We start from the raw sequence: 72089 nt of genomic DNA on the forward strand, positions 1-72089 counted from the left end.
AAAAATTCCCATTTCTGCATTTGATGTTACAACTTAAATCTTATCATATCAAGATTATTGTATTTTCACTACTTTTGAGTTAATACTAGATTTATGTGATTAACCTACCAACATTATGAGTATTTTGAATCTACCTTTACCAGTGAGATTTATACTGTCACATTTTCTGGTTACTAATTAATACCCTTTTTTCAGCTTAAAGAAGTCCCTTAACATTTCTTGTCAGGTCCCTCTAGTGGTGATGAACTCCTTCAGCTTTTGTGTGGAAAACTTTCTCTTTCAATTCTGGACAACTTTGTGGGGGTATAGTATTCTTGGTTGGCTATTTTCTTTTCTTTTAGTGCTTTTAATGTATTGTGCCATTCCCTTCTGGCTTGCGAAGTTTTGCTGAAAAAAAATATAGTGTTAGAGGGATCCCTTGTACATAGCAAGTTGTTTTTCTCTTGCTTCTCTTAAGTTCTCTCCTTGTCCTTAATTGTTGAAAGTTTAATTACAGTGTGTCTTGGTTTGGGTCTTTTTAGATTCTTATTTGGAACTCTCTGAGCTTCCTGGATCCAGATGTCTGTTTCTTTTCCCAGGTTAGGGAAGTTTACAGCCTTTATTTCTTCAATTTTTCTATCCCTTTCTGTCTTCTCTTTTTTGGGACCCCTATAATGCAAATATTGGTCTGCTTGATGGTGTCCTATAAGTTATCTTCACTCTTTATCATCTTTTTTCTTTTTGCTGCTCTGATCAAATTTTACTTCCCTGTGTTCAAGTTTGCTGATCCTTTGATTGTTTCATCTATACTACTATTGAATTTTTCAGTTTTTTTATTCTTCAGCTCTGTGATATTAGTACCTCTTATATTTTATGTGAGAAATTGTCCTTCTATTCATGCATTTTGAAATCTGACATCAGTATCTTTATGACCATATTTGAACTCATGAACAGGTAAAACACCTCTACCTCATTAAGTTCGTTTTCTGACTTTTATCTTGTTCCTTTATTTGTAACTTATTCCTGTGTCATTTTCTTCTACTCTTTGTATTGGTTTCCATGTCTTAGATAAAACAGCCATCCCTTTCAGTCTTGAAGGCTTGGTCTCATGTAGGAGAATAAACTTATTAATCAGGCCCACACTAGTTCTCAACTCTCTCAATCCTTTGGGATTATCCAAGCAAACTTCATTCTTAATGGCTCTCAGTAGCTGTGAGTGTGCAAGACTTGTCAGTGTCCCAAAAGGGATGATGTCAGCACTTAGATGCAGGCTGATTAGAAGCCTTGGGCAGCAGCTTTTAAAGTATGCAAATATACCTCTTTCATGGGAAGAGTGAGAGATAGGCATTTCTATCTGTTCCCTCTGCACTGAGTCCTGGGGTGACAGAGACTAAGAACTTTGCTATAATACTGTGTATTTGAAAATGTAAAGCCACCAGAGCCAGGTGATCAAGGGTTGTCCCCTGGGTGGCAACCACAAGCAGGGGTGCCAGATGTGTATACAACCTCCTTTTTGGGAGGTATTGGCAACCTGGAGTGAGGAAGAGAGTAAAGATGGTAAATGCCAGCCTCTGTGGTCTCTGGAGAATCCTGCATTTGGCCTCTAGGTGTGTTAAACTAAATGCTTGTTCCTCAGGCTGAAGCATTTAAAAGAAGTAAATAGGCTTCTTTCACTGAAAGGCTGAAAGCGGTTCTGTATACTGACTATATGCTGGACCTTGAAGAGTTAGCCATGGTGAGTCCACGTGAGCCTGTCAAGAACATTTTCTTAGGTTGCTATAGCATCATGGGTCTCATGGATGCAAGACGTATCTCTTCAAAGCTATGTTTTGTGGGCCCACCTCTCAGGTTGAAATCCTAAAAATTGGGGCACCAGATCTTCCACTCTTCATGGAGAAACTGGGCATTATGAGTTCCCCTCCTGGTTGTGTCTGCACCCAGGGTGGGTTTATGGTAAGACTATCACAGCCTGTTACCATTTTGACATGGATATTCTTCCTTCATCCGATGCATAGGAGTCATTCAGCTAGTGTCTAGATTTCTCACAGAGGGAGTTGTTCAGTATGGAGCTGTACATAGGGGTGTGTCCATAGGAGGAGGTGAGTTTAGGAGACTCCTGTGACGTTATATTGTACCAAATCTCTTCATTTTTCTTACAAAAATATCTTATCTCCTCCAGTAAAATGTTTGGGATATCAGTTTAATGTTTAATGAAGAGTTCTGTATCAGTAGTTAACATGGACTTTAGCACACTTTTGAATATTATTAATTCTCAAGGCAACAGACTACTAAGTTAATGTACACATGACTAGATAGTGCAATCAAGTAATCAAGACACTGCATTCCTAGATTCAATATTGATACAAACCTTTAAAGATGGTCTATGTACTAATGTGGCCATTAAAACCTTTAATTATTCCAGCTGTCTTTGAAATACCCAATGACACTCATATGATTACAGAAAATAGCCTCCTGATACATATTACTTTTGACATAAATTACTTGACTCCCAGGTGGCCCTAGCTTTAGAGCTGATTCCACAGGCACATACTTAGACCAAGCTAGAAGATATATAATATTTACTATTTTGTTTACTGCATAAGATGTTTTTAAACTAGTAAGTTTGAAATTATAGGTAGTAGTACAGGAACCTATAAACTTGTGGGTTTGGCTTCAGAACTGTGAATTAGACACTTGAGAGACAGGGCCCATGCCTTGGATTTCTTTTGTATACTCCTCACTGTCCAGCACAATGATAGTCACATAACTGGCACACTAATTCAGTAAATACCGAGGTGTTCTTAGGTATTGCATTTTGGATTTCTTGTAGAAAAACAAGCCAATTCTGAAAACTTCCAGCTTTGAAAATTTAATAAAAGGCACTTGTTATTACTGATCACAATTCAAAAAAGTGTTAAATTAAGGTTAGAAGTGGTGATCATTCTATATGTGCTCACATGGGTAAAGTAGAATCCAAGATAAGGACTTAAGGATACACTAGCAACAATATGGGAGAGACTATGAAGAACAGGGTTAGACTTAAAAATGAAAAACTTACTTTATAGCTACAGTTTATATAAAAATTAACAACCTTTATAAGGAAATACTGGGGAAGGGGGTAAAGTGATATTAAAAAAAACAAAGGCAAAATAACCATTTCCAATAAAATAAAGCATAATCCAGTAAGTTTTTGGGGAAACTGAAGTTGTTTTTAAATTTGTTGACCTCTTCTCATCAACTGGGAAATTTTTACCATTCTATACACTTTCAATTACAACTAAACAACTACAAGTTACATGTTTCGTTAAGATGCAAGGAAAAAAATTTTGGATTCTTTTGAGTCTAAACAACTAAGAAACCTAAAAGACTGCATCCTTAGATTTATATGCTTTTCTTACAAAAACAACTTCAGTTAGTATGCCAAATGTTTATCTGAAAATGGCAGCCTTCAGTAGTAAACTAATTGGAATAACCACAGTACCATTATGAGATACAGTGAAACAAACCTGCAGTTATTTTTCATATTTGAATAATGAAGAGATAGAACAAGAGTGAAACACAACTATGAAGAAATAAAGGCAAGTGTAAAGAAAATCTGCATATCAAAACAAAAGTCCAGAAGGCAAAAACATAAATATTAGATGCTTCAAAAGTCTATTACTATCACAGGGGAAACTTTTATGAAAGCTATCTGGAAAATAAATGAACACATATCTTTAAAATATATAACTCTACATAGTCAATATATTTAAGGGCATTCTAGAATGCCCAGGCAATTGCTATAAATATTTTTTCCTCAGGTATTTCCAGATGTTGCAGAAATTTGTATGATTTACCTTTTGTTACAAAATTTTTTTTTTAATTGTGAAAAATTAACATCAGTTATTCAACCTTTAGAAAGGGAAGTGAGGAATCTCTTCACTGTACTATAGCACGGAAATAGGATATCTGTTTATTTTGCCACATTGTGTTTTTTAAATGAAACATGGTCAGAGAATCATTTTGAGACTATTTTTAGGTGACTGAAAACCAAGTTAACCAACCATGGAACATCAAGTGCCAGTCTACTTTGTCTAACTTATACATGTTATGTAGATTACAGCACAGAAGGCTCACCAGTTTAAACCTCATTTTCAGGTATCAGCAATCTATGGTTCATGAACTGTGGCTTACTGAATTTTTGTACATGGCCCTGACCTAAGGACAATTTTTACATTTTATAAAGGGTTGTAAACAAAACCAAACCAAAAAGAATGTGACAACTATAGATAGTATGGTTTACAAAACCTAAAATATTTCCAATCTGGCTTTTTACAGAAAAGATATGCACACCCTTCATTTATACTAATGTTGTACAGAATTCAGACTTGCAATTACAGGTCCAAGATAATGTTCATTTATTCCCATCATGATGCAGTAACATTCTAAAAAAATATCTTCTGATATCACTTGTCAGAATTTCTTTTTGATTTTTTCTTCATCTTCATCATTAAAGCTCATCCTACAATAATATGAAAATGATTGAAAGAAAAAGAGTTTATATCTTTTCAAAAATAATTACTCACTACTCTTATTTAATGGATCACACATGAAATATGCCTTGCCTAACTATAATAATGGAAAATTGGAAAAGGATATCTCAAAGTTCTTAACTACTTATGGCAGATACTACCAATTATAGTCTTATACACTTTCAATGTCATATTTTGGTATGCTCTTTAACTTAATTTCACTTATCCTGGTTTATGACTGTTTTCTATTTCAAATATTTAACATGAAATAACAATCACAATTTAAAAATAAAACACTTGAGAAAATGAACATAGCCAAAACATCAGAAAATCTTTTGTGCACTGCAACCAAAAAAATAAAGATTCATAGCTATCTCTTATCTTTTAGATTTGGATAAAATACAATTCTCAAAGCGGGCTATAAGGCTTTTTACATCCGGGCCTGTGGCTCCAACATGGAACTTCAGCCAGACATCTCAAGCCCTCTCCAGAGGCTGCCTCCTGATAGGGAATCAATTCAAGAAACCTCATACATGGTTGAATGAAATTCCATCCAGGAAGCACTACAGCATTCATGGACCCTTTGGTCTGTTTCTAAGTATGTTCCTGAATGACAATGATTTATGTAGGAAAAAGGGATGGAAAAAGATCTTCCATGAAATGAAAAAAAAAAAAGCTGTGGAGTAATACTTATATCAGACAAAGCAGACTTTAAAACAAAAGACTAAAGACAAAGAAGGGCAATACATAATGATAAATGGATCAATCCAGCAAGAAGATACAACAATTGTAAATATCTATGTACTCAATAGTAGGAGCACCTAAAATACAGAAAGCAAATATTAACAGACATGAAGAAATTGACAGTAATATAGTAATAGTAGGGGACTTTAACACCCCACTTACATCAATGGATAGATCATCTGGATGGAAAATTAGTAAGGTTAACAGTAGCTCTGAATGACACATTAAACCAGATGGACTTAACATATATGGAACATTTCATCATAAAATAGCAGAATTCACAATCTTTTCAGGTGCACATCAACATTCTCCAAGACAGATCACATTAGACCACAAAATGTTTCAATAAATTTAAGACTGCAATGGTATCATCTTTTTCTAATCACAACAGTATGAAACTTGAATCAAGAAAAAAACTGGAAAAAACAAACACATGGAGGCTAAACAATATGCTATTAAACGACCAAAGGGTCAATAAAGAAATCAAAGAGAAAACTAAAAACAAACAAAATCTTAAGACAAATGAAAATAAAAACAGTGGTTCAAGATCTTTGTGCAGCAAAAGCAGTTCTAAGAAGTAAGTTTAAGCGATACAGGCCTACCTCAAGAAACAAGGAAAATCTCAATCTAACCATACACTTTAAGAAATAAGAAAAATAAAGCCCAAAGTTAGGAAAAGGAAGGAAATAATAAATTTCAGAGCAGAAATAAATGAAATAGAGACCAAGAAGAAGAAAAGATCAATGAAACTAGGAGCCAATTTTTTGAAAAGGTAAACTGATTTATCTTTAGCCAGACTCATCAAGAAAAAGAGAGGACTAAAAAAAAATCAGAAATGAAAGAGAAGTTACAACCGATACCAGTTATGTGTGCATTATATAGGATTATAAGATTACTATAAAAAAATTACATCCAATAAATTGGACAACCTAAAAGAAATGGCTTAAGTCCTAGAAACACAATCTTTCAAGACTGAAGCAGGAAGAAATAGGAAAACTGAACAGACCAATTACTAGCAATGGAATTTAACAGGTATTCAAAAACCTCCACAAAAAAAAGTCTAGGACCAGGTGGCTTCATAAATTAATTCTACCACACATTTAAAGAGAAGTTAATACCTATCTGTTTCAAACTACTTCAAAAAATAGAAAAGGAATGAATGTTAGGACTGTTCCCAAATTCACTCTCTGAGGCCAGCATTACTGTGATATCAAAACCAAAGACACTGCAAAGAAAGAAAACTATACACTAATATTCCTGATGAATTGAAATGCAGAATTCCTTAAAATGTTAGCAAACTGAATTCAACAAATTTGACATTATCATTCACCACAACCAACTGGGGTTTATACCAGGGATGCAAGGCTGGTTCAACATCTGCAAATCAATCAGTGTCATATACTATATTAACAGGAAGATAAAAACCACATGATCATCTCAACAGATACAGAAGAAACATTAGATAAAATTCAGCTTCCATTTGTGATGAAAACTCAACAAAGTGGATATAGAGGGAACATACCCCAACATAATAAAGGCATTACAAACCCACAGCTAACATCATACTCAATGGTACAAAGCTGAAAGCTTTTCTACTAAGATCAGGAACAAGACAGGATGTCTACTCTTAGCATTTTTATTCAACATAGTACTGGGAAGTACACACAAGAAAATGAAATTAAACTGGCATCCAAATTGGTAAAGAAGAAGTTAAACTGTTACTATTTGCAGATGACACGATACTTTATATAGAAGACCACAAATGTTAGAATAAATGAATTGCAGGACACAAAATCAATATACAAAAATATGCTGCATTTCCTTATACAAACAAAATATCACAAAGAAGAAATTAAAACAATCTTATTTACAATTGCATCAAAAATAATAATAAAATACCTAGGTATAAACTGAACCAAGGAGGTGAAAGAGGTTTATTGTGAAAACTATAAGCCACTGATGAAAGAAATTGGTGATGACATAAATAAATGGAAAGCTGTTTCATGCTCACAGATTCAAAGAATACTGTCAAATGTCCGTATCACCCAAAGCCATCTACAGAATTAAGGCAAACCTTATCAAAATACCAACTGCATTTTTTCACAGAACTATAACAAATAATCCTAAATTTGTATGGAACCATGAAAGAACCCAAATAGCCAAAGCAATCTTGAGAAAGAACAACAAAGCTGGAGGTATCATGCTCCTGGATTTAAACTATACTAGAAAGCTACAGTGATCAAAATAGTATTGTACTGGCAAAAAAACAGACAGATTGATCAGTGGAACAGAACAGAGTACAGAAATAAACCCATGCATATATGGTCAGTCCACAACAAAGAAGGCAAGAATATAAAATGGGGAAAAGACAGTTTCTTCAATAAATGGTGTTGGGAAAACTGTACAGCTACATTCAACACAATGAAACTGGACCACTTTCTTATACCATAATACACAAAAACTCTAAATGGATTGAAGACCTAAATATAAGACCTGAAACCATAAAATTCCTACAAGAAAACATAGGCAATAAACTCTCAGAAATTGGAATTAGCGATTTTTTTCTAGATATGTCTCCTCAGGCTTGGGAAGCAAAAGCAAAAACAAACAAGTGGAATTATATAAAACTAAAAAGCTTTTAGGAAAAAGCAAAGGAAAGCCATCAACAAAATGCAAAGTTAACCTACTGAATGGGAGAATATATTTGCAAATGATATATCTGATAAGAGGTTAATATCTAAAACATATAAGAACTGATACAACATCAAAAAAAATACAATTAAAAAATGGGCAGTGGCACTGAATAGACATTATTCCAAAGAAGGCATACAGACGGCCAAGACACATGAAAAGACGCTCAACATCACATCATCAGGGAAATGCAAATCAAAGCCACAATGAGGTTATCACCTCACACCAGCCAGGATGACCGGTGTCAAAAAGATAAGAGGTAACAAGTGTTGGTGAAGATGTAGAGAAAAGGGAACCTGTGCACTGTTTGTGGGAATGTAAACTGGTGGAGCCACTTGGAAGACATGGAGGATCCTTAAAAAATCAAAAATAGAAATAATTGTAAGACCTAGTAATTCCATTTCTGCCATGTTCCTGAACAAAAACACTAATTTGAAAAGATACATGCACCCTAATGGTTACTGCAGCATTATTTACAATAGCCAAGATATGGAAGCTACCTTAGTATCCACTGAATGATGAATGGATAAAGATGTAGTACACACACACACACACACACACACACGATGCAAACTTACTCAGCCATAGACAATGAATCTTGCATTCACAACAATGAATGGATCTAGAGGGGACCAGGCTAAGTGAAATAAGTCAGAGAAACATAGCCACCATATGATTTCACTTACCTACGGAATCTTAAAAAAAAAAAAAAAGGAATGAACAAATAGATGCATAAATACAAAGAACAAACTAGGGGTTGACACAGGGAAGGGGGATGGACAAAACAGATGAAGTGGATAAATAGGTATAACATCCCAACAATAAAATAAAGTCACATGGATGAAGGAAAAAAAAGATAATGAACAGCCCTTTTGAAGAATAGCAGGAAAAGGAGCCAAGATGAATGTGGGCTTTAGCACATCCTGACTACACTAAAGAAAATTTGCTATCTAAAATGTATATGAGGCTCCAGTATATTTATTCCTAACAAGTTGATTCTTTATTTACATTTGAAGTGAATTTAAATGATTTATTGCCATAGTTAAATTTCTAAACATTTCAGTATCTAGAGGCTACGTTCTGATTGTATTTTCCTTACTATTCTTTGAAGCTTCATTTAATCTGTTTATTGAGAGATATAATGCAGAGTAAGAATAAGTTTAGATAATTGTTTACCAAAGTCAGCTCTACACTTAGTACTTACCTTATTTCTCTTTCCATGATTTTGGAGATTTTCTAGTTTTTCATATATTAAGGTAGCAATCTCTTTTGCATCTCTGGCATCTATTTGCTCTCCCCAAGTATTTCTCTAAAATTAAAAACATTTTTCTTACAATCTTTTGAGTTTCTAATCAAAACATGACATTTCTAAGAAAATGGGTTAAATATTCCTTAAATTTCCAAGTGTCTGAAACTCCAATTTCTTCAAGGGATTAGTGCTGCAAAAATATAGTTGATCATCCATAATTTACCTGAAATAAATACTAAAAATACTGTTACGTGAATATGTAAAATAATTCCTTGTGAAAAATGAACTGCTAACTCCAAATGCCTCAGAACATTTAAATTGTAAAGAAAAGATATCCCCAGAGGACTCAAATCATTCTTATACAATCTTCAGCACAGACACAATCTTCACAAATGACAGTGGAAAGCAATGTGTGTTTCCTGGTTCTCATTTGCCTACCGCAGGAAGGTGACTGAAAAGGAGGAATGGAACAGGTCAATATACCCAGGCTTGCTTCTTTTGGATCTGGACCCAACTGTTTATTTTTTTCTGGTGGGAACCCCACACTACATGCTAGGATTTTGTTTTTGTGTGTAACTGTCCACCTGGTTTGTATTTCTGTTTATTCCAATCATTATTCTGCTTTGGCCTTTTCATCTGGCCAGGCCTTCTGGACAGCATCCCTGTCTTTCGATTTGGACAGGGATATTTTGGGTCTTGATCTTGTCCTTTGGACTTCTCTGAATGCATTAGGTAACAGTATCTTTTCAAACAGCTCCCTCTGTGGTGTGGATAATTCTGTGACAGCTAATTATACTGATATTGCCTACAACACTTATTTATGCCATCTATTTCTCAGCTGTTCTGAGAATTGGAAAAGTAGTGCTAGTGATTCTAAAGCAAAGATTCAGACTCCGGTATAAGTTCCTTTACTCTCACTGAGTTCTGCTTTCCCCAGGCTAGTTTTGGTAGTAGAGTTAGCCTCTTGAGCAAATCAAAGTCCTTAACTGAAAAATCTAAGTGTCTGATAACTCTAGATTTCTGAAATTCATCATCTGATTTCTTTATTAAGCTCTATTTTTTAAAATTTTTATTGAAGTGTTAATATACAATCATATGTTGGTTTCAAATGTACATCACAGGGTTCAACAGTCCCTGTGATCAACTTATAATTGCGAATTATTGTGCCCTTTTATCCCCCCAACCCTTGATCAAGCACCCACCCCAACCCCTTCCCCTTGGTCACCACTAGTCATTTCTCAGTGTCTATGAGTCTAATGCTGTTTTGTTCCTTTTGTTTTGTTTTTTTTTTATATTTCACAAATAAGTGAAATCACATGGTATTTGTCATTCTCTGCCTGTACTTAGCACTATTTCAAAATGTTTTATAATTGCTAATAAATGAGATCTTAATCTGATGCTTTTTCAAAAAGTATTAAAACATTTGAAATTACTTATTTCAAATGTTTTAACAGAAAAGAAGAACACATAGCAAATATTTATTATATTACAGTCCTATTGTCAAAAATGTCATTCTTTTAGTTGGGAAGACAGCAAAAAAGGTCGAGCTCTTTCAATTAGCAATTATACTGGCTAAAAGACACATGCTTTCTTATTAATGATCAGAGAGGTTATCACCTGAATTTTAAGACTCACTGGTAGATGTCTAGTTTTCCTGTTGGAAAGAAAAGCATATTGTCAGTGGCCCAAACAAAGGAGTTACGACTGAACCACAGAATCTTAATTCTGTAGTGTACAAAATCCTTCATATTGTCGTGTAAATCACTAATAAATATTCCTCAAGATAAAAGCTCTGGTATTAAGGCTCTTATACAGGTGGTATGATAGTATTATCTCAATTTTTCTTCTTTTCCTGGAAAAAATAACAAAAATTCTAAAGCAGGAAATGTAAAACTTCACAGGAAATATTTATTTTGAATCCTACCACAATTATTAATATTTTGTTATGTTTCCTTAATAGTTTTCCTATTCATGAGTATAACAATTTTAAGGCAATGGAGATCAAAATTGTGAAAAAGAAAAATCTTTTACAAGCACTTGGTGTATACGGAAACAGATAGCTTCAGTAATAAGCAATAAAATAAACAATGACAAAGGGAGAAAAAAATAGAAAAAAGCATTACTCAGTCTAAAAACACATTTTCTGAGCTTAGGCTGCTAAAGGAAGGAACCACAGAGGACGCCCTGTACATACCTTTGCTCTTTCATAGGGATAAAATTTAACAGTTGGATAGGCTCTGATACCAGCCTTCTGGCAAGTCTGAGCATGAGCCTGACAGTCTACTTTGCCAGCTTTCACTTTTCCTTTAATCATCTGAAAAGAGAAAAATATGGTTTGCTATTCTGTTTGTCATAGACTATTTTGGCGACCACAAAGCGGTATGATACTAATAATTTCAAAGTTTTATAAACTTACGGATTTGTTATTTTAAAAAATTAGTTTTAATCCTTTCCATTTTCCATTCAAACAGGAAATTCTTACTGGCTCTATTTACCCAACATCACCTCCCCAATAGCAAATACATTCTCCTTTACCCTGAGCCACCTGCTGGCACCCACACCCTGTGTGTCACACCACAAACATCTCAGATCCTGTCTTTGCCCTTCCTCCCTTCTCTGGTGCCCTGGGCCGAGGCTCCTTGCCTGTGGAAGGCTGTCTACTCCACCCACAGCCTCCAGTGCCTCCCTGTCAGATCTCTTACTTGTACTCTTCAGCATATATTCTTGTGATGAAGAAAGGATCCTTAGTTAACTCCCTGTTTCCACTATCAGCCTGCTTCTCTCTTTGAGCAGTTACTCTCTCACTTCTCCCACACCATCTACTTACTTTTCCGCAGCTTTTACTCTAGCTTCTGTTCTTACTGTCCCTCCACTGAAACTGCTGTAAGTTCATCAATGACCTGTATATGGATCAAATGAATGGACACCTCACCTTGCTGACCACTCCTTTCTTTTCTCTCTTGGCCTTTATCACTATTCACTGTTGGCCTTCCTGCCCCTCTGGCAGTACCTCCTCCCTTCCGGCATGGGAACTCCTACACCTGCCCCTCACACTGTAATATCCAATCACACTTCTGTCTCTGGTCAGCAGTCTTTTCACTGTGAACAATCTCCCCAAATACCTGTATGCTACTAAGCCCAACCTCTCCCCTCATTTTCACATATACTGGCTCTTTAGCTAAATAAGCACCTTAAATACAACATTCTAAAATGAATCCTTTCCCCTTAACCTACTCTTCCTTCTATTCCCTATTCTACTATTTACCCAGTTCAAGCCAGTAACTACGGTCATTCCAGACTTCTCTCCCACATTTATCACAATCAACTGAACACTAAATCCTAATCTTCTTTTGTCCCATTCTTTTTATCACCACCACCCTAATCATGGTTCAGGTTATAATCTCTCACTTCAGGACAATTAAAATAACTTTGCTGCCTCTAGTTTTGTCCTCAAGCTGGGGAAGGCACTAGGTAGACTGAGTCGTGTTAGGGCACGAGCAAAGGTGCTGCAGAAGCACGTATGCACACATATGAACACACTCACGTGGAGGTCAGAGAAATCTAGAATGTTACTTTAAATTAAGCTTTATGTCATTTCTAAAGTTTATTTTACGTATTAGTTAACTTCGGATTCACAATTACTTTAGGAGGACACCACATTGTTTTTGGTGCTCTAAATTGCTTTCTCTGACCTTCTTGGCCAGTATTCAATCCATTCAATGTGACTTTTCTAAAATGTGAAATGGATCCTGCCATACCGACAGTTCTCCTCTAATGCTTATATACAGAACACATTCTGAACAATATGAAATCACTGAGCAAGAGCACACAATGTCAACAGTGTGAGGAAGGAGACCAAATCTCCTACTTCTTAATCTAGTTTTTACAATTCTCCTTGGTCTTATATTCTGGTAATGCTGGACCAACAGTGGAGATCCCTGAACATGACCCACTTTCTTGTGTCCCTGCATCTCCACAAATAATTGCTTTCTCTGCTTAGAGTAGTCTCTAGCCAATCCAGTTGTGCCAAACTCCTAGTCACATTGTAATTCTCATCTCAAATAATGAAGTTTTCTGTGAAGCCTTGTCTCCTGGCATGACTGACATTCTTCTTTGCATGTTTTTGCTTCACTCTAATTTAACTACAGCAACGATCCTGTTGTATTATATACATTTATTTGCAGTTTATCTTCCCACTAGAATATCTTCTTAAAGATATGGAACTTTTATCTTTGTATTTTTGTAGCTCCAGTATTTAGCATAATGTTTTTCACCAGGCACTTAGGATTTGAATGATCTTTTTCAGGTTTACTAATTTTCTGCTGTATTCATGATATAGCTGCCTTACAAAATATATTTTTAGTACATGAGGGATGAGAGAGTAAAACAGAATTATTGGAAAAAAAGAATGTGTAAGAGAAAAAGACACAATAATTGGGAAAAAGATGAATAACCTCTTATTTGAAGGACAAGTCAATAGCTAAAATAATCTTTTATGACTTGCAAAACCTTTGAAATACCTTTGCTAAAAAATTGTCATGACTTGGATTATTCAGCTTTTGTTTCAGACTGATAGAACTGGGGCTTTCTCATTCTAATGAATGTTTTGCAATCCATGGCAACGTTTTTGGATTATACAGGCAAGGAAGCTGACAATCCAATCAGGTCACTAATAGGGCTGTTATGACAGAAACAACAGAAACTTAGATTGCATTCAGTTTATGTATTCAGTTTAATTTTAAAAGTATTTACTGAGTTAGATATGGTAGGTATCAAGATAGACAAGACATGTACCTCACCCTCAAGAAGCTCATAGTCTTATGGATGACACAGATTATCTAACAGGTAAAAAATTAACATGCATTACCTAAGTGTGGTGGTGTAGCTTAAGATAATTAAGATGACACTGATTAATTGAGAAGTGCAGAGAACACAGAAGTGCCCCTGGAGCAGGGTTCTGTAGGTAGGGAGAAAAGATCCAGATGATCAAGGCAAGGGAAAGGTTAGTATTTTAGAGAGAGAACAGCATGTACATAGGGGTACTTGTTCATCAATTTGGAATACTTTGTTGTATCTGGAGTGTAAGGTGTGGAATGGGGGACAGAGATAAAGCTGAAGAGGTAGGAAGGGTCAGATCACAGACCTTAGTCAAGGATGCAAGTTAAGAAACAAGTTAACAGGAAGCCTGAGAAGGTAAACATTTTAGAAAGCTCATCAGGCAGACCTGAAGAAGGCAGACTGGCAATATGAGACTACTTAAAAGGCATGTGTGAGAAGTCGAGGTGAGAGATGATGAAGGCTTGAACAAAGGCTAACGGAGGAGATGGATAGGAGGTGACAGATAGGAAAGGCATTTAGATAGAACTGACAGGATGTAGTGATTGTCTGGAGGGCAGCAGAATAATGGTGGATGGGGGGGAAGAAAGAGGGAATGAGCTGCAGAAGTGAGGTTTCTGGCTATTATGGTTAGGTAGATGATGTCCTCAACCAAGAGAGTGATGCTAGCTAAAAGCTTTCATCAAGAAAGATACGCGGAGATTATAGTCATAGATATGGAACAGAGTTTTTAAAAAATTCACAAACTTTAAAGAAAAAAATTATATTTAAAATGCTTTATCTAATTGTAAAAACATGCATGCAACAACAACTTATTCAAGTATACAGGACTCACCCTGGCCAAGAGCTCAAACTCTGGAGCAAAATTTTGGCAAGGTCCACACCAAGGAGCATAAAAATCAATGACCCAATGATTTTTTCCTTGAAAAACTTTTTCACTGTAAGTCTGAGGTGTTAGGTCTATGGATGCTTGAGGCAAAAATCTGTGGTAAGGGATCAAAATTATTTTTCATTACACAAAACCAAAGCAAACATTTAAAACATAACATTGCAAAGCTTTCTAAGTTAAAAATGAACTTTGAAGTTAAAAATGACTTCAAAGTTAAATGACTTTCTAAGTTAAAAATGACTTCAAAAAGTGACAACATAATAAAGCACATCTTATCTTGATAAATTATAATTCTTTACTGAGTACATTAAATGCTAGAAGCTTAACTCATAGTAAATATAACTACATACATGAGAAAAGGGTACCTAGCAAGGAGTCTATCTTATACAGTGATACAGATTTGAATTACTCACCCTAAACCCCAGATTCTTAGGGAATAAGCATCCCTATTCCAACCATTGTAACTACTGGAAGAAAAAATAAGTAAGTTGTTAATAGTACTATTATTGGCTATGTTCCGAAGACAATTTAATTGTAGCAATTTAAAAGAAAAGTTTAGTTGATTAACTTTATCCAGCATCTGTGTTCTCAGTGATACCTAGCTACAAATATGGCTTACATGGCTTCCCAAATATATTTTTCTCTAGTCTTGAGGTCTGTTTGTGCTCCAGATAGGCCTGAATGTTTAGCTGCCTACTGGTAATGTCCTAGACCCATGGGGATGGCAAAACTCAAAATGTCTGAGGCTTTGGCTTCTGAACCTTTACTTCAGTTATTACTGTCAAATTCCTACCCACATTTTAAGACCTATGTCAAAAGCCACTCTATAAATACAGCCTTTTGTGATTTCCTCTGAGTTTTTACCTCTTCCTCTTTTGAAATCCATGTTTTATTTTTACTTTTTAAAAAGTATTATATTCTGCTTTGCACGAGTCTTCTACATGAAGTACCATGTGCTGCTGTGGAAATAGGATGGGCACTGAGACAGGCCTGGGTCAAACCCCACGTTCAAGCCATAGCATCCGTGTGACCTGGGAAAGTTATCAAGGTCTGTGAATCAGTCTACTTATCTATAATAGTAAGAAGGGAAAAATTCTTACTTCTCAGGCTCTGAGACTAGTGGAAATAATATGAGCAAAGGATCTGACACCGAGTGGGACTTAAGTGTCGATTCTTCCTCTCCCTATTTCCTTTACTAGACTGTCAGCTTCATGAGCAGTGGGACTGTTCGATTTTCTTTTCATCTTCTCAAGTTCTCCTTAATACATTATCTTAACATGGTAGGCTCCCCTAAAATATTTGTTTGGCTTAACTTTTATTTAGTTAGGATAACTTTAAAATTTTAACTGTATAAATAAGTGATTATAATAAATGCCTTAAAATCTTAGGCAACACTTACTGATACTGATAAGCTTTATTTGAGTTTTGGGGAAAAAATCTTATCTCAGGGTATTTCCGAACATTTTCTTGGGCACAAAAAGAATGATACTGTTGGCAGTCTATACTGCCCACATTGATCAGTCCAGTTAATGTCTAAAAAGAAAAAAAAAGGGATTAGTAGAGCAAAGTGATTAAAATAAAATTACCTCCATAACTACTTTATATATGTTTATGATGGAGAAATCAAAACTGAAATGGTACATCATTTATCAGTGATTTTCACCAAAATAAAAATGGGTAAGGACTTAAAACATAATAGAACATTTATAGTAATGAACTGGAAATCTAATTTTTGTACAGAACGTTCTACAATTATTGCTGACTTAAACAATTTCATTCACCTTCACCTATTAAATGGGGAAAAATTATGTATTTCTAAATTTCAGAGTGTTAGAAACCACGAATGAATGAAGGTCTTCCCAATTGTATTTTAAAGAATTATTTTTTCAAATGGAGACATGGTTGCAGGTAGCATATTAACTCACACCTGAATTTCAAAGTTTTATTGCAAAGAGCACAAAATTGTATTATCTTAAATGTTAAGATACTAAAAGTCACTTTAACTCTTAGGTTTGTTCATTTTTTATGTTGGAATATAAACCAGTAATTGCATTTTCCATTCTGGCATTTAAGTAATTTGTTTCCAGTCTTTTACAATTTATAATAGTCTGTATGTAGGAAATTAAAAAAATCCAAATGTTTTAATGACCAAGGCTATTTTTTCTTACTCTAAAGTTCTATAATATTGTGAAGAAATGTTATCTTTAAGCTCTAAAAATAAAGGAGTATTAAAAGTTTTAATAGAAAATAAAGGGGATCTTTGGGTTGATGGCAGAAATTTGGTCAAATATGTACCAAATAAATGACAGAAAAAAAGGGTTGATTATTCTCTACCATTCACATACCAGACAGGAAAAGCTTGAAATCAACGTGGTATGACCAGAACTGTTATTAAGTGATAATCTACAGGTGGGTTCATTCATCTTAGTTTCAAAATTATTCTGTTAAACAAGCATGTTTAGTTAAATGTTAATATTTAAAGTAAACTATTTTATTATACCCGGGCCATTCGTTTCCATTCTGGCATTAAGACTTGACACGGATGACACCATGGAGAATAGAAATCAACCATCCAGACTTCATCATGTTTTCTTTGTTTAACTAGCTCACTGAAAGTGGTGGGTGTCAGGGAGATCACTGAAGGATTCATAAGGTCCTAAAGAGAATACAGTTTTCATTATAACAGATATAAAAAAGGATTGTTCATATATACTTGGCAAATTATTGGCATATGTCATTTAGAAAAGTTTGTTTCCCAAAAATCAAAATATACTTAAGGATATTCTGAAGAGAATTCATAGTGAATTATTTTAAAAAGGAAGAAATGATCCTTAATTTATTTTTTAAGTTTGGATTTTGCCCATCAGTCTTAAATTAATGTATATTGTCTCTTTTCTATGTATCACTAAAATCACCTTAGGTAGGGAAGGGAAGTAACTTTACTTAGGGTTCTAGGCAGATGAGACAAGAGTTCCAAGAGCTGCCCAGGCATCTACATAGGCCTCACAGTTCTGTGTTAGAACCAACTGTTGGTTTGCAAATGACCCTTTAATGATTAACGGACAACCTACTTTTTAATTTCTCTGACATTCTGACTGGAGGTAGATACTGCACAATCTCTCTATAGATTCTTGTTCCAAATGCTGTTATGACAAAGCTGTAGCATACCATGTTTGGATTAATACCAACGACAATGTTAGCTTCACGGGGGAAATCATCAAAGTCACACAAAACCAAAAACTATTACTCTGGAGGATGAGTAGGACAGAACAGAATGGTCCCAATATGGATACCGAGGTAGTTTTTCATGTCTTTCTTAGGAGGCACCTGTAATTATTTTAGTCAATCAAGCCAATTAGTGAGAAAAAAAAGGAGGAGATGCTTCAGATGTAGGGAACTCCTGTGCTAATAACACGGGCTTAGCATGAGGTGCCCAGGCTTTGACAGGTCCTCCTCTGGGAATGTGGGGCAAGACTACTCTACCCACATGTTTCCTGGATAATATTGGGTTTACTCCTATCTCATTTATGTAGGACCTAAAAGAAACAATCTGTGGGGGTTCTAGAAAAAATAGGGTTGGGGGTGACAAGGCTTTATGTAAAAGTATAATTTCATATATGTATTCAACAAATAGTTGTGTCCACTAAGTATAAGGCACCATACCAGGTAACATACAAAACATAAGACTTATATTCTCAGAGTTTATAGTAAGTATAAAATAAGAGTAAAACATCATAAAAATCTAGAAAATTAATTTTATCAGGAAATGTTTTGGCATGAAAATAAATACTGTTATTTAACAGTACTCAAAGTATTATACATTATACAAAATATACAGACTCAGAAGGATTATAGTCATACATTTAAAATGAATTCCTCTATAATTTATAATACTATAGGTTAAATTAATTTAAAATACCTCTATGAACTCCAAGATCTGTTCAGCAGAGTGATGTCCTTCATATTCATGAATGTTGGACTGGTTGAATACCACTGTTGTTGGATAAGCTTGAATATTATACTGTTAGGAGTAAGAATACAAATTATATATTTTACCTATTTGTTTCAAATTTATAACCCATTTGCCTTTATTTATATAACAACAACAACATTTAAAAAACCCATTGTTAAATTGCTGATGACTGAAAAATTTTAGCCTGGCCAAATTTAGCGAAGAAAATGAATTCATAGCTGTATTGATGAACACCTGACCCTTATTTATAGCTACTCATTAGCCATAAAATCCATAGGCATCGAGACACTGAGAGGTGAGCTTGGGTAGTCTTGAGTTAGGTCCCTTTTTTCTCTCCTGAACCAAGATTAGTAACACTGTAAGAGCCCAAGACGAGTAACACTGTAAGAGCAGACTAGAGCTTAAGTCTTCTTTGAAGCCATAATAAATACTTCATATTGTCTAAAGTATACAAAAATGGAGGAAATAAAGTAACAAGAATGAAGAAATTAACTAATAATTAAATGTATACACAACCATGTTTTAGAATTAGGAATCATGCTCAAAGAATGTGGTCAATTTTACTCTTTATGCAAGATAGTTTTTATGGTATGAAATAAACTATAACTGCCTCCTGAGAATTAACATGAACAGTAGCCCAGGAAGCATTTAAAGTTTTAATTTTAATTTTTAAAAAAGTTGTCAGGAGATCTGTTTATTTGTGGCAGCTGAGTTTTGCATCCTTAAAGTTGACAAGCAGTCATTTAGCAAGTTGGAATCTTTAACTAGCATTCAAAAAAAAAAAAGGGTACATTTTTCCAAACTTTTGTAAAATGAGTGCAAATTCAATTAACTTACTTCACGGTTCACAAGTGCTTAGAATGTGTCAAGCACCTTTTTAGCACTTGAACTTGTAGTTCCTAATCTATTCCTCACAATTCTATTCAAGAGGCTAAAATTACTGAGTCAACTTTACGGATGAGGAAACTGAGGCACTGAAAGGTTAAGTGACTAGGTCAAGGTCCCCCAACTAGTGAGTAGTGAAAACTGGCCTCTCCCCCAAGTTGAGTTGTATGTTACTACAGTTTAAATCCTTACTTTTTCAATTATTTATGGAATATTTAACAGTTGAGATAAAAAGCAGAAAAACTAAAGGATTTTAATTAAGATAATTATTATTTATCACATTAATTTTGTATCTTTGCTTAGCATCTTTTCAAAGCATACATTCAAAACCAAAGGCCTTATTTATTCCATTTTTAAACTGATTTTAATGAAATTTCAAACATAATGAAAAGGTGAGAAAATAATCTTAGCAAATATCCACTTGTACCTCCCCTATATTTAAGGAAGATCAACTTTTTTTTGCCACACTGGCAGATTGTTGGAAGGTCCTGATCCCATCTCCTTCCTTCCCTGACACTAGGAGCAACCAGTTCTGTGAAATAAGTGTGTATCCAATTGATGGATGTTTTTATACTTTTGCTATGTACACAGGATCCATAAGCAGTATATTGTAATGTTTGGGCATTTAAAAACTTTATGCAATTTTATTTTATTCTATAAACTATTCTACAACCTGCTTTTTTCACATGACATGGTATTTTTGAAATTTTCCATGCTGGCATAGATAGATATAGTATTTTCCCAAGAATATTAAATGCTTTATGGTACTCCACTGTATGACTGGATTATTTATGTATTCATATACTTGTTATTGTCAGATTTCTAAATTTTTGTTAATTTGATGGACAGGGAGGGTATGATTATTGTTGTAATCTGTACTTTCTAGTGAAGTTGAACACTTTTCATATTTACTGGATGCCCTCTTTCATGAAATGTGTGTAAACTTTCTAATTTTTCTACTTAAAAAAAATTGATTTGTATTCTGGACATTAAAATTTTGTCAATTATACACACTGCAAATATTTCCTCCCTCAGTCTGTTGTTTGCCTTTATAGTATCTCTCTTTGGCAATAGTTGTAACATTTAATGTAGTCAAATTCATTCATATTCATTAGTTTTTATTGTGTGTGTGTATGTGTGCAGTGAGAAATTATTGTTCACACAGATGCCATAAAGATTGTACCCTACTTTACTTCTATCATGTTTTAGAAACATAATGCTTGCTTTTTTTCCACTTATTTTTCCCTTCCTTTCTTCTACATTTATCTTTTAAAAAGTTTTAGTTTTTATGAAATTTAAAACATACACACAAAAGCAGAGTAATGACATCTCATGTACTCTTATAGAGTCACCCATCATCTGCTCATGGCTACTCTTTCATCTATACTCCCTTCCCATTCTACTCCTACCCCAAGCTTAAAGCAAATTGCAGATAATTTATCACTTCATCCGTAAGTATTTCAGTATATTTAAAACATAAGGACTTTCCCACAAATATAACCACACTATCCTCTTCACACCTAAAAATGAACCATAACTCCTGAAAATCACCAGATATCCTATCAGTATTCAAATTTCCCATTACCCCTCTCTCATTTTTGTGCACCTTGTTTGTTTGAACTGCATCCAAAGAAAACCTAAACATTGCATTTGAATATGTGTTTTAAGTTTCTTTAATCTCCTTTTCTCCTCTTTCAATACAATAAACTGGGTGTTGGTCCTGTAAAATTTTTTATGTGCTGGGATTTGCAGATTGCATGCCCCATGGTGTCACTTAACATGCTCCTGTCACTGTATTTCCTATACACTGAGAGATTTGGAGGCTTGTTCGATTTAGGTTTGATTTGCTTTTTCCAGGAATATTTTAGAAGTGGTATTACATACTTTCATCATGAGGTATGATTTCTAACTTTTTCTTGGAACTGAGAGTGAATTTTAATAAGAAAATATTAACTATACTTTAAAGATAATCATGAGGAAAGACAAAGAGAAAAAACGATAAACTACCAAAAAATACTATTAAGTAAAAAAAAAAAAAACAGATGCTAAATAATTGAAAAATTATGTAGATACCTTATCAAGTCAATTAAATATTTTCCTGAGTTAGATAAAACCAATCTACACATATAATCTATTAATGTTTTAATCCAATCATAGCTTTGTATCGTTTTGTTGAATTTAATAGTCTAAATGTACATATACATTTGAAAAAGCTATCTTATTAATAATTTAGACTGCCAAAGGCCTTTATTTTACAAAAATATTAGAGTATGTTTTTTATATACGATGCCTTACCATGTTACATAGTCCCTCATGAACTGTGCAATCTAGTGTACCAAACTTGAGCTGACCATAAAGATGCTTTGATGCTTTTCGCAGCTCTGGCAATAAAGCTCGACATGGTGGACACCACTATGAAAGAAAAAATATCTGTAAGCACTGAGCCAAATGAAATAAAAAAACATGTTATTTTTGCAACAAGCAATATGCTAAGAAAGAGAAATGTACACTGGCACATGCTTAGATGCAATATGTGTTAGTGATCAAAACTGAGTAACACAATTCTTAGTACTCATGGTTCAAGATTAATTAGAAAATGTTTTCTATGATAAAATCTAACAATATTGAAATTTTACAGTTGAAAATTACTTACAGGGGCAAAAAAATCAACAAGCCATGGTTCTTTGTCATCAGCAGGAAAATTCTGAGGTCCAAGTGTGGTAACATGAGAATTAACACTTTCTTTGGCAAAGGCGAGTATATCATATAGAATCTTCTTTCCTTTGAAATTGAATATAAACATCTCAAAGCTTCTATACTTAAAATATTAAAGAAAGGAAGATAAACTTATTGAACATCTTGATTTTGGTGAGGATTTTGTGTTCTGTATACTACATATGCATAGGTTTGCCCTGCCAGGAGGACCCACTCCTTCACTCTTGTTTCCTGGATGACCGTAATAGCTGCAAATCAAAGCTATTTTCCAAACTCGCTCCTTTTCTCACCTTTCCTTTCTTGCCAATGCCATAATTATCTACTAGGTGCCTAAATATGATTTCTCAGAGGGATTCTTGCCTTCTTTCTTTGTCCTTGTACTGTAACTCCACTCATGCTCTCTCTTACCACCTCCAAACCCTAAATTCAGTCTGGTACAATAACTAACCAGATCTTTTTGCCCCATCTTCCTGAACTAATCCATTTTGTATGTTGCTACCATAGTAATTTTACAAAAACATTAATCTGTCCAAGTTGTACCCTTGTTTAAGGAAAGGCCTCTGGTGATTTGCCATTGCCTAAAGAATATACTTGGTTTGGCAAACAGTCCATTTTTCCATGTGCCCTTTGACATATTCACTCAAGAGTCAGTATTAAGTCAAGCACCTATTATGAGTCAGCCTGTTTTAAATGCCATAGGGCAGGCAAAAATGAAAAAAGATACCATCCTCTTTAAAGAACTCACAGTCCAGTAGAAGAGAGAAACATTTTCACAAATATGTAAGTATAGTGATAAATGATACCACATTCTCCTGCTTTTTTCTTACTCTTTAGCTGCTGTTGCATGAATTACTTCACGTATTCCTTTAGCTTTCACCATCCCCGAAGAGTAATCTTTAGGGTCCTGTTCTTGTCCTTCTCTTTACTCTCAGACATATTCATCCTTGCCAAGGCTTTCATTACCATAATATGGTTATTTATATCTAAATTTTCAGCCCAAACTCCTCTCCTGAGACCCAGGCCTACATCTGGTTGTGAACTGGGGTGTGTATTCTGTATCAGCTCCTCCCCTAAGTGTTCTCATCCTCACTGAATGGTACAGTCATTCACTTGCTAGTTTACCAAGTCAGAAACTTGAGCTTCTTTCTGCTATTCCCCCATAGGAAACAAATCATCAGGTTTGATTTTATATTCTTCATATTTAAAAAATCTGTTCACTTCTTTTCACTCATATCACGATAAGGCAGCCATATTATCTTACTTAAATGACTGCATGAGGCACTCCCTTCCTCCAACCTTGCTTCCACCCATTCTTGGCAGCCAGTCACCTCTCTAACAGTAAAACTAGTTAAGTCCTATCACTGCTTAAATGGATGAATGTCTTCAGGATAAAGTTCAAATTCCTTTACCTGACAGATGAAACACTTAATTTGGACCCCTGGTGACCTCTGTAGCTTCAAGTCTCATTCCTTTCCAACACTCAGCATTCCACTATTCTGAAATTCTTTCTTTCTAAAATGAATGATGCTTTATCTCAAAGTTCATGAATACATTTGCTGTTTCCTGTGCTTGGCATGTGTTTGCTACCTCTTCTTTTGGGTAACCATTACCTACATTGTAGATCTCAACAAAAAGATTCCTTGATCTAACCTCAGAAGACTGTTCCTTCTAAGTGTTATTCCTAAGTGTAACCCTTGCTTATTTCTTGTGATTGTCAGTCTCCAAGTCTCCTTAATGATCCCTACTTCATGTACTTACACCACTGCTGTACCAGGGCTGTGTATATGTGACCCACAGAATATGGTGGCTGTGATGCTTGTTTTGTGTCATTATATAGAAGACATTTTGTTTTTGTGCATGCATGTGTCTGTGTCTAATCATTCACTTTGAGAAAAGCCAGTTGCCGTGTTATAGCAGCTGTATAGAGAGGTCCATGTGCTGAGGAGTTGAGGCTTCTGACCAACAGTCAGCAAGAAACTAAGGCCTGCAGACTAGTCCATGAATCAGCCTGGACCAAATCCTGCAGCTACAGGCTACCCTTCAGGTGACCTTATGTCTTAGCCTACCGTCACTGCAACCTTATGAGAAAACCCAAGTCAGAACCATTAGCTAAGCTGTTCTCAGATTCCTAAACACCAGAAACTGTGTGAGTTAATAAATGTTTGTTGATTTAAGCTGCTAAGTTTTAGGGCAATTAATTTACTACTCAAAAATAGATAATATGCCTCACGTTAGACATTTTAAAATTTGCCCATTTACTTCTTTGTTTTCTCTACTAGTCCATAATGTTAAGGCAGAGATTAAAAACAATTCACCAAATTCTCCTATTCCCTAGTACTGTATCTGCACATGTAGAGGCCAAAGAAACAACACAAGTTATGCTATGAATTTAGTGATAGCATATAAAAGGAAGTACTGGGAAATTCATGGTATATGCATAATGCTTTAAGGTAAACACTGAAGAGCAATTTGACATTTGCTAAATATTTTTAGGGACAGAAAGTAATGACTGCAATGCAAGAGGAAGAAAATCTTGTGTGAAGGCAGAGAAGTGAAAGAACATGCTGTTTTCAAGGATTTACAAGTAGATGGAGCTAAGATAATTTGGAGGGGCAGAGTTGGGAGAAGAGGCTGAAAACAAGCAGAATCAGACTGTGAATGTGCCCTATTAATTTAAGAACTACTTACTGAGTTCCTGCTACGTGCACCAGGCATCCTTCTAGGTGCTGGAGATAAGAGTAGCAAACAAACCCAGACAAAGTCACTGCTCCTATACTATGGAACCTGAAGTTCACTCTGAAGGAAGTTAGAAGATGGAGTGTCCTTGGCCAGGACTGGTGTCCCCCACAAAACTGCTCCTGGCAGGCGAGCAGCCCGACACACCAGCACATGACAGTTATGTGCAGGACTTACAGCCAGCTATACTAGAGGCTAGTGAAACCCGTTAGTGAGCCCACAGTAGCCTTACCTCTCGGCCAGCTGGACTGGGAGCCATTTATGCCCAACAGCAGGCCTGCAAGCAGTTGCAGCCCAGCATGACAGAAAAGCACATGCAACACACACAAGGGATTCCCCTGGAGCGCCTGGTTCTGCTGACTAGGACACTGCATTTCAGAGCCCCACAGGACACCTTCTACATAAAGCCACTCCTTTAAGAGTGGGAGATGTATCTGATCTATTTAATACATAGAAACAACAGAGAATCAGGCAAAATGAGCAGAGAAATATGTTCCAAATCAAAGAACAAGTGAGAAATAGAACTAAACAGAGATGAATAGTTCAAAGTAATGGTCATAAAGATGCTTACTGAATTCAGAAGAATGGATGAACACAGTGAAAACCTCAACAGAGAAAATGCAAAAGAGAACCAATTAGAGCTGAAGAATACAATAACTGAAAGGAAAAATACCCTAGAAGGAATCAACAACAGATCAGATGTGCAGTAGAGGGGATCAGTGATCTGGAAGACAGGGTAATGGAAATCACCCGAGCAAAAAGGAAAAAGAAAAAACAAAAACAGCATAGTTTAAGGAACCTCTGGAAGAACACTGTGCTAATGCTTGAATTATAGGGGTCCCAGAAGGAGAAAATAGGTAGAAAGGGGAAGAAAACTTATTGATAAGAAATAACAGACAAAACCTTCCCTAACCTGGGGAAGGAGACAGACATCTAGGTCCAGGAAGCACAGAGAGCCCCAAACAAGACAAACCCAAAGAAGTCCACACCAAGATACATTATAATTAAAATGTAAAAAATATTAAAGATGAAGAAAGAATCTTAAAGCAGCAAGAGAAAAGCAGTTACATACAAGAGAACCCCCATAAGAATATCAGCTGATTTTCAGGTGAACGCATTGCAGGCCAGAAGGGAGTAGCATGATATATTCAAAGTGCTGAAAGGAAAAAAATTCCTACAACCAAGAATACTCTCTCTGCTTAGCAAGATTACCATTCAGAACTGAAGGAGATAAAGAATTCCCTAGATAGACAAAAGTTAAAGCAGTTGATCACCAGTAAACTGATCTTACAAGAAATATTAAAGGAATTTAAGTGGAAAAGAAAAAGCGATCACTAGAAAATTATGAAAGAAAAAAATCTCACTGGTTAAAGAAAACACATAGTAAAGGTAGTAGGATCAGTCACTTCTAAAGCTAGTATCACGGTGAAAAGACAAAAGCAGTCATCAACTATATCTGCAATAGTTAAGGGATACAGAAAATATAAAATGTGCTGTTAAAAACATAAAATGTTGGAGGGGAGTGAAAGTGTAGTGCTTTTAGAATACGTTTGAACTTAGGCGGCGACTATCAACTTAAAAACCTATGTACACAGCTGATTTTATATATGAACCTCTTAGTAACCACAACCCAAAAACCAATAATACTCAAAAAATAAAGACGAACCCAAAGCTACTACTACTAAAAGATGTCATTAAATCACAAGGGAAGTGAATAGGGAAGGAGGAAAGGAACAAAAAAGAACTAGGAAAACAACGAAAAAGCAACTGACAAAATGCCAGTAAGTACATGCCTACCTAAATGAAAATGGACTGAACACTCTAATCAAAAAGACACAGAGGAGCTGAATGGGGGAAAAAGGAGACCCATCTCTATGCTGCCTACAAGAGACTCACTTTAGATCTAAAGACACACAGACTGAAAGAGAAAGGATGGGGAAAGATAATCCACACAAATGCAAACTAAAAGAAAGCTGGGGTAGCAATACCTACAAAATAGATTTTAAAACAAAGACTGTAACTAGAGATGAAAGGCATTATAAAATGATAAAAGGTCAATCTACCAAGAGGAAATAATTATAAGTATCTATGCACCCAACACAGGAGAACCTGAATATATAAAGCAAGCATTAACAGATGCAAAGGGAAAAACTGACAGAAATACAGTAACAGTAGGAAACTGTTAACAGCCCACTTACATCAATGGATAGATCATCTAGACAGAAAATCAATTAGGAAACAGTGACCTTAGACAACAATTAGACTAGATGGACTTAGTATATAGAGAACATTCCATTCCAAACCAGTAGAATACACATTTTATACCTTGACTGGTTACTGGTTGTTTGGGCAAGTTTATTACCCTTTCTGAATCTGTTTTATCTTTTGCTGGGCTTTTATGAAGATAAAAATGGAAATGCAAAAGTAGGCAAAGCCTTTAGAAAAGTGCCTAACTTATAGAAAGTACTAAATAAAAAAACCAGGAATTACTGTTAGGTTTATCTTGCCAAGCCTTTGCTCACATAGTTCCTTCAGCCTAGAGGGCCTCACTTGTTTTTCTGTATTTGCTTTGGTAAATTGGACATTCAATGCTCAATTCAAATTATCACCTCCTGACCTATCCTATGCAGAAGTCTCTTAATTTGATCTTGTGATTTATACATAATGGCCATTAGTGTTTTCCACTATTTTCTTATAGCTCTCCCTTCTGTCTCCCCTACTAGATGATACTTGAAACTTCCTGAGAGCAGAGTCCATGTCTTACAACTTTGCATTCCTAACACCTAAGACAGTGCTTGTCACATAACAGGCATTATATCAATATATGTTATTCACTTGTACTAAAGTTAGTAGTTTGTGTGCTTCTTTTGCTATACTTGACTTTTTTCAGGATAGGCACTGTAATGTATCCCAAATCCTAGAAATTGTAACTGTACTTACATGAACACAGAGCTAAAGTCCCAAAGAAGCTCAAATGCAAAAATATAATTATAAATTCAGGACAGGTAAAGAGTTATGGAGATGTTCGGTAGTCTAATGAAAGAAAAAATCCAGAAGTATGTCCGACAATTGCCCCTAGTGGCTGAAATGTGATGTTTAGCACACTGGAATGGAAGGTTGCTTACTGCTGCCAACAGGCAAGATCCCTAAATTCTGCACTGACCTGATTAACATGATACTAATGTTCTTGCTGAAATACTGATAAAAATATTGAGTAGGAAAAGTTTTTAAAAGGGTGAGTTGAGAAAATAACTATATATAATTCAAAATACCTTTCTCCCCAAGAAACAAATTTACTACTAAATGACAGCAAAGCTATTTATAGTATATTCACACAAAGCAAAAGTACAATTTAAAAAAAGATTACTATTTAAAAAAAAAGGTACATTATTATTTTGTCTCTTCTTACCATGATGAATTTCATATTCTTTGGTTCCTTGTCCTTTAAATACTGCTAGACATGGCTGAAAAACATAGAGATGACTACAGATGTCTGGTGCAGAGGAACAGTCAAACTTGCCAACCTTAAGTGGGAAGAGAAAGTTCAATTTGATGAAAACAAAATCTTATCCACTCAATCTTTAAATAGTCATAGAGGAATGTCATTTCTGAATTATCTTTAACAACAAATTTTAAACAGAAATTAATGGACACTGAAAGTAAGAGATAAAAATAATTAATTTACATGTAACACAGAATTTCAATTTAGTTAAAAAAAAAGCCACTGGAGTTAAAAAACCTGAGAGGAAATTTTCAGGAATATATGAAGTCGTTAAAAAAAAATGTACACTTCTAAAAATGTAGAGGACATTCATATAATCTTGGGTATGTGTGGGGGGTAGTAATTTTTTGAGTAAGACCCCAGGGCAGATACAATAAAGAAAAAGACTGACATTTTCATACAGTGTACAAGAAAACAGCATAAACTAACAGGCAAATGATAAACCAGAAAAAATATTTGCAGAAGTAAGAAATAAAAAATAACATCCTATCAAGAGAAAGAAAATGGACCAGAGACATACAGAGAAAATAGAATAGAATTATGACTCATTAGTAATCACAAGAAACTTTTTCAACCCCATTAGAAAGCAAATAAAATGAGTATATTAACATGTCATTTTTGGCCTACTGGAATAGTCATAGTTGTAAAGAATGATAATGCCATGGCTGACATAGGTGTAGGGAAATGGTTACTCACATGCTATTTGTAAGAATAGAAACTGATTTAAACTTTTGGGAGGACTTTGATAATGAGGATATTTTAATATACAACCTTGGCTCAAGAAAATTCCTCATACTGCATTTTTGCCTTTGACTTAACAAATAATGGTAACAGCATAAAGTTGTAAGAGATGATTTATAAAACAATTTGGTTAACTATATAGTGAAATACATCATTAGGGATGATCATACATACATATATATATAATATATATATTAGCATGAAAAAGTTAATGATATTGTTGCATGGAAAATTCTGTAGGAGAATACAGTAGTCCCTTCCTTATCTCTGGTTATGCTTTCTGAGGTTTCATTTACTTGTGGTCAATCACTGTCCAGATAAGCAGATATCCTCTTAAAGTACTGTAAGAAAAGTCAATAAAACATATGCTATGTCACAATGCATGTGTCACTCCCCCTCATCATGTTGGCAGTCTGTCATATCACAAGAAGAAGAGGGAGTACAGTACAATAAGATATTTTGAGTGACAGCACATTCATGTAACTTTTATTACAGCACATTATAATTGCTCTATTTCATTATTAGTTATTGTTGTTCATCTCTGTGCCTAGCTTATAAAGTTTATCATAGGTATGTATGCATAGGAAAAGCAGTACATATAGGGTTTGGTTCTATCTACTGTTTCAGGTATCCACTGGGGGTCTTGGAATGGATCCCCCCATGGGTAAAGAGGACTACTGTATCATGAAACCATTTTGATTAAAAAGTATTCATATGAAATTACGTGTGTGTGTTTATTACAATGGCCATTACAATAGGTATGTGCCACATACATACACTCACAAAAAGTTTGAAGGTTACACAGAAAATTCTTAGTAGAATTTACTAAGTGAAAATTAACAGTGGTGAGAATATATGGTAATTTTTAGTTTATAATTCATCTTTGTGCTTATTTCTATCTTCTATTTTACACAAAGAGCATGATTAAAGAAATAAGAATTTTAAAAAAAGGAAAGATCCTCTATCATATATATTCCAGAAAAATTATGATACAAATTTATCACATGCCAACTAAATGGAAGTTAGCCACTTTAAAAACCACATCTATTTATAAAATAAAACAACAGAAAACAAAAGCACTTATGGTTTTCTTAGCCTAGAATTTCAAATAAACATTTTTATGTTTTTAAAATATAATTTATGTGTTAAGTAAATAAGAATGCAAACTTGTAGAAGGCTAGGGAGAATATTTTTCTTACTTGAATATGTTCATTTTTAAGAAGAGTCTTCAGTTTTTTCAACTCAGGATCATTTGAATTTTCATTTTTGCCAAAATGAAAAAATAAGAGCCATCGGTGATGAGCCAAACGGTCCTTAAAGGTGATTAAAAAAAAGAAATGTCAGAGTTGGGAAAGTTTAAGGGTTCTAACGTTTGTTTCTTTGGCTTAAAGTTAATTTTAGCTATTGTACCCATTACTTCAAAACATCGTCTAAACTCATACTTACTTTGTAGTTTACTTGAATAATGCTAAGTAAATCAATTATATTATATCCTAGAAGGATAAGAATCATTAAATTATAAAAGCTTAAAGCAGACAATCGTGCCAAGATAAAAATATTGTGTTAAACAAAATATAGCTAAAAAAATGCAGGGTAGAGAAGCCAGCTTTTTTCAGGTTTAACAAAAACATTTGGTAAGGATATAGACTTACAAAGCTCTGTGATCAGTAAGTATAAAAAAATAATTGATTCTATTACAAACTGAATATTTCTAAAGAATCAAGTAGTTTCTAAAGAATTAAGAAGAGCTTCTTAATTCTCAGTAAACAATATAAGCAGTTCTGTAAGTAAGAGCATAAGTTCCAAATGAGATCCAAAATTGCTTTGTGATCAAAATCTTGCCTTTTCTGACATTCCTCCTGAAGCGCACATTCAGAACTGGTTAGGTTTTCTGTAACTACAGATCTACCCTGAAGTTACAACCCCAGCAATTGATAGTGTAACCTATAATTCACTGACTACTCAGTTGACCCTTGAACAGCATGAGTTTGAACTGCAGGGCTCCACTTAACTGCAGTGGGATTTTTTTCCCCAGTAAACATATTGAAAAAAATTTTGGGGAGCTATGTGACAATTTGAAAAAATATTTTTTCTCTAGCTCACTTTATTGTAAGAATATATTATATTAATACATATAACATATAAAACGTGTTAATTGACTGTTTGTGGTTCATGTTATTGGTAAGGCTCCAGTTGATAGTAGAGTATCAGTAGTAAAGATTTTGGGGAGTCAAAAGTTACATGTGGATTTTTGACTACATGGGCAGGGGCGCTAGTGCCCCTAGTCCCCATATTGTTTAAAGGTCAACTATATACCTAGTCCTTTGAAACTTTCTAACGACGGATAAAACAAATGCTGATTTTAAAATGTTAAGACTTGTAATGTTTCCAACATTAATTACTATTTATCATTATTGAGAAAAATATTACCTCTAGTGTGTTTGCTGAAAGTAGTTCAAAATCTGGAAGATTATGCATTATTTCCAAATATATTTCTTTAGCATCCAATGAATTAAGAAACTAGAATAAGAGAATTACATTGTAATTTGTTTAATCAATATCCACTTATTATAGTCTTTGTTTTCTTTCAGTTTCCATAGAAGAACTTTTAAGAAAAAAAATCACAGAAGTTAAAAATAGTTTTAAAGCTATTTATTCTAAATGTTTTCTTTCTCCAAAAAAAAAACCAACCAACCGTATTTTGGCAATCATTTAAAGACCATTTAACTGAACTGTTTCTTAAAACAGTGATGTAAAACAAATTCTATCAGTAGGTTTTGTTGGAATTTTCTATTAACTATGCTATGCATCCTATGATAATAATCATAATAGCCTGGAGTGATCTCTGAATTACTAGGAAAAAACTATTACGTTCAGTTTAATTTAATGCTAATCATGTTTTACAGAATGCTAATGCTTTAGAAGTTCTTTAAGAACTGTTTTTGATGATCTAAGACACTTCACACTCCAAGTAATTTAAAGAAATTAAGAACTTAAAACTGGAACACTGGAATGGATCTTACTGTTTACTATAGTGGTTTTCAGAAATGAAGTCCTAAAACCTAACCACCTAGAAGTTTTGCAGAGTAAAATTTACTAATAAAGATCTTAAATATGTTTTAGATCTAGGTCTCCTATTTAAAACACAAATAAGTGAAAAAGGCACACCTCCCCTCTAACAAATTTCCTGTACTTCCCTATAGTTTATCCTCAGCATATTTTTCTCACAGCATTCTTTCTGTTGATCAATACTACAAAGAATGCAGAAATGGTTACATCAAGAAAATGTGTATGGGGGTTGATAAAGTGGTTTAATATTTATCTTTAATTATGAACCATCAATGTTTGGCAATTAAATTATTATTTGAAAGATCTAAAGCTCCATTAAAAATTTGTAGGATTACTAAGGTGCTTAGCATAAGAATAACCATATGGATAAAAACAGCAGATATAACATATGAATAGAAAACTCAGTTTTTACTAAGTTTCTTAAAACTTGTGTCTGTTTAAAAAAAATTATATTTATAACATAAATATCTAAAAGCTACATGAAATATTTTCTGTTATCAAAGGGCTTAAAAGGCCAAAACAGAAATGTTTCATGTCTCAGTACTCCAACTCATTCACTTTCATGCTGAAAATTTTACTAAAAATATTCCTTTAGCTGCTTATAGTAAACTTGGTAGTTACACCTATAAAGGATATTGTCCAACTTCTGAATTTCACCTTTCAAAAATATTTAGCTGGCATAAGATTTTATATTTTTTAAATCTTGAATTCAGAAAGGAGAAGAACTGCTTAATTCATTACTCTGTTATTACATTTCCAGTATCATTCATTTATGTTTCCTAAGATTACATCTGAGCTTACAGTATTATATCAAAAAGCTGAAAGATCTCATTAATATATGATTATAGTACTGAAGGCAGGAGCTTATATTAAGTGTTGGCCAGAGTATAGGCAATCCTTGTGAATGGATGGCACAGAGTAAACCAAATTTTCTGTGGGACAATCTGAATTGAATTTAAAATTGTGGCAGCTACCTCATTCTAAATAGATAACTGAAGGAGTATATAAAGATAAAAAGACTGCCATTAAAACATTGCTTATAATCATGAAGAAGTAGAAACAACTTAAGTATCAAGAAAGGACTGATTAAGTATGTCCTATTGACTCAATGGACTGACAACTATTCAGGGATTGTTGATTTAGTTACCTGGTGCATAGTATACATAATATATAAAGGCACTATATATATAGTATCTACTTATGTGGCCAATGCTTTTCTAGAGATTTGAAATATATCAGTGAAAAATCCAAACTTAGAAAAGTACTGCATGAGAAAAACAATACAAATAAAAAAGTAACACTGTATGTATTATAATGTGATCAAGTGTTCTGGTAGTACTGGGGGTGGATTATGGAAAGATTTAAAAGACAAAGCCACATATTTTCCTGAAGAACCAGTTATAAGGTATGAGAAAAAGGAGTCCAGAAGGACTCCAAGGTACTTGGGCCTGAATGATAAAGAATGGCGTTTTTATCAACCGAGATGGGGAAAACTGTGAGTGGAGCAGATTTGTGGGAGTGTATTAGGAGTATAGTTACAGACATCTAAGTTTGAGAGATCAAGTAATGCCCTTGGGGAGATGTTGTATAGGCAGTAAGATGTACGTGTCTGGAGTAGAGGTAGGTAGTAGTCTGGGCCTCGAGAGCTGTCACCATGAAGTCGTAATTGCAGATACGTACATAGTGCGTTTACGACGATTTGATGGTGCTTGTTTATGGGTGATTTGGTTTTAGTGAATTTTGCATCTTTCATTACACATTTCTATACTATACATTAATTTCTGTAATGAGTATGTTTATTCCATCAGAAAAAGAACTAAAATATACAAACAAAAACTAAAGTTTCTTTTGAGGTTTCCTAGGAGCCCATCCAATATCTCATTCTCTCTCAACTCCTTGACAACTAGCCTGAACCGCAGTCTCCTCAGTCATAAAAATTAGGGAGGTGAACTATACCAGTAGCTCTCTAAACTGAGTTCATACCAGAATCTGACAGGGTGCTTTAAAAAAACAGATACTGGGTTCCAGTCAAACCTACCAATAATCTATATTTTAATACTAGAAAATACACAAATAAATGGAAAACAATGAAAAATTTATATAATCTAAGAATGTATCCCATACCTTTGGAATTTAAAAGTGTAATGGCTTGTATAAAAATAATCCTCGCAGCCTTCACCGACTGAAGTATGTATTATATAGAATTCCCAAAATTATTTGTTTTAAATAATAAAGTATTCCATAATCAGATGACATAGATTCATTTCCTTGCTCATTGTTTACAAAATGAAGTATCATGTTTGAATGTGTGCCCAATTATATGCAAGGAAATTAAAGTGATTCATACCAAAATACTGCTTTTCTCTTTGTTATTTAAAGTGGCTCCAGGAGGAAAATAGGCAGTAGTACTTGTTGTAATATCCAAACTTTTACAAAGGTTGTCCTGGGTGGCACAGTCCATCCATCCCACATTAACAAGACCATCCTAAAATGGAAAGGAACAAAAAATAGGTTGTGTGGTAAGTGGAAGAAAAAAATTAAAGGGATTAGCTTCACTGAGAAAACTTAAACTTTTCTATTGGAAATTAACTAAAACTTTTCTTAAAAGAGCACTAAAAAAATAAATGATGCAGATTTGAGTAATATGATTAATAAAGTTGGTCTAATAATGGAAAAATTATGCCTAACATACACGGAAAACATTTTTTTGAGGACACATATAACTTTCACAATTTCATAACTGAAAAACTCCCAGGACAAAGGGAGCTTCAATAGTGTTAAATTATCAAAAACACAGACTATATTCCCCAACCATAATATGATGACAGCTAAATAAGCAATAAAATAACAGCAAAGAAAAACAACAAAAACTAAAGTTTGGAAATGACACACACATAATGTATAACTCTTCAGCTAAAGAAGAATTCCTGACTAAATTACAGGATACTTAGAAGTGAATGACAATGAAAGTACCATATGTCAAAATTAGAGATCTAATTATAAACTTTTATAGCTATTAACACATTTATCAGAAATCAACATAGATTACAAATAAGTGAGTTAGTATTTGAGAAACTACTAAAGAAATACTTGAAATAATTTTTAAAGTGCTTCTTAACATGGTGATACAGTTCTAAAAAATCACTGATACTTACCAACATGCCACTAAGCCTTAGACGTGTCTGTGATGTCAAACAGTCTAAGGGGAAAAGAAACTTACAAGGTAATTTTAGTTTTATTATATCTATACTTTCCTTTGCCTTTCCTCCAATCTATGTTGATGCTGAGGCAATTAACTGGGCTCTACTGGTAAATATTGAAACTTTTATTTACTAGGTAGATACTGAAAACAAAGCCTCATTCTACAATGCACGCGTGCATGCAAGCATTCTCTCTCACTCCTTTTTTCATTCCCTCCCTTTATTTCTCTCAAGCATCTCTTTAGGGTCTTATTCTCCAATCTCTGCTCCTATCAACAATCCTCTATATTCAAGAGATCTCATGATCTGGGAGAAATATAATATAATGCATCTATCTGATAAAGACATGGAAAGAATCTTTTAAATACAATGCAATCTTAAAACAACTTCTTCATTATTTTCGTGAAAGTTCTGTTAAATATGAATGCTAGAATAAAACAAGATAAATTTAGAAGAAAGGCAACTGTAACATCACAGAGCATATAAAGACAGGCAATTCAATCTACCTGGGGTGAAAATAAAACAATGTCAGAAAGTTTTAAAAGTTCTTTTCATGGGCGGAATGGACAGAAACCTTTGGGCATTAGGCCCAAATGAGACAAAATCCCTAGATGATAGACAAAGTTTCAGGGTGATTTTTGTTGCAAGGCAATACCTTCCTGATAGGCATACAGGAAGGGGTGAGTAGCTGAATTTAGTTGCAAGGCAATCCTTTCTTGACACAGCAGCATAAAAGCTGAGAGATGAAGTGTGGGAAAAGATCCATGTGGGGATTAACATATGAAAATGTACTAATGGATCAGGATATTCTGTAATACTGGGGCCAATTTTTAACCAATCTCATTGTTTGAATAGAGTTTATAGTTTGTGATTTGGAATGTAAGATATTAAAATTTCAGTTTAATTTACCGCAGGAAAGGTTCCCAGAACTGCAAAGCTGTCATCTTCAAATACATAATTTTATGAAGCATGTATACATATGTATACACATGTACAGTTTTGATATGCCTAAGGATGAGGCCAAGTCCATTAATTCAAAAAAATTATTATTTTGTGAGGGTCTTACCTATCAACAACTAATCTGACAAACTGCTAAATACATCTGTGGCTATTAGAAGATATAATTTATCATGACTTATAATTAAGCTGAAAAACTTGTTCACCAAACATAAAACCATAATGAGTTCTTCAAGAAATTAGTAATTTTATAATCTCTTATGTGTAAAATGAAAAAAGGTAAAAAATTCATTCAATAAAAAATTGTAATTCAATTCAAAATGGTAGTTTGAAGTATTATATAGTCAATTACGGTAGCATACTTAAGACTATCACCTGGTCAAAGGTACAAACTTCTAGTTATAAGCTTACCAAGTTTGGGGATCTGATATACAGCATGGTGATTATAGTTAATAATATTATATCATATACTTGAAAGTTGCTAAGAGAGTAGATCTTAAATGTTCTCACCACAAAAAAGAAATGGTAATTATGTGAGGAGATGGAGTTGTTAGTTAACATTACAGAGGTAATCACTTTTCAACGTATTATTTATCAAGTCATTATGCTGTACACCTTAAAGTTACACAGTGTCATATGGCAATTATATCTCAATAAACTGGAAAACAAAGACTGTCACCTAAAAATTAAATGTCATGGTCTCTTCACTGTAACAAAGTAACAAATAAAATTACCTCCTCCTTTGGAACAAAAAGTAATCAGCCAGCCAGTACCAGCAGCAAAAGCAGTTTGTATGGCGTTAACAAAATTTCCTTTAAAGAAAATAAAGCAAATTTCTGATCACCTATTACTTGATTATGGAAACAGTTTTCTAGATGTTTTTCCCTTCTAGTCTCATCCTCTCTTTTCCAATCCATTCTGAGTAGTATTCAAGAATTCCTAAAAATCTTCAGTCATGCCGAATTCCTTGATTGGCTCCCCATTTTTTTCATCACATGAAATCGAAGTTCATTATTTTATTGAGAAACTCAAATTGGCAAGTAAGATCCCTATGATCGGAGCTTTGTCTACCCATTCAGCCAGCCACATTTTTCCCCATACCACTCCACCTCAATGTCCATCTTTTTGTTAGATTTATGATGAAGTATTGCCAGTTTCCCAAAAATACAGTCATCTTTGAAGGCTTCTTCTTCATTTGCAAGTTAGACTGGGTTTGACCTCATTCAAGAAGCATTTTCTAACCCTTCATCTTTTCCCCATCTGAGTTATTTGGTATTTTTCTTATGTCCCTAAACTTGTCCCTATTATAATCGTTACTACATTGAATTTTAATGATTTACTAGTGTCTTTCTCACTAAAATAATCAAGTCCCTGATTCTCACTAAAATAATCAAGTCCCTGAAGGCAGCAATTATGTTTTATTACTGCAGCCCTAGTACTTAACATAGCTTCAGAGACATAACTTGTATTCAATGAATGATATGAACATGCCATTATGTGTGAATACCATCATTTCATGGGTAGTACAAATGATTCACTTTAAGTCACCTGATGAATTAAAAGCTGAAGATTTAAAGTTTTTTAAACTTTAAAATTAAACCAGATAGGCATAATTTTACTATCTGATATTTATGAAAGCAATAAAACTTGGTTTACTAAACATTTAGCTGTACTGTGAAAGTTGCCTTTTTACCTAGCCCCCATCTCATATCCATCTCCCACATTTTAATTGTTAAAGTTTCGGCAAAAATATGATTCGTTTTGAGCCTGCTATTTAGAAGTCCAAACAAATGACACAACTTCTTCTAAGATATTTTAAAATTTCAATATTATGATCAAAATGGTAACACTGCCACTGAAAAATTTAAAATACCAATTTCAAAGTATCTGCGAACACCAAGCAAATTGAGAAAATAAAATTACCTGTCCATAATTCTGTAACTGTGCTTCTAACGTGTTGCATGGCGAAACTCACTAAACTTTCCTTTGATCTATCACCATGATATTTTACTGCAGCCTATTTTTTTAATAAAGAGAAACATCATTTACTTTTCTTTTTAAAATTCACTAAAATTAATACAAAATACTTTTGATTCTACATTATTTTGAAAAATACAGCAAGATCTCTGTACAGATTGCATAGGAGATGTCCTAATAATACTATTTAGAATAGTTTTAGTTTCAGGTTTATCACTAAAATAAACCCAAAAAAACACTTCACATTGAGAAAATACCTGTATTTTATAACCTACAAAATACAATATGTATAATGATTAAATTATATTCTTTAAGACAGAAACTGATGGCAAACATTTAATTCTGAAATACAGCAAAGTCAGAGTAATGGCATCTAAAAGTATATTCAGAATATAATCTAAACTGTTTATTATGACTACAGCCCAGTTAGGTGGCACCTAAAATAGGACTTAAAAATCCAAACATTCTACAGATTAACATATTATGTTTTCTCAAAGTTATTTCCCTTGTTATAAAGTTCCAAGTATTAAAAATACTAACTTTACCCCTTACCATTCCAGACCTAAAAATGAAGAGGCTGGGATAACTGTTGACTCCTTTCATTCGGCAAAGCATCCTATCATCGCCACAATTAACAGCACCAATTCGAAGTAAGCCATCCACCTCTTTAGCAAAGTCTCTCCACTATGAGAGAAAAAGAACATATTAAGTATTTCTCTGGTAAGAGAAATTTTCTTCTCTTGAGCACTCTTTATATATTCCTAAATGAAAATACTTTTATCAAATAAAACCATACATATCTGAAAGTATTTGATAGTTACCATTTCTATTAATTTAAAAATCCTATTAAAAAAAGAAACACACTCAAATAACAGGTCCATTAGAAATAGTAAAACTTTAATAATTAGGATGTACAAAATACATACTGTGGGAGCTAGATCATGGCAGTGTGAACATCTAGGGGAATAAAAGTTCACAAACCACAGCTCTCCAGAATTCACAGCAGCATCTAAAAGTACATAAAATCAAAACAAGTTAGAATTATTTAACTAAATGTACACATTTTAGGTAAATTTTGAAGTTTCTTTGTTGCTGAAATAAGAATAGAAAAAATAGTTCATGATGAAGTATTGCCAGTTTCCCAAAAATACAGTCATCTTTGAAGGCTTCCTCTTCATTTTCATGACAGATTGGGTTCAACCTCATTCAAGAAGTATTTTCTAACCCTTCATCTTTTCCTCATCTGAGTTATTTGGTATTTTTCTTGCATCCCTAACTTTACCCCTATTATAATGGTTACTACATTGAATTCTACATTTAATTTCCACTCCCTTTGTCCTTTTCTGTATAGTTTTTTCTATAAGAAAACTTATTATTTCAACTCTCAAACTAACTGTACCTTAAAAAAAACAAGAGTCTTCTAAGCCCATACTTGAATAAGGAGCAGCCTTGAACTGCAAGATACATGTCACCAAGAAGCTGTGAAAAGAGGCGGCACAAAGAAGAAACAGCCAAACTTCATGTAAGAGTCTGTGTGGCTGAAAGATATGAAGGAGAAAAAGCAAGAGAGATGGAGATTTTTTTATCAGTAGCATGGGTTAAATACATGGTCAGTCAAGTCTGACAGCTACTTCAAATTATAAAAGAATGAAATAAGAGACCTATACAATATAGTAAGGACTATGAGGATTAAATGTAATCTTTGAACTTAAATAAGACATGCACCTTGGAAGAGTGTGTTATTTGATCAACTGAATACATGAACACATTTGCTAAAATAATGGACTCAACACCACTTGTCTAGCCAAACAGTATACATTATATCAGGTAAGATGACCTGATATAAGGAAACCAAATGTGTTCATTTAAAAATTTTAATATTGTTAAGGATGCATTCAACATAAAAAGGTAAAGACAATTTGTTTTTGGTTAAAGTGATTCCATGTAATTCCATATCATAATCAGTTATTTGTAATTTTTAAATAGAATTTTCATACATTATTTTAAGTAAATTATAGCATGACATCAGAATATACATACTATTCTAAATATGTATAACTGATTCAGATTAGAAACATGCACAGGACAAAATGTTCACTTTCTTTCAATTATAAGACACATGGATCTGTGGAAAAAGTTTATTCATACATTTGAGGCAAAGTGTAGGATTTGGATTTTATCACCTGTTCTTTGGCAATGTTTAGAAAGTCTGACAAACAGACCACTCTGTCTAGGTGGCATGTTGACTTAAACCACCAATTGGTAATAATTTAGTAAAATCTTAATAAGCTCAGTGCAAACTTTTAATAGAAGTGGATTATTTCATTAGCTGTAAACAAATAATGTGGTGGACATTTACATATTAAAAGGAAGTTCTAATTAGAAAATAAGAACTTATATAGTTAGTAAGTTTTAAATAGAAATATGATGTACAACAAATTTGAATGGCATTTTACAAAAAACCTTGTTCAGTGAAAAAATGTCTCTTAGTATTTTGTTTTCATAGAGGACTTCTAACGTATTTGCCCAGTTCCCACTGTTGCTGAATGACTAGGGCTAAAATGTCTTTAATACTGTATTTTAGTACTGTATTATCAAAGCTCAATGGGATGTTTTTGCATAACCCAGTGACTCAGAACAGAATGAGCATATTTCAAAATGCAATTTTCAGTTTCTGAATTACCTAACTACATTAATGTCCTTTAGCCTATACTATAGCTAACAGCTTCAGTTGGCCTAGAAAAATGAAAAAATAAGTGGAGGTTACAAAGACAAGAAATAACAGTGATATAAGAGTGAAAAATATATTACTAAGTGGTTAGAAGAAATCTAAATGTACAAGTATAGGCTAGAGAAGGGTGAAGCACACACTGATGAATAACTTTAGTGCTAAGAGCTTTACTTCCTTTAAGAAAAAAAGAGCAGCACAAGCATGGAACTTGAGGTTCAGTCCATGTCCTGCCTTTGGTACTGTGTCAGGCAGGTAAGACTATGCTATGGTAGCAAATGATCCCTATTATCAGTGGCTGGCAATGAAGGTTTATTTCTAGCACACATTACACTTCCATACTGAGTTGGCTGCAACCCTGTTCCACATCATTTCACCACTGAGTCCCGGATGGTGGAACAGGCTCTATTTTGAACTTTCCTAGTTCTCTCATGACAGAAACACATGCTGGCTGTTAAAGCTTCTGCTTGGAAGTGCCATACAGTACTTCTTTCCACATTTCACTGGCCCAAGCAAGTCATGTGGTCATACCTGAGTTCTACAAGGTGGAATATATAACTCTCTGTCACATAGAAGCACCTCAAGGAGAAAACACTGGAGATAGCTGAACATAATGAAATATACCACAGATACCTATTAACTGAATGTAGGTAAGTAATTTAACAGCCTTTTCTCCTGAAATGCAGTTTGTAATTTGTGAAAAAAACTAGTAATACCAACACTGAGGATTGTTGTAAGGATTCAACATGATGAATATTAATTGCCTGTAATAGGAAGTGATGTTCACAAATTGTAGTGATGTTTTATTATTCTCTTCCATTTACCTACAAAACATTCTTATAATGTGACCACATATTACTTGACAGAACTTTGTTATACCACAAATACCTATTAACTGAACTTAGGCATGCCTCACACAGAGGCAGCACAACACTTTGACATAACACTTGTGAAATCAATAGCTCCAATGAAATTGCATTATTTTTGACAATTTACATTAAAAAAATTTTTGACACAACTTTTCCTTTTAGAATGAAGCCTGTGGAGAGAAGGCTTATTGATTGATTACTTCACTGTGTTTATTGGGAAATAATTCATTCACTGATGGGAGATTCATGGGAAAAAACTAGAAAATTCAGGATGTTACTTAAATGTAGTTGGTGTGATCATTTCTAATGGTAAAATTTCATCATTCTTTGACTAAGAAAAATGGCACCAAAAATAATCTAAACCAATGGGAAGCAATTCAGTATACACATTACTGAGATTACCCCAACCATAAGGAGCCTATTATTGCACATGGTCCAGCAAATATGGCCCAGAATATCCAGGAAATTCACTTTTGATGGCCTGTGATAGCCACTGTTTTTCAACACTGAATGGGAAGTTCTGCTAGATGCCCTTATCGCTGTGTTAACTGAAGTATATCTGGTTCATAATGATCCAAGTCCTCAAAAAGAATACTTAACTAATCCCCAAAGTAGATATTCCTGATAAACTCTAAATGAACAAAATCCTAGATTTTACTTTTGTTAGGTGGTAGAGATTTATAAATCAAACAAACAAAAAGGCAGATGTGCTTTGAGCTCCTCTTTAACTTCTTGAGCTTATCTTCACAAGGATGCCTGTACTATATGCAGAATGACAAGCAGAATTATGAGATGTTCTCTGCTTTTGCAGACACTATCTAGAGCGTGTTTATAATGACTAACATAATACTTTCCTGTGGCATGTAAAAAGATACTATGCACATGTTTAATGGTAAATGATGATAATTTTGAAACTTTCAAAGCGGAATTTGTTAGTCCCATTTTCTCTTCTGTATTATAGAGCTGAAAAGTCTGAAGTTCACTCCTAATAAAAGTGAACTATGTACACATACACATACAAACACAGAGATGTACTTAGTAACATCTCACAGCATTTCTAATATACAGATGGGGAAAGACTAGATGAGATGACCTTTAAGGACTCTTCCAGCTCTAAAATTCAAAGTCTGTAACCAGGACCTTAATATAATTATGCAAATGTTTTAATACAAACCTCTTACATTTTATTGTCATTATAGTTTTTAACACAGAGTTTTCAGAGAACCTTTTGAAAAGTGTTTCAGAGCTCAAAACCCTGGCCCAAACCACATTTTGAAACTTTTTATTTTTCAGTTCTTTCATTACTACTGAGCTCAAAATTTTGATACTCCTAACTTAATTTTTAAAGGCCCCTTTAATGAGGCTGCAAGCAAAAATAGATAGATACTACCTGGAGGATCCCAAGAAATGTCAAATCTCTAGGCAGGTTATTTCAATCCCCATTTTGTAAGGATTTCTGAAGGTGAAGCTATGTAAATCTGAATCAAGTGAGAAGATGGCATATGATTGAAGAAGCTCAAAAAAAATCTAGGCAAAGCTTTCTTCCCTAGTGGTGGAGATGAAAAGCCATGTGGATTAGGAAGCTACTATGGAACAGTAGATGGTCCAGTCCCATTCTTCAGTGTACAGTCCAAACCCAGAGAAAAATATGAGGCATCTGGAAAGAATTTATACACAAACCCAGGAAAGAAAGGAACCGGATATGGCTATGCAAATATTACCACTGGTAAATAATTTTCACACTCTCCTGATTTCTATGATGTACCAAAATTAAATTATAAGGAAGAGAATGAAGAACACATTTGTTTACTTAAAGGGACACCTTTCAAGTTAAATCTTTACCCACGGGAATATTTTGATGCCAATCCTTACTTGTCTGAGAAGCCTCTTACCACCAAGTTAGAAAAGAAGAGAATGAAGAATTACTTACACTCTCTTTCAAGCCCTCCTTTCCTGGTAAAAAGGCTGGTGGAATGAAAGCAGGAATATTTGAACCTTACCCTTCACACTCTGCTGACCCTTAGATGGTTAAATTGGCAAAGCAGGTTTCCAGCAAAAGTGTTAAGATTTTCCATCCATCAAATGGACAAAAAAGCAGACCAACTAAAAGTATAATGACTTTGAATGTTGAAAGGACACTAAATATGAAGAACTACAAGACTGCTTCAGTAGTCCTATTGGCATCTGGAAGACAAGTAGCTTTCTAGATCCCAACTACCAATAATTCATTATCAAGTGCTAATTATTTGAAAAAACATAAGATATTGTGGAACAGACAGCTAACTCAAGCATTTAAAAGAAATTTAAGCCTGAAATTCTAATTCTCTTCCTTATTTTAGTACTTTTATTTAATAAATAGTATTTGTTAGTAAAAAAGAAAAATGAACTACATAACTTAGATGGACTCTCCCATTACAACTGCAAAAACTGGACAAATCATTAAGACTTCTGTTGTTCCTAAGTCTTAAATAGAAATATGACATACAACAAATTTGAAGTGATTTGACATAAAACCTTGTTCATAGTGAAAAAATGTCGCTTAGTACTTTGTTTTCATAGGGGACTTCTAACATATTTGCCCAGTTCCCACTGTTGCTGAATGAGAAAAGGGTTAAAATGTCATTAATACTGTATTTTAATACTGTATTATCAAAGCTATGATTATCAATCACAGAATCACCAACATAATGAATAATAGAGGACAAAGGCATGGGAGGAGGAGGAAATCAGAGAGCCAATGTTTACTGCCTCTAAGAGGAGGTAATTGATAGACAAGAAACTCAGAACTTTCAATAGATTCAAGAGGCTTGAGAAACAAAATGGGCACATCTAAGAAAATATCCTGTAAATAAAGATGAACTGGAAATTAACCAGTCTTCTCAAAGTCCAAAGCTTAGCTTTTGAGTCATTTCAGTCTCTTGCTTGAATAAAGCTGTTAGTGACCCTAGCCAAAAGAAAACACAACTCCTCTCTGGAGGAAGAGAACATACATAACTTTAGTTATCTCTATATAATTATTTATGTAGTTATACAAAGACAAGACTAAGTATCCTAAACCAATAGAAACAACTGATAATAGAAAGAGATCCATAACCCTGTAGGCTAATGTGATATTTAGTTAGACAAGTACAGATTGATACTACTATCCACGCTTGCCATTTTCCCTCATCTTCTTCAACTAAAACATCAGGATCAGCTTGTCTTAGCCTAGTAATACAGATAGTACTAGAGATCAGATGGAATGGTGGCAACTATGCATTGAACCTATCATAATTATTTATGAAAAATTATCCCTAAGGTTTTGTGCTATAATTTATTTTTAACTCCTACATAGGGTTCTATATGAATAATCGGCAATTATTAATCTTTTCTCCAGTGACACATCTGAAAAAATATGAACCGTTGTGCAACTTAACCACCAGGAAAGTTTCTCATGCTGGGTGCACTCATGGATTAGTCATCTTGCAGGTTTTGCTCAGTTCCTCCAATTCTAACTCTAATTCCAAAGTTTTCTGCCCCATTGGTCCATAAAGCACTTACTGACAGACTAGGAGATGAGAGGCAGTAATAGTCACACAAGGAAAGCTTTAGGTCCATATGTCTATATGCAGTAGTTAAGCTAGAGACATGGGTATCAGTTCCAAAAGAATAAAATTCTCCAAATCCAAAAGAATCAAATTTTCTTTCATTTCTTTTGTAGGGAACATATGTTTTCTATTCAAGAGCTCATGTGAAAGAGCATAATAAAGTAATGTACTGAGTAGCTCCTTTTAGGACTGGGCTCACTAACAGGATATAGGAAGTTAAGAATAAATTACAATTTTTGGCTGGAAGGAACTGTTCAAAACCAACTGACTTTAATACATTTTTTATAATAATATATGAGAAACGGTATATAATATATATTTTTGCAGCTAGGATGCTATTTTAGTTTTCTAAATTGAATGAGATTATAATAGAGCAAGATAAAATTGAAATTTGATGTGAGGTAAAACGTGTTGGTCTGTAGTAGAAAAGAAGAATAAATCTATTTTTAGTATACCTGTATGAAGTCTGAAAGTGTAAGAATCTAATACAATATTTAATATTTTCTAAAATGCAATGGAAAATGCAGAACTGTACTTTTATAACCATTTTCACACAAATCATAGATCAAATTAAATCTAGTTCCAAAATAACCACATACTTACCCAAAACACTGAAATCCAAAAGCTATGAAACTGTAAGATTTTTTGAAAGTTTGCAGCAAGCTCACCTGGCATCTGAACTGATATGGGGCTATGTATTATTCTTACTTCTTTAATTTAGTATTCATATTTATGCATTTCTCTGCAGAATCTCCCAAATTTCTAAATTCCAAATACATTTGTTTGTCCTTAAGAGTTTTAGATAAAAAATTGGTTTTGAACTAGTTTTAAAAAATTAATAGGCCCACAAACTTACCAAATTCTCTTCTATCCAATGTTATGATTTCAGGATCATCATCATAAATACCTAATTTTAAAAGTACAAAGAAGTTATAAAAATAAAACATCATAAAAAGCCACATAAAAATAGATTATTTGTTTTAATCAGCAAAAATCAGATTATTGTATTAAGTCTCAAAGTTGAAAAACACACAACAAACTAAGAGATAAGCTAGGAGTAAATAATACTATTGGTGATAAAGCTAAAGATTTAAAGATTAATTCCCTGATGTGGACTGTCATAGGTGTCTGTGTGTAGTTCCTAGTATTCATGCAATTTTCATCTCCACAGTAAATTTCCATTATTGTGTTTTTAAACTTTTTATTATGAACTTATAACTCGTAAGTACTTGTAAAAATAGAACAGACTTCCATATACCTTTCACCCAGCTTCCCCTAATACTAACATGTAATTTGAGTACAATATCAAAACTAAGAAATTGGCACCAATACATAATGGTTAACTAGACTGCAGACTTCACTTCCTTTTCAGATTATGTTTTTCTATAAGTGGTATCACTTTAAATATTTTTACTGCTTAAAGTCTTATGATTTGACTATTTGCAGAAGTAGAGACAAACTTATTTAATAAATATAAATTTTATATATTATAATAATTAAAAACAATGTGAGAAAATTCCTCATTATTATATAAAATATCCAAATAATGTTAGTGATGGATATATACCAGGGGCCAGGGGTCAGCAAACTTTTTCTGTAGAGGCCAGTTAGTATATAATTCAGCCAGAAACATACATGGTTTCTGTCACAACTACTCAACTCTGCCCCTGAAGTATGAAAGGAACTATAGATAATATGCAAATAAATGAGTATAACTTTATTCTAAATAAAACTTTATTTACAAAAATATGTGGCAGACCAGATTTAGTCTGTGATATTCATATAGATTGCTGACAGCTGACAAGATTATCAAGCTGCAGTGAACATACTTAAAAAACTATCTTAGAAAGTCAGTCTTGACAAATACTCCAGATATCAATTTAAAATATTTTATGTAGTTTAATATAAAAGCATACCTTAGTTCTTAGAATTTGAGGCTAATTAATGAGAAGTATTAGGTAACTCAACACCTCCTTTTGCCTTGGTATCTGTGTTCACTTTGCCTTTCCCTTGCTTTCTTTACCTTGTTTCCTCACTCTACTCTTGCCTTACTTCTATTCCTGTCAACACTTTAAGCCATTTTTAATAAGGGTTCTCATACATACGAGAAGGATGACACTTCTACTGAAGTGACCATCAAAACAGGTTGCTCTAAAAATACTGAAAGGCTTCAATATTTAACTTCTAATGCAAATGTTTTATAATTAAATAGCAATCTTCATTTTAAAGTATGTAACAAGATAAAGATGAAAATAACCTTCATATCTGTGTAGATACTATCTACATGCCATCTGACTATCATTTTGAATTCTTTTCCTGTACATTAAAAAAGAGTCAAGGTGACACATATTGACTACATAAGCCAAGTGGCGAAACAAAATTGATTTTCTAAATTTACTTAAAAAGCAAGAATTTCATAATGAATAAATATATCACCTTACCAAAATCATAACGATAATAATTCCAACTTTCATACTGGCCTCCTTCTTGATTATCTGCAAGTCCCTTTTCTCCATATTTATCATACTTTTTCCGCAGATCTTCATCTTTGAGTACTTCATATGCTCTATTTATTTTTAAAAAGTCACTATGTGCATTTGGGTTATTCTATTAAAAAATATTAGATAGAACAGATGTTTCAGATACACAATCAAATACTTTCAAAATCTATATATGCAGATTTAATTTAATCCTGAGATTTCTGGGAGAACAGATACCAAAATAAGGTGGTATATAATATGCAATAGGTCATCAAGGGTTGAAATCAAAAAGTATTTTTAAAGAATTATAAATCTTTAAACACAAAATAAGAAAAGTAATAGAGAAATGAGAACTGATGCCTCAAAAGCTGAGAGATACGGTCATACAATGTAAGTCATTCCTTCTAATAACATATGTTAAAAAACTAGTAAACGCCTGGAAATCCTTAACTTTGTAAATATTGTTACCCCAAAACAGCTACAAAGAAATTTGTAGGTTATTTTTCTATTTGAGGCAAAACCATTTATTAACTAAAAACAGTATGCACCCCAAATCCATCAGATAATCAAGAATTAATCAGAGTAATAATGCAAAACTGGATTGGAAATGTTCCTCTTTTGTTACTACTTTGTTGAATTGGTTTTTGAAGAATGCTTTCATGTAAATAACGCCTAATTGTAGGTCCACCATCTTTCACAAGGAAACTCAAAAAATCATTCTGAAATTTTAAAGTAAAATCTCAAAAAATAAAAACCCTAAGGGTAACAGACTATAGATCTCAGGTAAAGATTACCAACTAAATGACTTTTAGAGAAATATTGATGCCATTGGTTCAGCTCTATGCAATCAAAATAATATTTAAAAAATTCTATCTAGAAAATAGGAAATTATGGTATAACCATACCTTTCTCCTTGAAGAGTATCAAATACCATTAAGAAAAAGTTCAAATTATTAAAAGCACTGTAAGAATTAAAGCTAACCTAATTTTCAAAGATTACATTATTGAATATATAATCAAATATTTATGATTGGAATTAACTGGATTTGGCTGCGGTCCAGTTTAATTTATAATTACTTTCTGACTCTGGTCTTGCACTCTTACACAGGAGAAAATAGTGAAAGTTGAAGCATGCTATTATTAGCTATTACTGCCATTTTTAGCAAGACATATCCTCTCAGTTTTAAGGAAGTAATCTTTCTGTTACTGTCCTAAAATACTTGACTACCCTATTTTACTAAGTAAACTACTTCAACTACTTCACAAACATTGTCTGCTTTGGGATTCTGTTAGAGAACTGTTGAAAATCAGTGTTCACATTAAGAGGGAATTGCATTCTTGGTATCACATTCCTTCACACTGTTCTCAACTAGAACATTTGATCTTCAGTGTTCAAGCTAGAACATTGAATGATTTTTGACAAGTGATTTCTTTAACATTTTCAGCACTTACTAAAAATAATTTAAACATCAAAACTTACTACAACATATTAATCAGATATGTTTAAAAAGAAATTTTTACATACCGGGTTTTTATCAGGATGTAGCTTCAATGCCAATTTCTTGAAAGCCTGTCTTATTTCTCTACTGCTTGCAGTTTTGGATATTCCAAGTAAACTGTAAAAGTCCTGCTCTGTGCCCACTAAAATAGCCATATACACTATTAGAAAACAGAGAATGACTCTTTTCCAGTCTCTGACATGGTCATCTTTATTTAACCAGACTCCCATTCTTTTTCTTATACAAGTTCTTATTTAAGAGAACATTAAGATTCCCTGCTGGTTCAAGTTGACATAATATCCAAGTTTGAGAACGTTGGTCCACATTACTCCAAGCGTGAATCAAGCATCACGAAATTGTCTCAAAATGTTAATCTAAAGAGAGGAAACCAGGTAGTTAATACACATAAAACAAACCAGCAATAACACTACTTATTAAATAATAGAGCCCCAGGCTCTATTCTTTGGTGTCCCCTTCACTGCTTCTATATCCAGGTAGCCGTATTTGTGAGGTATCACTCAAAACAGCAGGTAAACGGTAAAAGGTAGAGTGTGGCTGTAACTAGCCAGAACACTTTAAAAATAAACGAACTCAGCAATTTGATCAGCACCAGAACATAAGGGTGGGAAAAAGCTGTTTCCTTCCTTTTTCTGCCCAGCTTAAGCATAGCCCTTTGTAATTCCACTTCCTTTTGGGGGTACTTCTTTAAGGCTATCCCGTTTCATTTTAATCAGATTTCATTTGTAGAAATACCTTTTGGGGAGACTAGAGAGAAGCACAGGGTCCTTTTAAGGGTATTTCATATAATCCTTCCAAAAATGGCAGTGGACTTATATTGTTGTAATAGAATACTTACCTAGTAGACCATTTTCCCGAGTCTTTTCGAAGGTGTTTACATCTAAGCAGAGACTATTTTATATAACTAGCAGGATAATAACCGCAAGTTAAAAGTCTAATTTATTGCAGTTTAATTGGTATAAACAGAAACGGAGAAGCGAATCATTTACACGTGGTCACCTTTGTAGGGTAAGTAAACAATCTCCACTTTATCAGATCACATTTAAACCTGCACACTCTAGTTCTGAAGATCGCATAGTGCCTTGAAAAATGTAACCTTCCTCGCATGCTCAGTTTCTCCTTTCTTCATTTAATCCTAAATGTCTACTTTTAAGATTTTTCTCCTTACCTGTGAATGATTTTGGGCTCTTTTCTAATCCCTTTTCATGCCACCAAAAAACACCTTTCTAAAATATAGTGATGGAGATTAAGTATCCAGACTAGCAACAATAATTAGAAAAATAAAACTGAGAATGTATCTTCAAACACCACTTTGGGCCAAGTGCGGTCCCTGTCTAGAGGCGGTTCTCAGTCAGCGTGGGTGTGGCTGACGTGCTCTGCGCGGAGCTGAGGGGACAGGTGGGCGCTGGAGGTGGATGCAGTGCGAACGCCTTGCTGCCATCAGAACGGGATGCGGGGACAGGGGAAGGATGAAGACACGGGACGAAAGAGACTGTTCAGTGCTGCCGGCATGTGTGCAGTCTCAGCCGCACTAACGGAGAAAGGACACCGAGCAGCCGAGGCTAAAGTGAAAAGCTGGCGCGAGACGCGGGGAACCGCTGAGCCGGGTGAGGGTGGTGGAGGTAACAGAAAGGAAGAGCGAGAACCCAGTAAGCCAGTCGCCGGAGCTGGGGCGCCCAGCAATGTCGCCCCTCCCTGCCTGGAGGGCCCAGGCCGCCGCCGGCTCCGGCAGAGCCCCGGCCCCCGGCCCATGCCCACCTCGGGGTGGCGGGGTCGCCTTCTGCAGCTACTCCCCCATCCTCAGTCCCCGGCGGCGGACACTGCCCGGCCGAACGCAGGCTGTGCGCGCGGGAAGGAAGTACGCACTTTCCGCCGCCGGGTCGCCGCGCTCGGGACGGGGAAACGCTAGCCGCACGGGCGGCGAGGACCCCGGGAAGCTCCGGACGGCTGCTCGTGCGCGGGGCTCCGCGGAGGGCCGGGGCGGGGCCTGGCGCGGGGCATTATGGGAAAGAAGGCGTGGGCCGGGCAGCCGGAACGCGCGCCGCAGTTCTGGAGGCGCGGTGCTGCAGGGTGCGGACGGTGGCGTTGGTTTAGGTTTACGTGGCTGTTCGCGTGAAATCCGGCTCCGGCTCCGGCTCCGGCTCCGGCTGCAACCCGAAGCTGAGGGACACGCCGAACCCGTGAAGCTCGCTTCCCGGCACACGCAGCGGGCGGACGCAGGGCGGCTAAGCCCACCCTTTCCTGCTTCCGTTGTTATGGTGACGGGGAAACCTAGAGGGCGGGTTTAGGCGTGAGTTTCCCGGTGACCCTGTTCTTAAAGGGAGTGCCGGATTATTGAGGACTTTTGCAGGTTGGTGGGCATGTGGGCAAAAAGGGGAAAATTTGCGTTAAAAGGGATACTTGGCTGAAGTGACATTGATTACAGTGTCAGAAGAGGAAGTTGGAAACTTGAGAGAAATAAAAGTATTTGTGTGTGTGTGTGAACAAATTTGAGCATTCTACAGTACTGCCCGGGTCCTAGTTATTCAGTCTAGAAACTGGGGAGTTATCCACTCTTTATATCTAAATGCTCTCGTACAGTAACTGCATTTTTGATCTTCAGCAACATAACCAGAACAATTGACCTAGCTACATTTGCAACCATCCAATTAGAAAACAATGAAGACGATGTCTACTGATGACATCAACCCTAATATGAAATAAGATGTAATTGGTAACAAATCAAATATCAGCTTGTAAAAAAATTGATGACCATACAGGACCCATAGGTAAACCAGCATACTGCAGAAAAGAAGGGGAAGTAACATAAACAATGGCAGAAATATTAGAAGCAGCCTGATACAATAGTAGTTAACATGTGCCAGGAACTGGTCTAAGCACACATTTATTAACTCAGTCCTCCAAACAATCTTAAATAATGGTGACTACGATTCTACCCATTTCATGGTAAATACGTGATAGAGCTGTGATTCACACCTAAGCAGACTGACTCCAGAGACTGTGACGTTATCATGATGCTACACTGTGTGAGCCAACAAAATACTTAGAGAAAATTGAAAAGCAAAGCAGAAAACTGGAGAATCAAGCAGCGACCAGATCACTGTTTTATGTCATGATGAAGACGCATTTTTTTTAGGTGGTGAGGAAACTACTTAAAACTTTTAAGTAAGGGACTGAGATTGTGTTTTAGATTATTCTGGTGGCTACTGGAGACTGAATACAAAGGGAACAAGATGAGAAAGGGAGAGCAGTTGGGAAAGTGTTAGAGAAAGAGTTTGGCAAGATATGGTGATTGGTTGGACATGGGAGATAAATGAGAGGAAGGATCAAAGGTTGACTTCTGACTTAGGTAGCTGAGTACCATCCACTGAATGACGATGTCTGGGCAAAAGATAAAGGGTTCTGACTTGGATATATCTATTTCAAGGTTCCTGGGTTATATCCAAATAAAGATAACCAGTATGAAGCTCATGGGAAATGGTTAGACTGGAGGAAGAAAGGGAATAATCATGAAATCTGTGTAACTGGTCCCATGAATATGAATAAGATTACCCAGAGAAAGTGTGCAAAATAAGGAAAGTGGTGGACCAAGGATAAAATCTTGGGTCATTCTAATACCAACAATGTTGCACAAAGGAGAACAACAAATGAAAGGGCAACCTATGGAACGGGAGGAAATATTTGCAAATCATCTGATAAGAGGTCAATATCCAAAATATATAAAAAACTCATACAATTCAGCAGCAAAACAAGAAAAGAAAAACAGGAACCGCCAGAACTATGAACAAGCAGTCGGAACACTGGGATGTTTGGTGAGAAGCAGCATTTATTACTGCCAGCACTGGCTCAGCGGATTCCTATCCAAAGGCTGAGCCCTGAGTGCAGCAGGGCCATGCCTTTTATACATTCACTACAAGGTTAGGGGGGAGTCAGCGCCCAGAAACCATTGCAGTAGCAGCTATTAAGTCACTATATGTGTGTTAAGGATGCTAGTTATATTTTAATCTTCTGTAAAGGTTACCTGGATACCCTATTATAAACTAACGGGCCTCTATGACTGTGATCAACAAACTGTTTCATACCACTGAGTCCTGGTGGCGGAAATGCACTGTTACATTCTTCAGTCTCTAGCACCCAAGCATCTTGTGATTCCTCTACATTCCTGAAGCCTCTACAGAAACTCTGTCTCTTTGGCTTCCTACCACAATACATTTGTTTGAGGAATTGATTATGTCCTCCACTATCCTACTTAAGGCAGAGTCATGTCTTTGCTTACCACAGTATCTGAAGGACTTAGCCCAGTGGACAACGGTTTGTTGAATAAATGAACTATTTGATCAATCCATCCACCTGTGCCCCTGACTCTGTCCTCTCTCCTATATCTGCAACCTCCCTCTCTTTTGTCTCCTAATCAGCTTCTCAGCAAGTTCTCGTCCTTCCAAGCCTAAACCATTTCCTCTCAAATCAACATCCTTCTCAAGATGCAGGAGAGTTTCTGGACTTCTCTTCTCTCCAAACTTTCAACAGAGTCCTGTATCCTTGCTATTTCCATGTCCTCAGCTCCCACTAAATCTTGGGTCCACAGCAGTGTGGCTTCTGCCCTTATCATCCACCAAAATTTTGCTTGCTATAGTGGCTATAGTCTCCTAACCACTAAGCCCAATTAACAAGTTTCAGCCAATGTCTTACTTGAGTCACTCTTAATAACTTCCTTGAAGTTTAGTTTTCATACATCTGATTTTTTATGAGCCCTTCTTTGTCCCTCATTCCTTAAATTAATTTGTTTCATTCAAAAAATATTCATTTAGTACTTACTATGCCAGGAACACCTGGGGATACTCAGTAATTAAAAATCCCCATCTGCATGGAGCTTACATTCTTTAATTTTTTTTAATTTGTAATTTTTTTATTGAGAGAGAATTGACATAACATTATATTAGTTTCAGATATACAACATAATGATTTGGTATGTCTCTATATTGTAAAATGATCACCACAATAAGTCTAGCTAATATCTGTCCTCTTATAGAATTTTTTTTCTTCTAATGAGAACTTTAAAGATCCACTCTCTTAGCAACTTTCAAATATATAATTACAGTGTCATTAACTATAGTCACCATGCCATACATTTTATCCTCAGGACTTATTTATTTTATAATTAGAAGTTTTTACCTCTTAATCCTCTTCACTCATTTCGCCCACCCCACACCCCTGTCTCTGGCAGACACCAGTCTGTTCTCAATATCTAAGAGTATGGGGTTTAGATTTTGTTTTAGATTCCATACGTAAGTGCGATCATACAGTATTTGTCTTTCCCTGTCTGATTTTGTCTGGCAAGGAATTATGTAATGTTTTAGGCAGAGGGAACAGTGAGTACACAGGCTTTGTATTTCAAAGAGCATGGGTTGCTTGAGGAAGTAAACGAACATCAAGAACATCAATTCAATGAGCTTAAAAAAGAGAGTCAACAAGGTGAGACTGGAAAAGTAGACAGGGACAAGATCATGTGAGGTCTTGTAATTCATTTTGAGGACTTTGGTCTTTTTCTTAAGAGCAATGAGAAGTCACAAGTTTTAAGCAGTGAAATGTGATTATTATTATTACTATTTTACTTAAAAAAACTTGGAAACAATCTCAAAATTACAAAAAAGTTGAAAATACAGTTCAAATAACTTTGTTTTCCTCAACCACTTGAGAGTAAGTTGCTGATATGTTTCCCATTAATCCCCAAAACTGTGGTGTGTATTTTCTACAAATAAGGACATTTTCTTACATATCCACAGCACAATCATTAAACTCAGAAAATTAACATTGATATATTATTACCATCTAGTCTCCATCTAATTCTCACATCCCCCAGGTTTGCCAGTTGTCACAATAATGTCTTTGTAGGATCCAGCGTGGAGCTCCTTGTTTCATTTAGTTGTTTTAACTTCTTAGACTCCTTCAGTTTTTCCTTGACTTTCAAGACCTTGATGCTCATGAAGAACACAGACCAGTTATTTGGTAGATATCTACCTTTTTTGGTTTGTCTGATGTTTCCTTACGATTAGGTTTAGTTTGTGCAACTTGATCAGGAATATAACAGAATTGACACTATGTTCTTTTTATTGAATGTTATAGGTGGCCCGAAATTTTGATCTGTCCTATTATGGGTGGTGTTAACTTGAATCACTTGATTAAAGAGGTGTTTGTGAGGTGTCTCCACTATAAAGTTACATTTTTGTCTTTTTGTAATTAAGAAGTGCTTTGTGGGGAGGTATTACAAAATTCTATGAGTACCCTGTTCTTCATCAAGCTTTCATTTTATTGATAATTTATTATGGATTCACGGATTCCTATTTTATTTGAGGGGTTAAAATCCATTACTGTCATTTATATATATATGCTTATTTGTTCTATCTTTGACCATTTGGAATTCTTTCAAGCTGGCTCCTGTGTCCTTTTGATAATGCCTATTATTTTTTTAGTATGTTTATTTTAGTGCACAATGAGACATTCAAAACATCCATTGCTTCTCCTGCCTCAGCTCTGGTATCAGCTGTTTGTACAGAAAGCCTTGATTCTTTTGGAGAAGGACGTCTAGGTAGCAAGATCTGGACCCTAGGCATGCTCTATGCTTTCGGGATGGTTACTCCTAGCCCTTTTCAGTAGACAGGGGTAGGGCATATATGCATGCACACACACACACACACACACACACACACACACACACTCACTCACAGATACCCAGGTTCACATTTACGTACATAGAAAACTATGAGTTCACAAAAATACTTCCAATTCCAGGGTAACCAAAGTCATCATTCCATTCAGTCCAGTTTTCTCTTTTGTATGTGAGTAGCTCCTTTCCCTGACAATAAGAAACCTGCCCCATTATCTTTGATATATATGTACTTAATGTTCAATTCTCCCATCTATAATCAGTCTCCCAGTGCTGATGCTAGCCTCTTTCCTGTGCAGTTGCCCTCTTCTAGCCCTGGAGGTCCTCATAGTCTAAACTGGGCCACTTTCCTGAGCAGATACTCGACTTACTTTACCCAGCTTCTAACCTAGGCCAGCTGCCCTCCCCCAGGGACACCAGAAAGGGCTCCAATATGCAGTCACTTAGCCTCAACCCCCACCCCATCCCTCCATGCCCATCCAGTGCAGCTACTCTCCTCACTTTGGCCGGGCTTTGACACTGTGCCAGCCCCACCTAATGGCTTTCAGTCTAAATTATTCAGGATGGGGAAGGGCCATGATTATTTTTCAATAATTATTTTAGCTTCAGTTTGAAGAATGTATTGTAGGAGGGCGATAGTAAACACAGGAGCTAGGAGACTATTGCAGTGGCCCAGGTAATGATGTTTTGGGCTATGCTGGACTTAGTGCAGAAATAGAGAAATGAACAGATCCCCCCCAAAAAACATAGCAAGTAATATATATAGGATTTGGTGATGAACTAGCCATGGTGGAAAAGAGAAAGATATCTAAAGGTACATCTCTACTTGAAGTAATTGCCATCAGGATAATTCTCCACTTGCTCCAGGGAAACCGAAGCCTTGACAGCCTCAGTATAAGAAGTCAAAACTTGCTACAACAGCCCCATCATATATACATGAGGTATGCTGTAACAAAGGGACCATTTTGTTTCATATTTTTAGTTCCACTTTCAAGACCCAGTTCACGTTTCTTTTCTGTGAGCAATTCAAGAGTATTTGATCACTCCGTCCTTTATTTATTACATTTATCATACTATATTGTAATTACATTTCACTGGTTAGTCTGCTACAATGAAGCCTTTGAGATCAGGAATCAGATTGTATTTACTTTTTTCCTCAGTGCCTAGATAGAACAGTACTTGGCATCTATTCAATACATGTATTATTACTAATGGAATGAAGAATCAATATTTATTATGTGTGGAGAGGAAAGAATGGTCCTTTGTTCCTAAAGTCATTATTGTCTGGCCTGGGGACAAGGGTATGAAGAACACACATTTACATGTAGTTCTATAATAAATGTTGAATGAGTGACATAAACAATATGTTCCAAAGGGACTCAATTTTGGGCTTAAGTGTCAAGACTCAAGAGTAGAATGGGAGGGCAGAATGGGTGTTTCTAAAAAAAAAAAATTTTAGAACCAGGCAGAATCTTAGAATCTTTGAGGTCATGAAGTTCATTCCTTAAATTCATAGAGGAGGAAACTGAAGCCCAGAGCCAACTAAGTCCCAGGAAGTTTGATGAGAGACACAAAGAGACACAAATCTAATGGATGAAATGGGAATAAAAACTACGGTTCCTATTTCTTAGTGTGAAATGGTAAAGATAATCATAATAACTAAAACTTACATTTGCTTTATATGTCCCAGGCACTCTATCAAGCACTTTACTTATATTAATACATTTAAATGTCACAAGCACTCTGTAAGGTAAGTGCAATCATTATGTCAATTTTACAGATGAGAAAACTGAGGCTAAGAGAGGTTAAGCTACTTGCCCTGTGTGACAGTAAGAGGTAGAGTTTGTATTCCAACCTAGCAGTCTAGATCTGGAGTCTGTAAGGAACACCATGATCAGTCAATTGACATATTTTGATAGCATTTATTTCAGCTAAATAAGGTATTGTTTTCATAGAATTTTTTCATAATAATATAATGACCTATCACAACCTCTTGATTTGGAGGTAAACTGTAATACTTTATTAGATCAAATCTAACTTGTAAAGACAGACTTGGCAGATGTCTTTAAATCACCTACAGCACCTACTATGGAACTGGTATCTAACGTATGCATTTAATTCAGTTGAATATAATTTCATACTTTCATCTCCAATAAACAGGGCCACCTTTCACTGTAACTGACCTTTCTTTTGTGCTTATTTCCCTACATCCCAATTATTTTGACACTATAGTGTTTAGTGTTAAAAAAGTTATGTGGTAATTAAAGGCTTTTATAAAAATCAAAATCAAGCGGATATTAGAACTGTATACACACACATACACAAATGTGTATATATACATACATGTATACATATTTTGTATACATTGGCTTTTCTTGGCACTAATTCCTATACTTGCTGAACTGAATTGAAAGCAACAAAAAGCAAATATGGGTTGACAGTTACAGTGAAATACACTTTCTTTCCATTTTACTCTATAAAAAATAGGGGACCAGGAGATCAGATTATAAATTGATAAAATGTGTCTGCCAGCGTGTCTACACTGCAGATCTTAGAAAGATCTTGAAGTATAGCATGTGCCCTCAATAGGCCAGAAATTTTGAGGAATCCCTGAACTATGGAAGACAGAGGTGTTGAATTGACAGAAGTGATCACTGAGCAAGAGAAGAATGCTGCAAAATGTGAGCATGTCTCTGGATGCTTTTAAGTAAAGAAGAGAATGATGTGAGAATGGAGAACGTGAAGATGTTTGCTAGTTGAGGCACCACGCTGCAGATGGCTATGCAGGTTTGCCCCTGTGTTAGGTGTGTCTAAAATAATCCCTGGGTTTGGTGATTCTCTAGAATGAGCCATCAAACTAAGAAAACAGTTGTACTCATGGCTAAGATTTACTACAGAGAAAGAATACAAAGCAAAATTGCAAAGGGAAATGGTGCATGGGCAGAGAGTCTGGAGGAAAACAGGCATTAGTTTCCAAGAGTCCTCTCCTAGTGTACTCACATAGGACACACACATCCAGAAATAAGTTGTGTCAACATGTGCAAAGGGTTGTGTACAATGAAAGCTCATTAGAGACTAAATGACTAAGGTTTTTAGTGGAAATTGGCCATGTAAGATCTGCTTAGCAGGCACCAAAATTTTAGACCTCCAGAAGGAATGCAGACGTTCAACATAAACCACATTGTTTTTAGAATCCAGGCACAGTGAACCATCTTGTCATTCAAGGAAATTTTTACATCAGGAAATTGCTTACCAGCCAAGTTCTCAGATAACCAGGACTTTCCAAGAATAGCAGTCTCAGGTTTGCTATGTTAACTCTTCTGCACAGTCTCCTTTAATCAGTCTCCTCTAACCAAAGAGTGCACAGTGGAGGCATCTGCTGCCAGACAGGTGTAGTGAGGATATGACAAGGGTAAGCCCTGGTTTATGACAGAAGATGTCATACCCAGAAAATGAATGACTGGCACAATTCTCTCAGTGGTGCATTTTCCCTTTCTTCATGAATGCAATGGAGATTCTATAGCACATAGCAAGAGCATATACGTATAGGCTGTCAAAGAGTTGTGAAAATGAAGAACAGCACAACTAAGAATCACCAAAATTTGAAGAGCTCAGTGAAACTAGCATGAAACTAAGAAACAAAAAACCAAAACAAAAAACACAAAAATATGAAGGTTCCAGAGGCGCCGCGTGCAGGGAGCAGGTGTGTGCGGTGGTTGCGGCTTGTGCGGTTCGGCTTCAGCTCTGGGTGTGGTGTTTCCAGCCTCCCCTGTGCGGTTGTAGCTTGGGCCTTACGGACCCAGCAGGACCATGGCTTCAGCTGCGGAAGAGCTACAGAAGGATCTAGAAGAGGTGAAGGTGTTGCTGGAAAAGGCCACTAGAAAAAGAATACATGATGCCCGTACAGCTGAAAAATCCAAGATTGAGACAGAAATCAAGAACAAGATGCAACAGAAATCACAGAGGAAAGCAGAACCTCTGATAATGAAAAGCCAGCTGCTGTGGTCGCCCCCATTACAACGGAATATAGAGTGAAAATCAGTAATTACAGATGGGATCAGAGAAGTTTGTGAAAATCTATGTCACTCTGACTGGAGTTCATCAAGTCTCTGCTGAGAACGTGCAGGTGCATTTCACAGAGAGGTCATTTGATCTTTTGGTAAAGAATCTAAATGGGATGAGTTATTCCATGATTGTGAACAATCTCTTGAAACCCATCTCTGTGGAAGGCAGTTCAAAAAAAGTCAAGACAGATACAGTTCTTATCTTATGTAGAAAAAAAGCGGAAAACACACTATGGGACTACCTGACTCAGGTTGAGAAGGAATGCCAAGAGAAAGAAAAACCCTCTTATGACAATGAAACAGACCCTAGTGAGGGACTGATGAATGTTCTAAAGAAAATTTATGAAGATGGAGATGATGATATGAAGTGAACCATTAATAAAGCCTGGGTGGAATCAAGAGAGAAGCAAGCCAAAGGAGACACAGAATTTTGAGACTTTAAAGTCTATTTGGGAACTGTGATGCGGAAATATTATGTTTTCAATAAAGAAATTTGGTGAGTTGCACAGATACATCTGACAGATAACCATTTACACAGCCTCCTAAGTAAAGGCAGTAAATTCTCCATTTCATTCTGGAGGATTTATTTAAATAAAATACACTTATTAAACACTTCCTCAAAAAAACCCCACAAAAATAGAACCAACAAAAGAGGAGTTAGTAGCATACGTGGAGTGAACTATGTGCATCCCAGGAGGTACACAGTTAATCTTTTGGGAGTAGGAGCAGGGAAAATATTTTTAACTCTTGAAGTTTACCAAAAAGTAATTTTGAAAACTTTTATTACTAGAATGTCAGGTATGTAGAGTCAGGGAATATTGTCTGTTTTCCCTGTGATATCACCAGACATGTCTGTTAAGAGTAGATTTAAGTATTTGTTGAAGGGCTAGATCAATAAATTTAATATTTGGGTTAAGAGAAGGAATGCTATAGAATTTATAAAGATATATACTAATAAAACCAGACCCCACCTCTGAAAAAATTAGAGACCAGGACAGGCTGTTATAAAAAAGAAGCAAATTTAATGAAAATGGGAATGAAAAATATAATCATTAAAATAGAAATCTCAAAGATGAGTTGAAGAGAGGGATGGATACAGACAACCAGCAAGCCATTAGATCAAAATGGGGAATTCTCTAGGAATACAGTTTAGAAAGATCCACCGATTTGAGAATTTGGGAACTTCAATAGGAATTCCAAGAAGAAATGAGAGAGTAAATGCAGTGTAGGAAATTTCAAAGACATGTTTCCTGTAGTGGGAGACTCAACTTTTCATATTAAAAGGGTACACCGTGCTAAACAGGATGAATGAAAAATATATCGTGTGATAAAACCGGCCAGCGTCACAAGAAGGAAGGAAAAAAATGCTAAATGCTGCCAAGGAGGAAAGATCACATGACATTGAGATTAATAGCAAACTGAGTACAAGAAATGTTTTCTGCAAAGTTGTGAGAGATGATACTGAACCTTATTCCTTGATGTTTTTATAAATTTTATACTTTACATTTCTTTCAAAAATTTATTGTTAACTGTGAGTATACATAACACAATTATTTTTAAGCTTTTAAATCTTATATCCTGCAACATCACTAAATTACTAACAATAGTAGCTTTTTTGTAGATTATATTAGGTTTTCTTTAAAAAAATGTTGTCTGTGAATTAAGACCATTTTATTTTTCCTTTCCAACCAATTCTTTTTAAATCTTTTTCTCACCTTACTGCAGTGACTAGAACCCCTAATGTTGAATACAAGTACTGAGCAGACTGTTCCTAGTCTTAAGGGGAAAGCATTCAGTGTTCCATCATTAGGTATGATATTAGCAGTCGTTTTTTTATAGATGCCTTTTAGCACGTTGAGAAAATTCTCTTCTCTTCCTGGCTTGCTGAGAGGCTTTATTAAGAATGGATATTGGATTTTCTCAAATGATTTGCTTATATTTATTGAGATAATCTCACAGTTGGGTTTTGTTGCCCCCAGTTTGTTAACAATGCTGGATTAAGTTGATTGATTTTTGAATGCTAAACCAACTTTGCGTTCTTTGGATAAATATACTTGGTCATGATATATTTTCTGTTAATATATTGTTGGATTTGATATTTCTGAAATGTGTTTAGAATTTCTGCCTCTCTTTTCATAAGAGATACTGGTTTGTAGTTTACAATGCCTTTAGTTTTGGTATCAGCATAACACTGGGCTCACAGAACAAGTTGGGATGTATTCACACCTTTCAATTTTCTGGAAAAGCTTGAATAGAATTGATATACTTCCTCCTTAATTATTTGATACAACTCACTAGAGAAGTTGTCTGGGTCTAGGATTTTATTTGTTGGAAGGTTTTTAAGTTTGAATTCAATTTAAAAAATACATAGAGCTATTTAGGTTATTTTTTTCTTGTTTGTTTAACTTTTCATTTTAAAATCATTATGGATTCACAAAAATGAAAAAAAGAAGTACAAGGATGTTTTGTGATGCCTCCACTCAATTTTTCCCTGTGGTTATATTCTATGCAATTATGGTACAATATCAAAATAAGAAAATTGACGTTGGTACATTTGTTAATTCTGAGCATTTTTATTCTAAGTATAGACTGGTGTAACCAGCACTACATTCAAGACATAGAACTATTCCACAAAATTCTCCCTTATACTATCCCTTTAGTCATAAGATTACTTCCACATACCTCACCATCCCTAACTCCTGACAACCATGTTTCCATCTTTACAATTTGCTGACTTTAGAATGTTATACATATCAGCATGTGGCATTATGAGATTTGCTTTTCTCACTCAGCATAATACCCTTGATCCACCCAACTTGGGTAGGTGTCATTAGTTTGTTCCATTTGTTTTATTTCTGGACAGTATGCCATCGTATGCATGTACCACAGTGTGTTTAACATTCATCTATTGTAGAACATTTGGGTCATTTCCAGTTTTTGGCTATTGCAAATAAAGCTGCCATGAACATTTGTGTATGGCTTTTTTGTTTTTTGTTTTTGTGGATGTAAATTTTAATTTCTCTGAAATGAATGCCTAGGAGTGTGATTGTTAGGTTGTATGGTAAGTGTACATTTACTTTTTAAAGAACCTGCAATTTTCCAGTGTGACTGTACCATTATGCTTCCCGCCAGCAATGAATGAGAATTTCTGTTAGTAGAACTGTGCTCTCATCACAAAAACAAATGATGGAACTGTATCACCTACTCAAGAGCAAGTGGATTTGCATTCTTGCCTGGGAGTTATGCTGGTAAACAAGCTTCCTAATTTCTGGTAGCAATGCCAAATGGAGTCAACTGCATATGTCTGGAAAGAGGAATATACCACGTTTCTGGAGTAGGTCTCAGAATTGTGCCATCCATGCAGGACAGGAGCCCTGGGATGTGCTGGTCTACCAATCCAGGGCAGGTTCTGGGACATATGCATTTATGAAACAGTACTAGCAGAAGGGGCAAATTTGGGAGAAATCTTCCAAGGAAGATGAATTCCCAACAATTGTAAACCTGCTGCTGATGTGATAAGAGATCACCTATAAGAGGTAAATGAGAAATAGCTTTATTTCTTCTTCTAAAAGACCCAGTTTAAAATATGAGTTGAAGAAGGGTATATGAAAGGAGCCAATACTCTTCTACATCATAATGAGATACACTTATTCCACCATGAGAGGGAGAACCTTATAAATTTTGTTACAGTTAGAAACTTTTTTTTCCTATGAAGGAGCTAATAGATCAAGAAATGGAAGCTGTAACATGAGAGGAAATGGAAGATCTTAGCATTACAAAAAGGACTTTAAATATACATGTTGAAAATGTGTGAAGGAGTAAAGAAGGGTGAAAATTTAGAATAAACTTGTCTAAGACTGATTCTTTGTTGGCTGTCCCCTCAGAACAGCACTTGGCTGTTTGCTGAACTTCCTGGAAATCAGCTGCAGCTGAGGGCTTAAGGAACTCAGTGCTAGAAATCTGAGGTGATAGGTGAAGCCATGGGCCCAATATCTGCAACTACATGGCTTAGATCCAGAACCCCGATCATGTCAGAGAGGAGCTATCATATTATCAATCAAAATCCCTACAGCACTAGGGCCAGGATGCTTTTCTGAGTCTAATGTCTAGTTTAGATGCCTGGGTTCTGTCCCAGGAGAGATGGTCGACGGAGAACTGCACACCTGCTTTCTTTTCAGTTTTATCACAGGTCTGGTGTGTTTGCTGTATGGTCCTTCCACATTGTTTGCTCAATAACTGGCACAAAAAGTAGGGCATCTGGCCCAGCATACTAAGGTACCACAGATCAAAGACCTACTCAGGAAGTGGGAGAAGCTAAAATAAGGCAACATGACTAGTTTCTGGGATTGAGATGCATAATTAGTGGCTGGTTTGAGGAGCTAGTTCTTTGAAGTTCCCAAGTTTCTTAGGCAATAAATTTGCTAAGAATGTCAAGGCCTGAGGAAATACAGATTGCCAGTATTCCATGGCTGTTATTAAGGCCTTAGAGGGAGTTGCAAGGAGGTGAAGCAGAGGTGGAAGGGTGAACTGGAATCAAAGGTGAAACTGTAGGAGCAATGTAGGTTGCCATATAACTAAGGTATATAGTGTTCTGTCCATCTTATGTTGTATGAGACAGAGAATGTTATTAGGTGCTGAAATCAAAATACTAAGTGTGAAGTCCTAAGTGAGTGCATTTATATCAATGAATTTGACTTTATTGAGTCATATATTCTGGACCTTTGGGTCTAAATTTGGGCTGTAGAATTTATTATCCAACATGTTTCCCAGGCTCCTGACAGTATGAATCAGAAGTTATTTTATTTTTTTAATTCTTAAATTTTTTTCTTAAAATTAAAAAATTGGAATAATTCTAGATTTGCAGAAAAGGTACAAAGACAGTATGGAGATTTCCTGTATTCTCTTCACCCAGCTCTCCCAAATGTTAACATCTCATCAAATCATGGGAAATTTATGAAACCAGGGTTTTACATTGGTACCGTGCTCTGAACTCTACTACAGACTTTATTTGGGCTTCACTAGTTTTTCCACTAATAAATGGCAGTTCTTTCAACTCTGTGTGTGCATGCTATTTCTTGCTGTAGTTGGACTTGTACTGCTCAGTCTGTATTATGTTGGAATCCAGCTCTTGTTATGGGCCGAGAATGCATAAGGAGTGGTAGGGATGGATTCTGGGAATATCAGGAACCCAAAAAATCCAATACACAAGGTTAGAAAAAGGACAAGATAGTTACATAAAAATATTGAAACATGTGTAATGGGAAACACACACACACACATATATTGAAATCCTGAGCACATAGCCTATCTTGTTGGATGGAAAAAGCAAAGCAGGAAAAAAAAACCTAGTGCTTACCTCAAAGAATTAGTATGAGGAAGTAAACAGACCACTGTAGAAGTAACATGCTTAGGAACATGCTTGACATATAAGAATTGCTGCTATGCATCAGCTATTACTTTTACTGCCAAATTGACCTTTGGGTTTCCTCATTCTGCATTAAGGAGAAACCTGAATTTTTTCTTACCTTTGCTACCAGAATCTCTGGGACTCAATGAAACCACTTCTTCTTCTTTTATACTCTTGTTACTACCAGTGCGAAATCAGAATGCTTTGGGGGCCCAAGCTTCCCTATACTGCTAACCTGTAACCTGCTAATTACAGGTTAATTACAGGTTCTCTCTAATGAACTCTGTGTGTAAGTGAGAATGACTATTTGTATTTTGCACTTTCACTTGCTTTAGCAGCCATGTTCCCTTTAAAATATTGTAGCTGGAACAAAAACACACAAAAAAGAACATGGATATAGTTTTTTTTTCTTTCTTAAAAAGCCTTGCTGCTTCTTTGATTGTCTTTTCAATCAGAAAAGTTTACTTTGGCCGCTTTGGAATATAGTCCTCATTGTAACCTGCTTGAAGTTCTATGACTCCCTCTTTCCTCGTGAACTTATTTTATACCCAGAGGAATTATCTTTACTAAATTCTGTTTCCAGAGGTTCTTTCTTTTCCCTCCTCAACATTTCAAAACATCAAACAGAATTGAATGTGTCTTTTGCCTGAATTAATATATTCAAAGCTAAGATTAAATAAAAATGTTAAAATTTCAGTTGCATACTAATATGCAAAGACCATTCCTCAGTGTTGAATGGAGGGGCTAAATAAGTAAGACGAGCATTCTCTATCGTTAAATGAGGGAATAGGATGTCAGAGAAGGGAGTAGACCCTGGAAGGCTCTCTGAGATTTTCAAACACTGAACCACTGTTCCTATCTGTGTAGACACACGGCTGACCTGGTGAGGACATCTCTTGGACTTGTTGTATCTGCCACCCAGCCTCTCACTTTTTGATATAGGCTTCTGTCCTGTTCTCCACCGAAAGGTTTTCATTTCTATAATACTCAGACTTTTCAGCAAGAACTTTGTATTAGATTGAACAATTCTGTTGGTATACTTGAGCACAAAAATCTGGTATGTTCCTTCTCAACAGCAGCAGACAATTTAATGCAGTTAATTTCACTTATAAGAAAGCTTTATAGTGTGATAATGAAATCAGCAATACTCTGTAGTTAAATACAATTGTTTCAATTCTATGGTTTTAATTTTTTCATTAGAAGACTTAGTCCTTATCAAGATGAATTTATATCCCAAGCACCTAATTTATTCCTTGTAAAAGTGTTCTTTTGGATGCCTTTCCCTTTATTAATTAGCAATGTTAATTAGCTTAATAACTTGATTTATTTACAAAGCTAAGGGGCAGTTTTCACCAAGCTGATAGCAGCAAACAAACTGTCACTATGACTGTCTCCTCTTGTCTCCATTATTGGTATTGTTCAATTTTTTAAAATGCCACAAAGCCAGTAAAACCTATCACTCACCATCGGATAGCAAAATGAGCTGCGCAAGTACACTGGGGAAGAAAAGTGTCTTTCCAGTCTTCTCTTCATGTAGAATTTTTGTTTGAAAAATTTTTATATACAATATTTGGTCCTTCAGGATACCTGAAGGTTTTCAAGTTTTTCTATATTTTAAAAAGTGAATGCTGAAACTTTTATTTGATTTTTTTCTCCTTTATCAATTTGACAGTTGTAAAAGCAAGAAAACTTGAGGCACTAGGATGCTACATTCTCCAGGACATCTCTGAGAACACAAATCTTTAAATGATCCAGTCAGTCTTTAGGACATGAAGTGTGATTCAGGGACTCATGAGTACTCCCAAACTCTTCCCAGGTATCCGGGAGGTCAAAACAATTTTCATAACAGTAATGAGATGTTGTTTATAACCTGTTGTTTATAATGATAATATGTTAATTGTGTTCTGCTCACTTTCATTCTGTCCTAAGTGTGTGGTGAAGTTTTCCCAGAGGCTACCTGATGTGTCTTTTCACACTAGACTGACTGTAGAAACAGGTATGAAAATCTAGCTCCATTTCATAAAGCCAGACATTGAAGAGATTTACAGAAATGTAAAGTGTTTTCCTCACCCTCATTAATTTTGGGGAGAAATTTTTCATAAACATGCATGTCAATATGTAATGGATTTATTATTTTTTAAATGAATTAATAAATATTTTTAAAAATTGGTCATGGGAATGGTAGTACAGCACGGAGAAAATAGCCAGTGATTCTGTAACACCTTTCTATGCCGACAGATAGTAACTGCACTAGTTGGGGTGAAGATTTTATAATGTGGGTAACTTTTGAACCACTGTGTTGTATACTTGAAACTTATATGATTGTATATCAACTATACTTCAATAAAAAAAGAAGTAAATGAATTAATAAATATTTTTAAATTTCCAGTTTAATTCCTAGTGTGGTACATATCAGTAGACACAAAGGAAATAAACAAAAGCACTTTGAAGTCCTCAATAGTTTTTAAGAGTGTTAAGAGGATCCTGAGACAAGAGTTCTCAAATTGCTGACCAATTGCCAAGAAAACTTCCTACTTTTACCATGCTATCCTGAGAACTTGAATTCTTACCTAACATCCTTATTTATTTTAACGGCTTCAACACCATTTTCAATCCATGTATCTATGCTCCCCTTCATCCTCCAGTTCTAGATTCACTGCCAGATCTATTAGCCTGGATTCTGAATTTTACAGAATTCTGAACACCTGTAGCAACTTGGTGATGAACTGCTTGGGAAGGAATGAGGACGTAAGAGTAGGAATGGTGAGCTTCAAAAACTGAGACTTTCTAGCCAGTGACATTTCTCCTATAAACCCTAGATTCATACAACCAAGGCAACTAGAACTGACCAGAGCTAGAACTTTATCAGTTATATCTGTAAATTGTCAGACATTCTATTCGCTACTTTGTGTCTTTTATTTTTAATCTTAACAGTTTCTTTGGAGGTAGGCATAATTGGCTTATTTCATGGATGAGGAAACCTGAGTTTGGAGAAGTGGAATGATTTGTTCAAGACAATAGAGTCAGTTGGCAAGATTGGGTTTCCCAGCCTGGCCTGATTAGCACCCAGACCGTATGAGCAAGAGGTGCCTTTCAGTTCCTTTTGTGGTGTTTTTACTTTAGATTTTACTCTGGGGAAGAGATGGCCCAGAATAGATGTTTAATAAATACACTTTTGTAGAATGGAGGCATACTACGACCAACCTAGGAGTTGAGTCCTGCTTAGCTGTTTTAGGATTCTTGCTTTTTTCTCTCAGATCATTCTAGCTCTCTGATAAGAATCAGAATTTCTAACAGGTCCCTCTGCCCATAAAAGCATTGTAATCAGAGATCTTTTAGCATGGAGAGTCACTGACCCTTCTTCCATAATGTAAATTGAAATCAGTCTAAGAGGAACCTATAAATTGTCACTAAAGACTGAAGAGTTATTAGAAATAAAAATCAAATCCCAAGTAGGAATTTTTATATAACATGAAATATTTCTCTTGAAATACTTCCCATATCCTCTCCTGAAAAGAAATTCTATCTCATTTTCATTAGTCTATTTAAAACAATTTGCGTGGTTCTGCTCCACTTTAACAATCAACTTAAAGTACTTGGACAGAATCATATCATTAACTTTCATCTCTGTGGGCCATTATAACTTGAAATCTTAAAAAGCAGTGGTCATCCTTTGAGAAGGTAGTTTGTGTGACTTTCCTATTTGAATGATCACAAGGAAGAGAGTGAATAATTCACAAATCCAAACTCACATATTTTAACTGTTTCCTATTTACTCATTTTACTTTTAACTGGAAAAGACTTGAACCAATTAACATCAGTGGTGGTGGAGGAGTAACACTAGCCCCTTTGCCAATAGAGTTTAGACAAATACTAAGCAAAAACTATTAAGGTGGTATTGATAATAAATTAAGAGAAATCTAAATAACTGAGAGTATAGCTTTAAAGAGTTTTGTTGATTTAGTATCAATTCCTTATATGTAACATATCCTTATTCAGGACTTTCTTTTTTATAGCTTTTGTAATTATGAAAAGACAATGAATCTCTATTTTCTTTGACCCTGTCTATTAATTCATTTCACATATTTTATGGTATGCATCACATATAAACTCTTGTATACATTTTTCCTCTTCCTCACCAAAGTGGAAACTCATAAAGACAGAGAACATGCCATTCATCTTTGTGATGCCAGGGTTCTTGTTCAGAGAGTTGAAGAATGAACTTTGCAAACACTCAAAGTAGGAGACCAAGGAAAAGGCTTTTATTTAGAGATAAAGTGAGAGGACAGAGCTCCCGGCTCACACCAGGAGGGGACAAGAGAGTCTGTAGCTGTGCATTGTCTAGAGGTTTTATAGGCAGTTGAGGATTTTTGGAACGTGATAAAGGGCTTGGGTGTGTGGACTTGTTAAGTGGTCTTAGAATCTTCATCCTTGATGAGACATTAAGTCCCTTTTCTCACCAGTCCTCCAGGTAATTCTGCAAAATTAACATAAGAAATTTATTGCAGATTTTCCCCCTCAGAATAACAGCTTTTTGGTCTGGGAGCACATCAATCATCAATCAAGACTGCCTGCCCTGCCCTCATGGTGGGCTGAGTTATTGTCTTTTTGCTAAAGAGTTTAAAAGGCAATCTAAGATGGAGTCTTTCTCAATTTTACTATGTTGTTTATGGCTTGGCTTGCTTGCTATTATTAATTGCCCAGGTTGCAAATCACCTGATCAGGTCTGAAGGAGGAAAAACAGCATATAGGTCTGGGCTTTTAGCATGCTTAAGTGAATCTTACACATGATTACAAATGACTAGCATAGTAAAAACATGGGCTATGCTGAGATACTTTCCTTTATCTGGGGAATATTAACTGATCTCACTGAAGAATGACTTTAGAGCTTAACGTTTAGCATGGAGTTTTGGGAGGGGTTTTCTTTGCATATACTTACATTGCTCTGACTGTACTTATTTTTTCCAGAGGCCTTCAGCTTACTCTCTCTAAGCCCATGGTCCCTGTCTCATTTGCATCCTTCACTATAAGCAGCACAGTGCTTTGCATATTGCAAGTGTCCAATAAATATTCATATGGATAAATTATTATCACATATGCTAAGGTTTCTTTCACAGTTTTAATTTAAAATCCATATTGGTTTCTTTAAGGGACTTAGAATCTAGAGCCTGAAATTTAACTGAATTTTCCTTAGATTCTTATCTGTATTCTTTGAGTTTATTTATTTGTATTCTTTAAATGAGTGTTAACATAAAATGCAAGACTCATCTACACAATTAAAATTAGCCTTGTTAGCATTGTTTCAGTCAGTTATTTTGCTCGAATGAAGTTCTGTTCTTTCATCACCCTGGAGATCATATCTCCTCTGTCATGTCTTTGAGGACAGCCTGGAATCACAAGAGTGAGAATGGATAACTTTCAGACAAACCTACTTCTCTTAGCCACTTGGTTTAAAAGATAAACACACCTTAAGGTGTAGGATGAATTAAAATGTAACTAAAACAGGACAGGAAGTAAACAGAGTATTCATTGTCAGGAAAGAGATATTTTCCTTAATGAAAACTAATCAGGATATACATTTCATGGATTACATTTTTTACAAAGGGGAAAATTCCCCAGAACTAACTTGCCACACATTGTATTTTTGTATTTTTGAAACAGTTAAGCCATGAGAGTAAGATGTCCTCACAATGCAGCCAACTTCAGAGTAAGCCACGAATTTTTATTCTCGAGAAACGTGACCTCCTAGAAAAGTACCTGTGTTGTCCAAAAGAGTGACATGGACAGAGGCAACAAGAAAGTGGTTTTCCTCAGGAGAAGGGAAAGTTGGAGAAGAAGGTCTTGTCCATGTTTTGAGGGGAGAGAACCAGAGCTGGATGACCAGCAGTAATGGCAGAAGCTGGAGTATGATGATCAAGAGGCAGGATCTCAGAAGAATGAGACAGACTAGGGTTTGAATCCAGGCTATGGTTTTAGCCCTGGAAAAATCAGTTAAATGCTTTTCTCCTTATCTATAGATGTCTTAATAATGCTCTCAGAGGACTGTTTTGAAAACCATTAAAGACCATGTTTTAAAAAAGCCTGGGACATAATAAACATTCACAAATGGTAATATAAAA

General features: G+C 35.2%; 1 protein-coding gene and 2 pseudogenes across 1 annotated transcript; 2 read left to right on the plus strand and 1 right to left on the minus strand.

Annotated features, from left to right (window-relative positions):
* Positions 1-4359: 4359 nt before the first annotated feature.
* DNAJC10 (DnaJ heat shock protein family (Hsp40) member C10) lies at positions 4360-51789 on the minus strand. Its single transcript, XM_073218586.1, has 23 exons — positions 51594-51789; positions 49844-50191; positions 48280-48445; positions 46695-46745; positions 39581-39663; positions 39207-39338; positions 38601-38694; positions 37412-37489; positions 35676-35719; positions 34868-35005; positions 31882-31971; positions 30651-30764; positions 28618-28732; positions 22411-22538; positions 22053-22169; positions 18819-18920; positions 17400-17555; positions 16299-16432; positions 15313-15366; positions 14846-14993; positions 11369-11488; positions 9130-9234; positions 4360-4480 (listed from the first exon to the last, which is right to left on the minus strand). Exons 2-23 carry the CDS (start codon positions 50045-50047, stop codon positions 4469-4471), a joined length of 2385 nt encoding a protein of 794 aa, XP_073074687.1. The 5' UTR covers positions 50048-50191; positions 51594-51789; the 3' UTR covers positions 4360-4468.
* Positions 39777-46687, plus strand: LOC118968699 (cilia-and flagella-associated protein 96-like; annotated as a pseudogene).
* Positions 51790-60282: 8493 nt separating the features above from the next.
* On the plus strand, positions 60283-61180 carry LOC108385965 (calcyclin-binding protein pseudogene; annotated as a pseudogene).
* The last annotated feature ends 10909 nt before the right edge of the window (positions 61181-72089 follow it).

Source organism: Manis javanica, chromosome 12 (assembly GCF_040802235.1).
Source record: "Manis javanica isolate MJ-LG chromosome 12, MJ_LKY, whole genome shotgun sequence".
Taxonomy (NCBI): Eukaryota; Metazoa; Chordata; class Mammalia; order Pholidota; family Manidae; genus Manis; species Manis javanica.

What these genes read in the sequence shown, in the direction of transcription:
- DNAJC10 (XM_073218586.1), bottom strand. Translation starts at nt 50,047, where the DNA reads ATGGGAGTCTGGTTAAATAAAGATGACCATGTCAGAGACTGGAAAAGA. An exon ending in GCCATGATCTAGCTCCCACA is followed by an intron (nt 39,339 to 39,580) that starts GTATGTATTTTG and finishes TTTCTCTCATAG; the next exon opens with TGGAGAGACTTTGCTAAAGA. An exon ending in AAGAGAAAAGCAGTATTTTG is followed by an intron (nt 31,972 to 34,867) that starts GTATGAATCACT and finishes CTCTTATTCTAG; the next exon opens with TTTCTTAATTCATTGGATGC.